We start from the raw sequence: 51,813 nt of genomic DNA on the forward strand, positions 1-51,813 counted from the left end.
GCAACAATCAGACGAAAATAAATCATCGACAATTTGTTAGCCTGCACTACAGAGCTCAAAACTCGGAAAATGGGAATGCACATGATGCAGTTTTCGCATGTTGGAGCTAGTGGACCAAAAAATAAGTGCCCAGCCCACACCGCCGGGATGCGCATTACTACAGGTGAAATGGTTCAGGTTTCTGTAAAATAGCTGCCTGGCACAGCACCTTCCTAAATGTTCAGGCTTTGTACTATTGTTGAAGGCCACTTTATCATTAATAAAAGAACGAATATGCTTTATGTGTTAATAGCTAGTGCTTTTTCAACATATGTTCATTTTTTTTTCGTTTTTTCTTAGTTTCCTTTGTTTTTCATGCTAGAAAAACACAAATAGTACACTTTTGAACTTGTCAGTCCAAAGCTGAACATGAATATCTGCCATGCATGTGACAGCTTTAATGCTAGAAAGGTTGACGTGTATAGCATGTACGTAGACGCTGCGACATCTTAGTGGCACGTTCGGCTACTTGCCCCAAGGTCGTGATGTTTAATGCCAGTGATGGCAGTCGCACTTTGGTGCAGGCGAAATGCAAATGCTTCTGTTTTCTGCAAGATGTCAATGCAAAGTACAAAGCCCGGGCAGTCAAATTAGTCTGGAGCTCTCCACTACTGTATTTTTCATAGCTACATATGTCACTTTAGAATGTGAAACCCTACATGCCACAGGTAGGCTGCATTGTTTTTTAGATTTTGTAACCTCTCATCTATGTTTTGCAACATTTGGCTAATTTTAGTTCTCAAACAGTTGTTAAAGATGAAACCAAAGCAGTTCTTGGCATGGTTTCCTGCTTGGATTAATTTGCTAATTGCAGTTCTTTGAAACTTGCATCAATGCTGGACAGTTCAAATAGCAGGCAGTTGAATTACAGAAATGATGTGGATCGTGCATATCAGTTCGGACAAATGGAAAGTAATGGTCCCCTCCTTGCATGCATAGGTGCCCTTAGACAAATACTCGGGTGTGTGATTGTGACGCATATCAAGGGTCAACAGAAGGCCATGTGGAGCCAGTGTGATATTCTTCATGAAGGCTAAAGTAGAATTGTACAACAGCTGCTGTACCATGCAGAAAAGAATTGATCATTTAGTGTATGATTAACTGACCATGAATAGCATCTTACTCAGAGTATGATGTGATATATATCTGGTTTAGCATCCCAAAATAACTACGGCTATGAGGAACACGATAGTTGAGGGCTACGGTATAATTTCGACCACCTTGGGTTCATTTACATGCACTGACACCGCACGGTGCATGACGGCCTATTGTTTTGCCTCTATTGAAATACTCCTGCTCTGGCTGGAACCAAATCTGCATCTTTGGGTTCAGCAGCCAAGCACTAACTACTGAGCCAGCACAACGGGGCCAAGTATCAAAATGCATGCCATTACATTTCCTTCTAGCCTGTGGTCTTCTTCACAGAACTAATGTATACAAGGAAAAGTAAATAGCAAGAAAACACTAGTTTTATTGCACATTATATTCACATTTCAGCAAACATTCTCTAGGAAAAAAATTCTCATAATGTTTGCATGAAAACCATGAACATCTTACAAAAACAAAACAATGCACTTACTCCACTGCAATTATTAATGGGCAAGGTTGCATCTATGCTACTACACTGCACGTATCGCAAAACCACAAGCCCCAGCTGCTTTGGCCAATCACTTGATGAAACTAACGGAGACAGATGTCGCACACCGCAGACTGGTCGTCTCGCAACATATCTCTGCATATGTTGCATTTCAATTTCATGCCTTTCCACTTAGCTTCAACTGTTGCCAGCATTACTAGTCACCCATCTTTTCTGAAATTTCTTTTTACGCTGTTGGGATCAGCATCCTTGTTAACGATGGTCTCTGGAATTTTCGATGCTATCATTTTCACATCTTCCTCATCTGAAAGAATGAAGGAAAGACAAGCTTTGAGCAGAAAAAAAAATTAGGGAGACTCCTAATCTCCACCTGTAAGGGTATGGTGTGCCAGCGTTAATGGTTCTTGTCTGCAGATCCCACTGTGAATTCCTGTTAATTTACATGCCCTTTGCTACAAACATAATTACTAATTCCTTAATTCATGTCTCTGTTATCTCAGATATACTCATTAGCATACGGTCGTAGGCTGCCCTGTTAGGTGATAGACAACCTGGCATAGACCTCTGTAAGCCTCAACCTTTCTTAATTGGAGCTGAAACGTCCCAGAACATATTTCAAATACAACTTTGTAAGCTTGACTTAACAGCTCCTGCCATGTCGTGTGGCCTCGTGACATTTGGCTCGTGGCACTTTTGGCTTGTGCACAGGGGTCATCTGTTAAGTACTGGTTAACATGCATGAAAAATACATTTTCACAGAAACTGGTGGTAAATGGTCAAGTGGTGCACTGCAGATTCTGAAATGTATACCTATATGCATGCAAGGATTGCATCATCACATAACATGATCAAGAGTTCTATCAGTACCTGTAGTTACATAGCATTTCAATGCCCATTAAAGGACCACCTCAGACAATGGTTGTTGTTACCACAAGACCTGTTCTAACAGCGTACTGACACCATTCCACTGAGCGATGGACATGTATATGCATACCCTAGATAGCTCATGATTGTGGATCTCATTTATTTCTATGACTTCCAAGGAGTTCCTGTCATCAGAAACCCTACACTTTACGAAATCGGGACAGTTGTCTTGAAAGAAATAACCAGGTTACCTTGACGCAATGCTAAATTACGGAGGGTGAATATGCTGCATGAAGATACCAAGAAGCTTCTACAAAGAAAGGTGAGAGTGAAATGGCAGGATTTTTGAAACATTGAAATAAACTACAAACTATACTTGTCAAACCTGTCATTAAGGAATGGAAATCATGCTGTAATCAAAAACACAACATGGAGGCCATTTTAGGTCATCTTCACAAAAGTCATACCCACACCTCACACACAGCTCAATACTTATGAAAGAGGACAAACCAATATGAAAAGAGTGTGGAGATGAACTAACAATAAACCATATTTTTCACGTGCGCCAGAGTCGAGAAAATAAGAGGAAACATTTTGTACAATTTTGCAACAGATCCCTTTACATCCCAGCATGATCCTAGGAAATAAGAGAATAAGTGTCCTGTTTAAGTTGTTGCGCATTTCTCTTATATACTATGCAGAACCAACTAGCCCGACAACACGCTCTTCTGAACTGTAATCCTAGGAGAGACGTGCAAATTTCCTGCATTTTTGGTTTCTTAAAATGTTCCTAAACAAGCTACATCCTAAAGAACAGTTTAGTCATTACACACAAATAAATACATTAAACCTTGTTCTTGGTGCATGGCAGCATTAGTCGCTTATGCACCATAAAAATCAATACAATGCTGTAAGGTATACCTTGGTTAGCTATGTTATATGAGACAAGCTTTCGGTCTGGTGTGGTCCTTATTCACGTGAAAGCGCTGTCATGAGGTTCTATGTCCCAGCGATCGGAAAGTGACCTATTCCAATAATTTTACAAACTGAAGGCGATTCTACAGATATCTAAAGACTGGAGTGCTCAACTGTTTTATCAACGTAGATATCTAAAGACTGGAGTGCTCAACTGTTTTATCAACGTCCGCCTGCTTTGACAGCCTGGAGTGAAACTGTTGAAGAGAATACAGTTTTGAACATTTAACGCGTTTCTGAAGGCGTTGCTTTCAATTACGGGGCCCACAAAAAGCAGCTGAATGTCAAACGCCGCCTAGGTAGGCTTTCTAGCAAGACAGCGGTGTAGCGTGGAAAATCGCTCCGCCGGTCCATCGCTGGCGCCGCTGACTTGAGAGGCGAACTGTTCAAACTTACAGCTACTGACCACACCTGAAACACTGAATTGCGCATGATCAAGGCAGAATTTCTCTAACACTGAGCACTGGTAGCTATCGATTTCGCGCCCAATATTGTGAAAATCTGTCCTCTCTTCGATCATTGATACGTCCACGGTTGAACATTTATGCGCCTCGGGGTAGGCCAGCCGTTGGAACATGGATGCGTGGTTGTAGCAACGATCACTTGCGTGGCGCACTCTGCAAAATTCCAAGAGTCAGCTTCTGCAACGAAATGTGCAGCGCACATTTTTTAACGCGTACCCAAGTCCGCCGATGCATGCATATCGATCCCGATCGTTTCAAAGCTGCGCGGCCGTTCCGTCGGGTCATGCTAACCTCGAGCATGCGGGGGTTTACACTACATGTACGCAAAATTCAACGACAAGAAAAAGATGCAGGCTAAGCACTTTAGTCTAGTCTTCCCCTAAATACCAAAGAACATTGCTGTTCACAGGGAATTCGGATCATTCGCGCTTCCGGCTTTCCGGTTGTGCACTCTTGCGGTGCGGTGCAGTAGGTCTTAGCCTCGACGAGTCGATGTGCAGCTCGCCGCAGTAGCAGCGCAGGCCTCTAGTAGATTCGGCATGTCTTCTGCCACGGCTCTGTGGTAGAATTTAAACGAAGAATTTGGCTAGAAACATCCTGTTTCCTCGGTCTGCATGTGAGGAAAGAGCATAATGCCATTTCACATACATACTTTGGACTGCCGAATGTTCTGCACGGCGAGGTGTGTGTGTTGTACCGGCGCTAGATCTTAGGAGGTCGGTGCAGGACCTAAGACAGCGTAAATGCTAGGAGTAGCTCGCTTACATTACGGGCAGATCGAGGTAATAGTTTAGTGCGAAGCGAATGCTGCTCGTGAATGTGCGTATCTCGATGCCAGCTGGTGGAGCTGGTGCAGTACGTAGCATCGCCTGCAGCTATTCTTGCCGTACACAACCCTAAGTGAAGACCGTGATCTATGGTAGAACGGATGCACTCTTCGTAGCAATTCATCGAGAGTCGCGGCTAGCTGATATCAAAGAGGATAAGATTCATTCACGCGTAGCAAGCGGAATGTGGCCGCGTTCGACGTGTATATAGCCATGAGCCTGTATATCGACGTCCGCCGTATCTTTACGAGAATCGAATGGATACGTCGGACGTACCTTTAGACACTTCGAATAATTATTCTGTGTTTCGTAGCGACCGCCCTGAAACAGGACCCAAACAAAGAGGAGGTGGAGTGCTCATTGCTATTGACAGTTCTGTAAAGTGTGTTCGACGTTCCGATCTGGAAACTGTTGAAGAATGTGTGTGGCTTCAGCTCACTTTAAATCGACATGAAAAACTTTTACTTGCAGCTTTCTACATTCTTCCGAATCTTCCTCCTCCAGCCTATGATGATGTTCTGCTCTCAATTGAACATGTTTTAACTCGTCATAGCAAACACAAACTTCTTATTTTAGGCGATTTTAATACTCCAGGTATCAACTGGAATTCATTTATTTCTTCTCACAACAATCATTACATATTAAGTAAGTGTAACGCTCTACTTGATTTTATAGCCTTTAACTCTTTGCAGCAACACAATTTCATTGAAAACTGCTGTGGTAATATTCTTGACATCTGTCTATCGAATTTTGAAAGTGTTCGAGTCTCGAGTTCAGACATACCGCTGACTCGCTGTGACAAATTTCACCCTCCACTTCTAGTTACTACTGCTGTCTCTGCTTCACCTTCTACTAATTCAGATCGGGTGAGGAATTCGCCCCGTTTCGCGTATGCACGTGGTGGTTATGTCGGTCTTTTCAATTTCTTCTCTTCCGTCGACTGGTCCCTTTTAAATGACATCAATGATTCAGACGGACAAGTCAGTCGCTTCACTGAAATAGTCCTTGATGATATGCGTCGGTGCATACCTTTGCATACTCCTACGCGTAGGAAGTTCCCTTCCTGGTTTTCAAGGGAACTAATAACGGCGTTAAAACTCAAGGAACGGGCCCATCATAAAGCGAAACGCCCTGGGTTTCACAATTGGGCAGATGAGTTTCGCCGCTTGCGTTCTCTTTGCAAACGCTTATACAAGTGGGACGACTCCTATCTTGAGTCTTTAGAGAGGAGTGCCTCAAATCGTCCTAGTCAGTTCTGGCGATACGTTCGCAAGCGTTCCATTAAATCAGATTTGAGTATCAGCTTAGTTGACTAAATTTGGGATGTTGCCGACAGTTTTACCCAACATTTTTCCTTCGTTTACAAACATCCACATTGTGATTCCGTTTGCCTCCCATCTGGTGCACTATCTAATTCCGTTCTCTTTGACGAGGAGTTGATAACTGAGAGTCTTAAGCGTCTGAGGCCATCTTTGTCTCCTGGACCTGATGGCATTCCAGCCGCCATAATAGAAGTATTCAGTTATATCTTTGTACCAGTACTGACTGCCATATTTAATAACTGTTTAAAAAATGCTGCCTTTCCTCGCGTGTGGAAAATGGCACGCGTGTTTCCTGTCTTCAAGTCTGGAAACAAATCTGATGTTTCCAATTATCGTCCGATTTCTCTTCTATGTGCAACCTCTAAGCTTTTCGAATTAGCTTTGCATAACGTACTTTCCTTCCATCTCAAACATATCATAGTACCAAATCAACATGGCTTCATATTGGGCCGCTCTACTTCTACCAACCTAGTTACGTTTATGACGTATGCCTCTGCAGCAGTGCTTCAGAGAGGTCAGGTTGACACTGTGTACTGTGATATGAGCAAAGCTTTCGACTTTGTTACTCACTCACTACTTCTTGAAAAGCTTATACTCTCTGGCATCGAAGCCTCACTCGTAGCCCTCCTACGCAGGTATCTCCTTGATCGCTCCTGCTTTGTCAGTGTCAACGGACAGACCTCTTTCATTTACCCTGCAACCAGTGGAGTTCCTCAAGGTTCTGTACTAGGCCCGCTTCTCTTCTCCGTTATTATTAATGATGTTTCCTCGGCGATCAAGAACCCCTCGTTTCTTCTTTATGCTGATGATATAAAAATATTCAATGTAATACATTCTTTTCAAGATTGCTTGTTGTTGCAATCGGACATATCTGCTTTTTCTGATTGGTGTGCCAAGGATCGACTTACCCTCAATTCTTTCCAAAACTAGGGTTGTCTCATTTACTCGTAAAACACATAGCTTTCTCTACCATTATTCTGTGAATTCTGTGCTGTTGCTTAGGGTTGATGAAATTAATGACCTTGGTGTACTTTTTGACCGCACCCTCAGCTTCTCCGCTCATACTAAACGCATTGGTCAGCGGGTTATGTGCACACTCGGATTCGTTTGCAGACTTTCGAGAGAGTTCCGTACTCCACTTCCGTTCTTAAAAATGTACCTGTTCATATGCTTGCCGCTCTTGGAGTACGCGTCGGTTGTTTGGAATGGCACTTGCAAATCGAACTTGGACGAGGTTGACAGAGTACAAAAAATTTTTTACGGATATTTCATTATCGCTTTCCTTGCGCAACTTCCTTCTCTCACTCCACCAGGAGCGCCCAACTGAATCTTCCTTCTCTTCACTGCCGTCGTATCAGAGTTGATATCATTTTTCTGTACAAACTCCTTCATGTCCACATTATGTGCCCTCAGCTCTTAGAGTACATCCTACTGTGCGTTCCGCGGAAGAGCATGAGGGAATTCAGACCATTTCAAGTTTCTCCGTCTCTTCATTCCCATTCCCCTCTGGACAGAATGCAGTGGTTATTTAACTCTTTTTGTCCTCACCTTGACATCTTCCAAAACTCGCTCTGTTCATTTATATTGGATGTTCGTAGCGTTGTATTCTAAATAGTATACTTTATCACATGTAACTCCCACTTTCTAGCCTAAAATATTGTATTTACTTCACTTCTTGCTTTTTCTCCTGTTCAATGCTGCCTGTATCTTGAACTGCTTTTTATCCGTTTCTTATTTCTATTTCAACTTTAAACTTTATATTCGAATCTTACTGCCCGTGTTCAATTCTATTTCCTTATTGTATTATTCTGTATTTCTAGCCTGTGTTTTAAGTACCACGCACTTGTTGCGCCTGCAATGGTTGGTTATTCTATGTATATTTCTATATCACTATAATCAATGTCAGTTATTTGTTTGTTTGTTTTTCTCTCTATCTACCGTTCTTTTTTTTTCTTTCGTGATGTGTTCAACAACTCTCTCACTGTATATATAAGTGATGCTACTCATTGATTGCTTTCTTTCCGTGACACTTCGTCTCAGTTTCATTTCAAGTGTTATTTATTTCTTCTTTTGTGTTCTCTCTCTGTGTGTAAACTTGTTTGTGCATTGATTGATTGATTGAATGTTCTTTATTGAATGGGAAGGCTTATGGCCATGGATGGGGATAAAGGGGAGTAGACAGAATCTTCATTGTTTAGGTCGTCACTCGAATCACATTGCTCTAACCAGGCCACTAAGCGAGCCATACTTGGCAAATATCATCTGTGTGTTAGCATCAGTTTCTAGAAGGGAACGGTAGTTCAGGCGGTAGGGTTTGACCTCGGAGCATCCAGTAGAAAAAGCAGGGCGATCCCAGAGTAGATGAGATATGCCGCCGCGAGTTAGAGTCGTACAGTGGGGCAGCCACCAACTAGCGACCAGAACTGTCGCTGTTCACTGGACCCCAGGTGACTCGGACGAATAAGGGGGCAATGCGGCGGCACACGCCGCGGCTGCCTTGGCAGGTGGGATGTCCACATTCCCCCTTGATTAATCCTTACTCGACCTTGGGCGGGCAACTCACCCCTTCTCTTGCCCTTATGCACTATACTCGGACCAGTCTTCGTAGCCTCAGTCAGCATCGCATGCAGGTGGCCCCACTAGACCCACCGTTTGTGCATTTTCATTTTTTTTTAGTTTGTACTGCAGCACGAAGACCACATGGTTGTTCCTGCGCACATTAAATAAGGATTGATTGATTGATTGATATTATTTTTATTTCAGCTCACACCTAGACGAGGATCACACATGAGCGCTCTACTGTCTACTGTTCCTCCGTCCTCGTCTAGGTGTGCGCTAAGCTTTTCCATGTCTTGCATTGCCAGCAAGCCCAAACTTCTACGTTAGAGAATCTATAGTCGGCTTTCAGCCCTGCAAAACTGTATCTAGCCAGGTAAGATCTATCGCGTGACTTTATTTATTTATTTATTTATTTATTTATTTATTTATTTATTTACTTACTTATTTATTTATTTATTTATTTATTTATTTATTTATTTATTTATTTATTTATTTATTTATTTATTTATTTATTTATTTATTTATTTATTATCGGCGTGAGTTTCGCGGACTCCGAAAATCACTTCACGGACGCCCTGGGGTCTGCGGACCCACATTTACGATACACCGGGGAAACGTATCTGACTCTTGGCTCCAAAGGTCCCAAAGGAACCTAGTCCCATCTTAAAAAAAGAGCTGGCGACGCTCCTGCCAATGGACCTTCTGCCAGTAACCTTCCTACGCATGCGCGACGCCTCTTCGGCAGTCATTTTCGCCGGGATGCCAGACGAAAATGGGGAGGAGTTCGCTCCACGTGGGGGGGGGGGGGGGGGGGGGGGCTCTTCCATGAAACGACCTGCTAGCATCTTCTAGGCCCTCAGAAAAGTACGCATTGTATTGTCCCCGTACGCCCTCTCGGCTGGTTTTCAATTTCAATTCAATTCAATTCAATTTATTTGCCATCCTGGTACAAATGATGGCGGGAGCCCGGGGTAAAAGCTGCCGTTTGACAGCTTGACAGAGCCACGGGCCCCCACTTAGGCAGCACCACAGTAGTCAGGCATATATGAAAAGCACATGTCATGTGAATTTAAACACAAGGTAAGGAAATATTGAAATAATAAATACAGCTCTTGTCAGTGTACAGTTATGAACGCACAGTACACAATGAAAACAAGCAGATAGAAGCCCACACTTATGGCTAGAAAAAAAAAAAGGGGGGTTCGCCAGCTTCCTGTTGTCAATGGGAAAGTGTAGGGAGAAGGTTTGCCACGGCGTGTACACAAATGACTCTCACGTGTCTGCACCGGCTAGGCGAGACAATCCCTGCACTCAACTACTACTTGCAAAATAAGCCCACCCCACTGTTGAGAACGAATTTCTGTAGAAAATATGCGGGAGAGCCTCGGTAACCTCGGTTAGCCGTCCCATCAAACGTAGTCTTCGTCAAAAGTGTAGAGCCCAGGGAGTCTGCTTCTGAGCCACTTCGTGCGGCTTGTAACGGATTTCCAGAGTTCAGAATCGCCTGGTGGTAAGAAGAGTTTTTGCGCTACCCTCTCCAATGGGAAGGACTTCCATTAGTGCTAAATCAGCACCACTACACGGCTAGGAAGCAGACCCCCTGGGCTCAACACTTTTGACAAAGGCTGTAACTTTCCTGGCGGCCGCAACAGGAGCGCGATACTTTAAAAAGGTCAGCCATGACAGTGGTCTCATGACGCCACACAGCCCGCCGACTAGTCAATTCCTGATTATGCCACCGGCCGACTACCAAACAAACATCGGGTAATGTGAGTTATAACTGCCTGCCAACTACCACCTGCCAACATTCACCTGCCAGTGGTCAAGGCCCGCACAAGCAGGTAACGGCTTTTTGGCGGAGTGGAAGCCCTAATGCTACAACCCTTCGTATAAATGGGTGACGCTCGTTCGAGGAAAACACGTGAACCCAGTCCCGGTAAACCTTCTCGATTCGCTGCAAAACTAGTCTTTTTATTTGCAGTCCCGCTATGCGGTTTGAAGGCTTGACGCAAGCACAAATGAATTTGCACGAAAGTTTTGGTGCTTATGCGACAGGATGCCGTAGTCTTCAATGTACGTCATAGATTGTGCCATGAATGCGTTTGCATGCTACCAAACACAGGTACGTAGGAGGACCCCCAAGGACGACTCCTTAAATGTGTGCCTATCCACGTCAACAAAAACATAAATCGTATGTGAGGCTTAATGTTAAGTAGCTGCACGCGAGATATGAAGGGCATCTCAACGGAGAGGTCCAATTTAGACTACATTTTGCTCTGTGGGGTCTCCCAACTTGAACTACCTTTTGATCTGTGGTGTCTCATTGTCACTGGAGGTAAGTACATATTCAGTTGACATCAGCCAGCCGAGTGTGGAGCGCTCGAGCACTGCCCACCAGGCATTGTATTCGAGTTATGTAATTTTCCCTACCTCACTAGCACGCCTACGTGTACACCTTCTGCGCCGCGTAAGCTTTGCCTCAAGCTGCAAAAGGCGTGGGTGTGCTTGCGGGGTAGTGTGCCTGTCTAGGCTTCGATGACGCAGGCTGTTTCAGTCAGCGTGAAAAGTTTAGGGAAGACCACTTTTTTTAGTTCAGTCTTATTCACACTCACTGTTCGTGTCACAATGACAAATCTACATCTGGGCTTCGGTAGAAGCTGTAACAGGTTCTATCGTGAGGAAAAGTGAGAGATTCCCTTCAAATTCCGAACCGTGCCGCAGTGCTACCTGACGATGCACTCCTGGTGTCGAGACTTGCACAGTGCGCCGGCCTCGACACCAGGAGTGCATCAGGTGGCGCCCACATACTGCGAGACACGGTGACGGGGAGGGGGTTACGACGATAGTTGTGACAGTACGTAAACATGATTTATTTTCCGCTTCGGGAAGGCTGGTGGGACTTCTTGGGTTGTAGTGGAAGGGTTATATTACAACGTTCGGCCTTCTGAGGTTCTCAACACGAACCGCGACTTCATTGCAGGTGCGATTCGGCTCAGAGCGACACGTCATATAGCCACAGAGGTAATGCTGCGGACCGGCAGTGTTTCGTTCCTTTCTTCAATAGGGCTCTTTGGCGGACTAGTTAGTGTGTCATTAGTTTGGAAGTTAGTGCCCTGAAATCATATACGCACTGTTGTAGGACTCCTTGATCCGTAACGCGTCTTTCGTAGCCTGAGTCGCTTCTGGACTAAACAAACCTTTTCCCGTAACAACGTATCTTTTCAGTGCGGTAACTCCCAAAATGACTCGTTCCTTTCTGCATAGCACGACAAACAGCTTGACACCACGAATTGAGTCCAGTGACTGCGTCCAGATTTGAGTATTTTCTTTTATTTTTCATCACAGCCAGTCCGGGCAATCACAGATGTTTTGCATGCAAAATGTTGGATACGAAAGGGTGGAATAAAGGTGTCTCGCCAGCAATGCGGACTTATGCGCATAGCTGTTCATGTAAGACGAGTCAATCCATCCCAGCCTCTTTAGGTGCTCCTATGTTTATCTCGCTTACACGACCAACCTCCGTTCCCGATTGGAGCGATAACCGCGGTATAGCGCACGCTTGGCTCGGCGGGCTGAATGACGTTGGCAAAAAATCGCTAGCGGAGAGATCTTCGCCAGCGGACGGCACGCATCGAGTGCGACATGGGAAGAGTGCAAAACGCGTCGACGAGAATCGAGCAGAAGCAGCAAACTCCAAGTCATTTCGTCCAGGTAGCGGAGGGAAAAACGCTCTCCACTGCGAGCGTGTTCATGCCACGAGGTGATAAAAGGCCCGATATCTTTTTTTCCTTCTTCAGTCGGTGGCTAAGCACGCCGTGGAGCTGCGCGATTCCCAGCGGGGTGAGTAAAAGCTCGAAGCACGGTGGGCTGAGCGCCAGAAGCGCGCTGTCAGATCTTCGATGCGGAAAAAGCGGCGTCCCTGCTCCAGACTGGCTGCATGCGAAGACAGCGGCGTCGCGCCGGTTTTGCCCGACGTGTCCGGCGCTGACGGCTCGATGCACCAGCCATCTTCCAGCGCCGCTACTCAACCGCCCGCGGTTGGCGAACAGCGGCTAGCGGTCGCCAAGCCTGCGCACACCGACGAGTCGCTGGCCGAGCTTTTCGCTCTCATCGAGAGCAACCCGTGCCTCTGGAAGAACGACTCAAGGAGTTTCAAGAATCTCCGGCTCAAGCGTCGCCTCTGGGACCGCTTCGCCGTTCACCTCCAGAAGCGCTTCCCCATGCTCGGACCGTTTACTCCCGGTGAGTTTTTGCGATGCTTCCTTTTCTTTCGAGTGAGGACTTCCTATACGCTACACAAGCTGGCCGGCCACGTAACAGGCGCGACGTAACGTATCACGAGGTGTCTTTCTTGTTGGATAGTCTTCGCAGCAACTTCATTCGAAATAACGCCTTCGCGCTTGCCAGGTGTTGGTCGCGAAAATACGAGGCAATTTTGGAAACCTGGGTGGTGGGAGTTGTACCGAGGTGAGGGAACCTGCCGCCCGCTTCGTGGGACGCCAGCTGGCAACTGAATGCGTGTTTTAGAAGCTCTTCTGGGAAGTATATGAGCGAACCACTTGCGTCCACTAGGCATCCTTTGAATTCCAGCTGTAGACCTCCCCCCCCCCCCCCCCCCCCCCCCCTTGTGTACTTATGCCGTGTTGCACGTGCATTGCAAGTGACTCGAACACTATAAGGGGTTTCACTGACGCGAGAGAACGCTATAACGTCACTTAGCTGATCTATGCTTTGACTGCAGTAAGCGACAACCCGCCTTGGTTCTGAGACACGTACTTTTTTTTTTCCTGTTATGCCTCCAACGCATATTACCTAACATGATTAAACGTTTTCACCTTACCCTTGAACCTCGTTTCCAGGAAACAAAGCTAAGAGGGATTTTTTAAAAAACTTATGTGCACCCGTTCAGTTCTAAAGCAGTGGCGTTGTTACTTAAACACGGCTGGGGAGGTATGTTACTTGTAGAGTACGACTGCTGCTATTGTAGCAGTATTGTAGGGCTATATAATGTCTTTTCATTTCAGATAACCTGCGGTATGTGTACAGTATCAAGCGGCGCCAGTATTACGATGAGCTCAAGGACAAGACTGCGCGCACAAAGTCCGGAGAATTGGAATACACGGGCCGGTGGAAGTTTTTCGACTGTCTCAGCTTTCTGCGAGTTCACTCGGAGCCTTTCCGTACCGCCATCGTCAGTCCGATGCTGCATTTCGAAAAGAGCAGCTGGTGAGTCATGCCTCGCGCACCCGCGTCCTGTCACGCACAATGAGGTAGGTATCTGCGCGCTCATCTCGACCGACAGTCTTGCGGCGGCAACGACTCGTTTGCCCCTTTCCATAGCGGTAAAAATGCTGATGGGATGTAGGATAACGTGACTCGTAAAGCGAGGCGACATGCATGTTCTGGTGCTCGGCAGAACGTTGTCCCAGCCAGACCTTTAGCAGAGCGGAGACTTGCTAGCGCAGACGTTTATCGGGCGCCGGCTGTGGACGTTCTGTGCGCGTGACTTACGGTGACGATGTCAACGGCCTCGCGTTCCACCGCGACTCTGCACAGCGATTGACGGAATTCAGGTGCAGTGAGGATCCTCTCCCTTTAGAAATCCGCCGCCGTTTTTTGTGCAACCACTTTAATGTTTCATTAATACCCCGGGAATGTGGCTGCCGTGTGTTGGGTGGCAGGCATTCATGATTAAAATGAGCATGATTGGGCGGGTTCGGAGGCAGAAACGACGCGTAGTGAGGGCACATGTTCGTGCGAACGTGGCCGTGTGCTGCGTTCGATGAGATCCAGCACATGCGCTCGTGAACGTGGTAGGGTGATAAGACAGCAACATGGCCTTGCCACCGGGAGAGACATACCCTCGTGCCACCGCCAGCCGACGTCCTTCCGACCACCTTGCTCCGCACCGGCGACAAGTAGGACATTTATTGTTTAGTACCTATTTCGGACATGTCTTTTATATCTGTTTCTAGGCTCCTAGGTGTCCCGCTGGTTCGCGTCGCCTCGGTAGGTATTTGCTGCGACGTACAAGCGCGGTGTTTGGGTTTCAGGCTTCTAAGCGGACCTAGGCCCCCGACTCCCACCTCAATGAACTTCCCGTGTGAAATGCGCTGCGGTGATAATGTAGTGCGCTTGTTGCACAACAAGGCGTTCATAGAGCTAGCTGAAATGTGCATTTCGGAATGGAACGTGAACACGCATATGCCGTATTTTTCTACTTTGCCGAGATATAGTCTTTGCAACCGGATTATGAATGTCTAATTCGGTGCAGCCTTCAACCAGAATTTTTTGTTCACAACCGTTGTCAGCGTCAATCCGGCTTGGCTGTACGCCAAGTACAAGACGACACGGAATGAGCGAGAAATATATATATATATTGCCTTCTCAATCGTTCACTTACTGCTATTGTTGGCTGCGGACGAGCATTGTCTACATCACCACGCGTGATATCACATTCGGTTACTGCTTTCCAGACTGGTTACTGGCCATGAACGTAGGCATGCCGACTGCATGCAGTTTAATGAAGCCCTGTTCACTTCCGATAGTGCTACTCTGCTCTTTCATCGTATTTGCTCGCCTCGATTCTTCTTTTTTTTTTTTTTTTTTTCTGGGACCGTGACGTTGGAGTTCGTATTTAGCGCCCTCTTATACGTTGGTTTTGTGCCCACCGTCTGAACAGATGTTCTTTTCACAATGTCCCCGACGCTGGGCCTTACCTATGTGTCTCTGCAGATAGAGCTCGAGGAAGAGAGCGACGAGACTCTCATGGACGACGGAGACGCCAGTGTTCTGGAGGCGGAGGAGTCCAGCATATTGCCTGACAGCATCTTGCCGACAACAGACTCGTTGGGAGCGGCGGCCAAGGACGAGCCTACAGTCACTCCGAGCACGAGCGCAGAGTACGCTCACGCCCTCCACTCGTCTCCACCGCCTCTCAAGAAGGCGCGCCCTTCCACGTGCACCGTTGCTGCGCCGGCCTCCAGCGCGGTTGTTCAGCCGCAGATCGAGACACCCACGACGTCGTACAGCAGCGCCATAGTGCCGCGTGTGGAGAGCGTGCAGTCTCTGAGCGCAGCCCCTGCTGGCGGCTACTACGACGAATGCGACCAGTTCGGCAACATAATCGCAAACTATATGCGACGCCTGTCGGAGGAAGACCGGCTCGAATTTCACTGCCACATCATGAGCTGCACCAAGGACTTCTTCAAGTGTTTTTCACGTTTCGGCGCCAAGCGGCGTCTGTGAATACTGCACGAACCACGCGGCCTTAAGTTGCGTCGTCTTTTCCTTCATGCGCACTGTGCGATCATTTTTTTTTAATCCACTGTTCCTTTAATACACCGAGGTTTTCCCTTCAGCTCTTTGCTTTCACTCGACATTTGTATAAAGGCCCCACCAAGCGTCGCTCTGGACAATGTGCACAGCTGACACCGCTCTGCGGTGAAAAGTAATGTAAGATCAGCTGACGTGGTCAAGAAGTTGCAGCTTCCAGACTCCAATTTGAGGCTGCCAGTTTCCAGCCACACAGCCAGTGAAAGTCTTCGTGCGCTTTCCTTCCAACTTTCTCCACACCACTGTCATGTTTGTTTTCTTCCCGCAATGAAAACCGATGTATATTGCCATATATGTTGTCCTGGCCATCTAAGACGTGGTGTCAATAAACAAATAGTACCTTTCGGTGTCCATCCAGATAAAGATCTGTGGGCTCTTCATTTTGAGGCACTGTACCGCTGTGCTTATCTCAAACCAAACATGCGCTGAGCTCTTAACCGCATTCTGAGACCACGGGAGTCCGCACAGGGACTCCTGGGCCGGCTTGCACGATAAAGTCCGAGCTAAGTCCAGACTTAAATGGTGTCTTTAGAAAGACCAAGCTTATTTAAGACGGCTCGTGGTCCGAACGTCGAACGCTTCGGGTTCATGTTCATCAGAGTGGCTTCCCAGGACGGCCTCAGCCACCACTTGCGGCATTTTTCCTCGTAACACAATCTTATGCCGCAAAAAGCAATGGCACGGATTTTACACAACGCAAAATTGACGGAATGTGTACGTCTTAAAGCAGGGACAGTGCCAGCGCATCCTTGTATTTCCCTAATTTCTCTACTTAGACACCTGGCGTCCTTGTGTCTTAACCAAGACAGCACTAGAGTCGTAATCATACAAGCGACTTATTCAAGTCAGGACTGAAGCCCAGTCTTTACTCCAGTCTTAAGCCGCCATGCTAGTGGCCTATTCTTTAGACTCCAGTTAAGTCTGGACTTAGCTAAGACAGTCTTAAGATTTTGTGCAAGCGGGCCCTGGTATCGAATGGAGTTTGTCTAAAAATTACAACGCTCGTGACCTTTAAGTCAAGCATGCTAAGGTTGGGAGTCACCAGAAAACTAAGAATTTTTGAAGTTTTAAACATGCAAAATGTATGTTGTTTATAAAACTGAGCAAGCTGTAATGCAAGAAATTTACCATTAGAATCAGCATGTGTATCTAGATAGATTAGCTTTCCCTCCGCTGCCAGCGTGTGCTCTGATCGCACAGGCAGTTTCAACCTTGGCGCATTTTCATCGCACGCCTACCCTCTCACCCTAACTCATACATGATCTGGCACCCGCTGTCAGCCATACTCCATTACCTTCGTCTCCAAACCAGCCGTCACTTGCACCACCGCTGGAAATAGTGGCGTCCGGCGCAGTCGTGTGCCACCTGATACGGCTGGCAGAAGGAAAAGAGGAAAAACTTCTCCGCTTGTAGGAGAGTGGAGGGAAAGGTGTGAAGGCTGCTACGGGAAGATCCCAAAAATGACAAACAAAGATCAAAGTTGCTCAGCAGTTTAATCTGCATATTCGAGCAAACAACCTTTAATGAGCGTATAAATACGTAGCAAGGTATGAAAAGTCTGAGACCACACTCCGCCTTTAAGGGTATGACGTGATAGCGTTGATGGTTCCCGTCTATCACTTCGCGCATATTAACTAGCACGCAGTCGTAAGCTACACAATTATGTGAAAGACCACAGCATAGACTCGCATAAAGCCCCGTTTTAACCAAGCCGTAAGTATACGCGTAGTACCCGCGTGGCCTTGGAGTTACGTTTATTACTCCTTGCCGAAGAGCCCTCGAAAGTTCGATTCCCATCTCGCACATCCCCTCTAAAAGAAGCCCGAGTTAGCAGCGCCTTTCATGTGTTCCGTGACGTCACTCCACCCGTCTACTATAGTGCCTAGAATATACTGGCTAGTGTGCCGAGGGCGCGCGCTGGCGTGTCCGCCGCGGTGATGCCTTCCCGCCACCACCGCGGGGCGGCGCTACCAATAGCTAAGGTGCTATCGCTCCGCGTTCGCCGCCTCGGCAGCATAGGCGGCATATAGGTCCGGATAGCGCGCTGCGCTTTTCACTGCGAAACCTGTCTCTTGACGGTTTAAGCGCACTTTGTGTCTAAAAACAGTCTTGGTGGAAGACATTCATACCGTCCTAGTACTGTGCGGAGAAAATCATACGCTCAAATAGCGCTCGAGGAAGCGTTTAACAAATACTGTCTGGTCCATGTCTTCTATATATCTGCTTTATTTATTCAGCTGAACCGGATAAGGTCTTAAGCAGAACACATATTGACTTCCTGATATCCAGCGAGAGAAGAAATTTGAGAAAACCACCTAAAGTTGACACGTTGGTTGCAATAGTTTGTTAATCTTTGATTAAACGATCGAGTCCGGGCCAGATTCAATATATTGCTATGAAATATTCCGATGACGATTTTATTTGATCTAGAGCCACTCGATTGCGATCCACGCATCGCGATTGCGGATTTAAGGTATCGTATGCATCTTCCTTCTGAGTGAGCGCTCAGTCAGCCCAGGTGGTTGTCCCGAATTATGGGAACTATATACTCTCAATCGCAATCTAACCCGGAACGGACCGACGACGACTGTTATTGTCCGTGTGACACAGGTATCAGAAAATACCCTTAATATTTTACACTGTTCATTAATCCAACTTTGAATTTTATTTACTCTTCGGTCTTTTCAAAGATCGCATGCGACAATAAACACAAGCAGTCTGAATCTGAATTCAGTTTTTGTTCTTACTCTTTATTCATTTGTTTTATTAGGAAGTCACTTAATTGTTGCTTCATACATAAATGATTATTATGCGGTGTGCTTTCTTATGTAACAGAAGGAAAGGCACGAAACAAAAGTGGTGATTGTATCACTGATTCTTTTTTTTTTTACAAAGTCTACAATATAGTAAAATTTGAGCAAAAAGGCGCAGCAACAATAAACAAGTAAAAATATAGAAATGCACCACTAAAGGTTTTGGAGAAAGGCCGCACATATGACACCGCAATAATTTTAAAGTAGTCTGATACCAATTTTTGGTGGTATTTTTTTTTTTTTTACTTGCTAATGATGCGCTAGGTATTCCTGTATAATTCTCCACGTGGTTTCTCGCTTACCACCGCTAAGTAATTTATATATAATTTTACTTTCTTCACCAGTTTCGGCTTCGCGGTTTCAGCAGCCGAGCGCTTGTTGTACGGTCACAATTGTCCAGGTCACGCGCGTGATTAAAAAAAAAAAAAAAAAAAAAAAAAAGCTTTAACCACAGACTCACTTATTAGCTCCTCATTTTGCGCTTTCAATAGAGCCACTTGTTCTGCGCTCCATGCCAGTTTTCTCTTAGCTCTTCTCAGAGCGCGAGAAATGTTGCAGCATTTATTTGGCTAGTTGCATGCTTTAATTTTCCTTCTTTCTGCGCATCTTGTGTAAGCCTCCGCTGGTATTTGCATTAAGCGCAGCTAACCCCTTCAGAGTTGACGGTCAAGCGACACTTTTTCTGCAAAATATATTCCCATGAATGATATGTGCTTCCTGAATCAGCTGGTTGCAGGCCACATTCGGAACAAAGACCCTCCAGTGCACTCTACCTATATAGCTCTATCTTCAGCTTTAGATATTGTTGTATTGTACGCGCTTGTTTTTTTCTTTTCCGAGAATATACACTGTAGTGTCCACAGAACTGCGTTCAGGCTTCCAAAAGTTATCACTTTTTCTATGTACAAAGTGACAAAGTTCTTTTTCTTTTTTTAGGCTCGATAACGCGCTTAGGCTACAGATCCAGCAGGTGCTTCGGTTAATTTGGTCCAAGTTGCAGGTATGTAAATTGAGTCAAACGGATCCCGAGGCTCAAAGCTGCACGTCTGCTGCTGCGGGCATGAGTTCTCGCTCGGCTCTCCTCCTTGGAAGCATTGTCAAACATCCTTGACGGTGCGTGCATGGCTGTGTCGTCTGCAGTCGTTTAGCGGCCGGTCGGTCTCAGAGGTTCCTCAACTTTCTTTTCGATGTCTTCTTAGGCAGAAGATGGTTCGGATAATGGTCGAATAGCGTTGGCACGGTTTCGGGCTTAATTCGTGGTCTATCTCTAGCGAGCTCGTTGACGATGCCGTTTACTGTCACTTTGAACGTTCTCTCGATGTAGCTCTCCTCAAAATATTTTTCGCAGACAACACACGTTGAAGTCAACTTGCGGTCCTGTCTTTTAATCAGCCACTTCCACTCAGCAAGCTGCGCAGGGTCCGATGGCACACCGAACATAGAAACCTAGTCCTGATTCGAGCGGTAGCCACTCCGACAGAGCGACACGAAACATGTCTTTCCCTGCCCTGATGCTTTATTTTTAGCATCATTAGTCGTTGCAAATTTAATTATCTCATATGAATGCAAGAAACAGAACGACTAAAACAAAAGAACAGCGTAGACGCGTCCAAAGCGCTCGAACCCACTGATGGCTCGGCCAGCGCAGCTGCGGCAAATCAAGGGCGCGCCGGCGGCCGACGGCGTCGACGGCACCTTTACGATGAGCAGCGCCCCTGGCGGCCAAAGTTGGAAGGCATCGCCGGCGCGGACACCTCCTCCCATTGAGAGAGCCCTCCGCACGGCACACTAGCCAGTATATTCTAGGCACTATACGTCTACCAATCGGTTCCCGGTCATGCCTCCTGGCTGCCAGAGCCAGGATGTCGAACAGGAAACCGAAACCAAACCCAATTTTTTTCCGCCATCATAGAACTGAACCCGAGCCGGTTCGCAGTATGGTTCCGACCCACTTTTGCTGGCAACTTGTCATCACTATTTTTTTTTTTCTTTTATTAACAAAGACCCATTGCACACTGTAAACATCACAACCATATTGAAGAATCGTTCCTTGCAAAAGGATGACAAGAAGAAAGGAAAATATACTGCCATATGCATAGCAGCAATCTCTGGTGTCGGGCTATCGATTCGTCTCGAAAACGAGTGGCCGCTGCACTGCGCAATGGCGCTGCTCGTGGAGAAAGTTGCCCCATTCGACAGCCTATCTTCCTATAGGCAGTGAAATAATAGCATATAATTCGTAAGCTCAGCTTCATATTTAGATAAACATATAACCATGTACAACTCAAAAACGAAATGACGAATCTGTTAAAAAAAAAATGTGACGCAAATAATTTTATTTTTCTATCCACGACGTCGCAATGAGTCGCATGGCACGTTCATAGCAGTCGCATGCGATGCGAGGCCAGCAGATGCAGTTTGGTTGACCGAGACCACGGTGACTTCAGAACGATAAGCCGAAGCTGATGCTGGGAAGGCCGCCTCGGGCAGCAATTTACCGGTCTGTTCTTGAGTTGTATCTGAACTTAGCACAAAGCTGATTCCATAAGTAGATTGCCCCTTATCTTGCTTTTCACCCTAGCGATGTCTGCTTGTTTTATTTCCCTTGACAAGTTAAATTATGCCAGCAGGGAACCTCCGATGTCCAACTGTGAAGACGGGTAGGAGTATTAATTCACCAGCTCTATTTTGTGTGCTGTCGTTTCGGCCCGTACAACTACGGTGCCGAGAAAAAAAGTGCGTTTCATCGCTTTATCCACCACCACTGCTGCGATTACCTAAGACAGTCAGAAAGGTGGCACTAAAAGCTGGCAGTGCACTATTCAGAGAAAACGCAAAAGAAAACACAGGGTCCCAAACTGTCCCTGTTGTGTGTGTGTGTGTGTGTTTTTTTTTAATGGACCCTGTAAGGCCGCGGTGGCCCATTCTTTAATGTTTCGGCGCGAGCGCCGCAGAAAGCGGCGAAGGAAACTTCCACCAGCTTCGAGAAAGCGACGCGACCGATTGCGAAATATCGGCCACCGCGCTGCGCCTCCTCGCCCTCGTCGTCATGGGCTGAGTCACGCGTGCATTTCCCCGCACGGACCCTGCCCTCCTCCTCACTTCGCGGGGGAAGGCCGCGCGGGCTTGCGATGTTCGAGAAAATTCCATACCCTTCTGGAAGGCAGAGGGGGGGGGGGGGGCATAGCTTTGGCAGCGCTAAGCTGTTTCCCGCTCCTCCTCCACGCCTAGAAGCTTCTGCGCTGGCTATCAGCGGTTCTGGTTCTGATTCAGGTTTGATTCTCGCTCGGAGAAGACAGCGTAGCAGGCAGGCCCCGACTGAGACGTCGTAAAAAGAGCTATGCGCTCGTTTTGCAGTTAGTCTTTCGCTCAGTCTCTTTTGTAAAGTGTGTCGTCTCTCTGTCTCGTGTAATTAAGTTTTCTGTATCTTGTGTTTGTGCCGTATAAAGTTAATTTTAGGTTTGTTAGTGCAAGTTCGTCGTCCTACGTCTCATTGAGTGCGTGTGTGATCTGCACGTCGCCTGCCGAATCGAGGAGCACCTTGGAGAGGTGCGGAAGATTTGAAGAGACATAAAGAAACTGACATTTACTGAACCGTTTGACCCGGTTCGGGCAGGGTCGAACCGGAACGGAAACTGAACTCGAAGGGCGTGAACTCGACCCCCCCTTGTCAACAATGAGAAGAGAAGGGAAAGCAAGGAAAAGACGAGTTATCGCATAATAGGTGCCAACTGTCCTTACAGCTGCGCCTACGACGTATCTTGCGATTAACAAGTCTTCGTGCATGCCGTATGTGAAACTGAACCTTCAGGGCCAGTTACTCAGTTCTGTAAGCTATATCCGTGACTGCAGTGCGTTACGAGCCAGCGCATTTCGTAAGCTTGTGGCGGCATCTCAGGAGCGCGCGCGGTACAGGTTTGGCACTTCGTGCGACCTGCAACTTGACACTTGTCGCTGCACTTGCGAAGGGGCACAAACTCGCGCGGAGTAACCGAGTGTTTTCCTTCTCGAGTCTAAACTTGAGTTTGCTGTGGCTTATAGTACGGCCGTGGGCTGTTGATTACGGGGAAATGAAGATTCTGAGGCCGTCACGTTTAAACTAACGCAGGGCTGGCTAGTTGAGGTGTTATCGAATGGTGAAGTGAGCATCGGCCAGCGGAGCTACAAAGTAGAAAAAGGAGAGGGACGCGTCAGAAAAAGTTATTTATGCATTTATGTTTTTCACAGTGAAACGGCATGTTCTGTGGCTGCGTTGGAATGATGAGGGCTTGTGTACAGGCTTTTTTGCGTCATGACAGTGAAAAAAAGTCCGCAGTACGACAGGGATTGACAGCAGTCTGGAACGAGTGCCTTCACTGTCACTGCTATCATATACTTGCTCATCAGTACGCAAAGAAGTCCTTAATGTTAGCATACTGCCGTACTTACCAGATAATTTACAAATCCCACATGCCTCTATTACTGCCCGTGTGTTTCTAAACCTGCACTGCAGTGCAGCAGCGCTTTCAGCAACTCCCACAGTGCGCGTTTAAGTGCCCCGAGATCAGATCAGATAAATATCAAGAGGATTTTATTTTCTGATTCAGGCAAAATTTGCACAAGCTATTTGGACCGATAGCCTACATGGCTGGTACCGGCAAAATACAGAACAGCATTTAGACAACCAAATAAGTTACGTGAAAAAAAATTAGCTGTGGTTTAGCTTGTGGTTAAATCTGCACGGCTACAAGTAAATACATGGCTTTTGCACATAGTAGTTTACTCTTGGTTTCAGCTTTATTTATGCCATAGGGGAATTACTTCACGTATGAGCACCCCTTGCCTCTCGTCGTTGACCATTCTCATTCGGGTGTATAGAAGACTTCTAGCGGTATGACATCGTCTCTACGTCGAACTCCGGGGCACACCGCCGTCACAACATTCGAACGACCCTTCTGGCCTAGCAACTCGCCGCTGTTGTTGTTCTCCTCTAATTTGATGGCACACACCCACACAGGGGGATCGGCCAAGAATTGGGGTGCAGAGATATTAGATTTTGAGATGTATAATTGCATCGCAAAAAGTAAATAGAAATAATTGCAACTCGCCTCTACCAACTGCCGAGTTATATGCCTTCTTCTTGTTCTTTTCTTTTTCTTTTCCCCTTTCTTTCTCTTCTTCGTCGTCTTTTTCTTCTTCTTTTCCTTTTTCTTCTTTTCTTTTCCTTTTTCCTTTTTTCTTTCTTTTTCTTTTCCTTTCTCTTTTCCTTCTTCTTTCTCTTCTTTTTCTTTTTCTTAACAGGCACGGCGAAATGCGATACTATGGCCAATGTAGCTCTCGCTACAAAAGTGAACAGATTGTCAACACTTAAACAAAGACAAAATGCGAAAAATGATGTGCGATAACCAAGCAATCCTGTATTCGGTCGAATACAAAGCAAGGCGTTTGGACAACCACAAACCAGCATTTCAATAAAGCAGAACAGTGCATTTGAGACAAAATGAAAACTATATTGTGAAGTCGTATCCTAACTTGGTTGAGCAAAAAAAAAAAAAGAATAAGCTTCGAAGAGAGGTTAAAATTTCGGCCAAGCTTTAATTCTATTGGAACCGTATTCCAGACTTACGCACCAATGAATTCGATTGATCTCTCTCTGAATGCATTGTTATGATTTAGAAGAATAAAGTTGCCATTAGATATACATGTCTTGTGTATCGAACAGGCAAAATAAATAAGCTCAACGGGAGGGGAAAGTTAGTTGTTATTTTATTGTTTACTAAAACAGAGATATTATAGTCACTCACATAGGAAAATTTTAATACACGAAGTTCTTCAATCAAAGTATTGTTTGGACAAAGAGGAGGTGAATATTCTTAGTGCTCGTGTCTATAACCGTACAAGCTGCACAACTTTGTTGTTAGTATTTATAGGCAATTTCACTTTGAGACATCTTCCATGTCTGGGCATTGTACAAGGTGCGTCAAACGTTCCCAAGTTCCACTTTTCAGCAATATAGTATGGCATTTTGAAGCTATCGAGGCTTTCGGAGTTGGAGAGACATTTTTGGGGTCCGGGAATGTCGTTAATAGCCGCCTAATACTTGATAAAAAAAAAAAAAGGACACCCCGTCTCTCGTGAACGTTTCACGCACCTGAACGTCCTTCGGCACTTCAACAGAATTTCGTAAGCAACTTTTGACCTACAGGCTACAAAGCGCTGCCTGTGCCGTTTCGAGCACCCATGCGTTTCTGTGACAGAGTTAACTGCTCTCCACGGCATGGGCAATTTAGGGGGGCTGGGAAAAACCCTTTATTCCCGTCTTTCTCAGGCTGTGCGAAACAGCATGCATGCACCACGAATACTTTCCTTCGCAACGGTCGCACATGCCTCATTGCCACTATATCCATTTTTAAACATGTTTTCGCTCATAGCATCGAGTAGAAATGGGAAGTTTACTTCTTCAAAGTGGTGTGCCCGTCTTCAGAGTGCTTCGCCTGTGCTCACGTGATTTTCTAAGAGAGTTAGTGTAACAAGCGTGTATGGTAACCCTCTTTACGAACTCTGAATCGGCCGAGGCTCAAAGTTTTAACAAGCCTCTTTGTTCATGGATTCAGCAAATGTGGTCAGAGCCAGATCCACAAACCTCCTGCGGACGTCGACAGGGCATCGTTGATTTATAATCAAATGTCGAAGGCACTTTAACAGTCAGACGACATTAGAAATAAAAGCAGCCCTCAATGAGGTATTTCTCGTTGCTTAAAACTGCCAGAATATCATCTACAGACATTAAGATCTGGCTGCCTCCTAACTAAAGCTGCGCATCGATCCGTCAGCTGACGTTTTCGGAGTATGTTACTCAAGAGTACAGGCGCGACACATGAGCCTTTATGAGTGAGTGAGTGAGTGAGTGAGTGAGTGAGTGAGTGAGTGAGTGAGTGAGTGAGTGAGTGAGTGAGTGAGTGAGTGAGTGAGTGAGTGAGTGAGTGCGAAATACGCGAAGGCCGAATATAAATATGTGGACAGCAACTATATATAGTTGCTATATACTGATAAGCCTAAAGCATTCTGGAAATGCACTGCTCCATGAGCTTCGGTGCAACGTCCACCAGTGGATAGAATTGCTTGGGTCCTTGTTCCTGAACAGTGTCTTCCATCTGGCCACTTTCAAGGCTGTTGTGCCCGGGTTCGGGAAAGAAGCTTCTTTTACTCATGTTTATCTTAACATGATAGCGTTACAGACGCCGTTCTCCAGAAAATCTATAGCGTTGCACTGCAGGTGTGAGCGAAAATTCACGGGCATGGCTTTGGCAGGAGGTCGTTTGCAGGTCACATGGCCGTGCACTAACTGATGGTCAGGTGGTGGGACATGTCCGAATGGGCAGGCGCTGCTAACTCAGACTTCGCTTCGGAGATATAGGGGGGTGAGATGGGAATCCAGCCCTCAAGGAATCCCGATTTAGGCACGCTGCCCCAAATGGCAGGCAGGCATGTTCGTAGTTAAAGCGGGGTTTAATATCTATGTCTGGTGGCCTTACGACTGTATGATAATCAGTTTGAGCGCGAAAATGAAGGCGCAAATAAATGATTAGTAATTAAGCGAGTAGCGAACTGCATTTTACTCCACACCGCGGTGGTGCAGTGGTTAGGGCGCTAGACTGCTGTGCCCAAGGATGCGAGATCGAATCCCAGCCGAGGGGGCCGCTTTTCCACGAAGGCAAAAAAGCCCGCGTGTTGCGCGATGTCAGTGCACGATATCCCCAGCTGGTCGAAATTTTCGGAGCCCTCCGCTACGGCGTCTCTCATAGCTTTGGAACGTTCAACTCTATCAACCAAACCAAAGTGCATGTACGCGAACGAGGGTCAGCAAGGGAAGCCGTAAACGGGAATCAACAGTTTTTTCTGTGCCTATCAAAACTCAGTTTGTTGCAACAAAGATACAGTTATCAAGCAGCGATTGTGTTTGCGTCCCCCTTTCCGTCAATCAATGTACGTACGCACGTAGTACATATTATTGCGAAAGCAATACTACGACAGCCAAAGCGAGACCTCGGGTGGCCGCAGCTACAGTGCGAAGAGGCGTATAGCTACGGTCTCTTCATAAAAAAAAAAATCAGCCTGCCATGACATTTTAATTCGTTACCCCTATGCCACGGCAGGAGCTGCCAACTCGGGTCGCTCCTTTCACATGGGAGTGGGATATCAGAATCAGCCTGCCAGAACCGTTTGCATTCTCGTTACCCCTACGACACGCAGGCACGTCCATACGGCTTGGTTGAAGCGTGACTTTATATGTCATACCCTTAAAAGATGAGCTTAAGTGTCCTTAATAATGTAGCACCTTACACTGATAGGGCTTGATAGGATATAGCAGGCAAAAGAAGCTTGCGCCGTTGCTTTCGCAATTAAACTATGGTTAACCAGAGCTAAACCACAACTAATTTTTTTTTTTTTTTTTTTTTTGTTAAGTTTTTGTTCTCGCGCCATTTTTCACCGATTCAAGCCAGGGTGACCTTCCGCACGTTGTTTCTCGTTGCGGCGCGCTCGCCAAATGCCACAGTGTTGTGCATTTAACTGTTCTAACCGGTCTGAGGATGGCTATGCAATTTTCTTGATAACGCAAGGAAACCGGGATCGCTTGCGGACGAAGCAACGGCTTCATTATATCGGGCGAAAAAACTTCGTGCCGACAAGAAGCGTTGTGTGCGAGGTAAGGTGCCTCTGCCATTTGCCCGCTGTAGCGCATCATTTTGATACTTCATTTTGCTCTTAATGTTCCTCCTTATTCTTTCTGCTTAATTAAACACGGCTGAGTCTCTATGTTGAAAATTTTGCTCGTTATTACTTCCCTCGCATATGGGCTGCTGGTCAGCAGCTAGCACTGCGGAATCTGCTTTCTAGTGTGAAGGCCATGCGGCTAGATGCACGTGCTTAATCGCACCAGCAGTAATTAGCATCCTAAAAATTGGTCTTTAATACCCTCTTGCATTTATAGGATCGTGATGGAAAAGGTGTGTGCAGAAAGGTGTGCAGAAAATGTGTCATGTTCTCTGCTGACGTCACTCAGCATATCTCATCTGAATTCGACCAAAATCGGTGTCCAACCTAATTTGAGTGTGGCCAACTAAGTAGCGACCCCGAAACCTAGGTGAGCCACCCCCGGAATTCGGCCCACTGGATCTCCTCAATTCGACTCCTAAATTTTACCAAAAATGCCGTTGTACGTAATTTGAACATGGAAATCTTAGTGAAAAGTGAAGCGGCTAAAATATCTTCTAATGAGAATTCCAAATGTGCCAGTAAAAGCATTGGCATGCGCGTCGCTGTTTCAAACAATAAATAAGGTTGCATAGTGGGTGGAACAGCGCGAAAAGACGAAACACACAAGAAGAGACGCACAACAGACGAGCGCTGTTCCACCCACTATGCAATTGTACCAACTCGCCCAACTATCCATCCTACTTCAATAAATAAGGTGTTGACATCTCATTACTTGCAGACCAAATTACCTTTATATGACCATTTTAAAACAGATAACGTTCGTAAGCAGCAAGCCACAGTGTGGGATAGATTGTAAAATTTTACAGCCAGGATAGCTTTTCATGTCGAAATGAATTTTGTTCACAACAGAAACTTGACTGCTTTCTTATTTAAACGCGCTTTCAAATTACTATAACATAAAACAGAATGCGCTCAATGGGCAAGTGCAACAAGAAAAAAAAAAAAAAAAACGAAGCTTCGGAGCGTCCATACGCGTTGAGGGAGAGAGAATAAACTTTAACAAAACGGCGTTTCGTGCGTTGAACTTCCTTTTAAGTCAGAGCTTCGGCTCAAAAGAATGTGATTGCCCTCGCACTATACATCATCGGCTTCATTACATCAGTCTCCATTCGTAAATCGCAAGCAGTTGAGACCGTATTGGCCATCTTTGAGCCCCACTAAAGCTGATTTATTTATGCACGGCGTGATATTTTTCGTACACTTGTGTTTGTTTTGCGTTTTGTTTTGATCTGTCACCTTTGAAAGTTTTTGTAAGCCCATCACTTCTGCGCTGCGCATCTCACTGAAGTGCACTTACGTTCACATCAGGAAACTAAACCCATCGTCTTGCACTGCACTTATAACTAATTTATTATACGCCGTGATAACACTAGCAACAGTTAGATGTGATGCACTAATCTGAACCACATCAACATATGCCTGTAGCAGTATTTAGTTGATTACGCGCCGCAAAACATTACATCCCCTTTCACAGGCAGTTTTTGTTCAATGAAACTCACAGAAATGTCTGTTTTGGGGAAATATTTCAAAAATTAGGGGTCTTACAAAGGAACAAAAACTAGAGAAAATTTTTTCTCAACATTCTCATCTCTTTGGTAACCGTTTATGAGAATTCTTGTCACCACCGATGCTGTAAACTGTCCTAAAAAAGACGCCGGCGTTCAAAGGCGCGGCTGGCGGCGGGCGCTAGGATAGGTAGGTAGGGGTCTTTGGGTTATTCTCGGGGGGGGGGGGGGGGGGGGGGGGGATACCGGACACGGGTTATGCCAGCCTTAATTCGCGGCGACACTCTTGGTGTCCGGGGGGAAGGGGAGATTGGATGTTGGGAGGGGAGGGGGGGGGTCATCATCGTGGAGTCGCTCTCGTCGTCGTCCTCGTCGTCCGCTCCGTCGCCAACGCTGTGGCCAGCAGGTCAGCAGGCCCGGTGGTAGGCTACAGTTGTGCAGCCAGGCCGGACTCCTCCAGGAAGGCCAGCAGGAGCCGGTGGGCTGCCAGGGGGCTCCTGGCCGGGAAGAGCAGATGGTCCTCGGTGGCAGCAGGAAGTCCAAGGGCCCGGTAGCCTGCCTCCATCTTGCGACGGTGGTGGGCGTGTGCTGGGCACGCACAGAGGATGTGCCCCAGCGTTCCTGCATCACCGCAGGAGGGGCATGCTGGGGAGGGGGCCCGGCCACGGACATACAGCTCCGTGGGCGTCCAGGAACCTCCGGTGCGGAGGCCTAGGAAGGGCGCTAGGGTGAAAAATAGTGCCATGTGCAGCGCGCACGGCGCAGGCGAGGAGAAACGATGAGGAAAGCACCGCGAAGGAGGAGAGTGTCGCTACTGGCTATCAAAAAAGCGTCCCCACTAAGTTTAAAAGGAAACGAAACATTGTTGCCCCACTTAGAAAATGTATCTCTGCTATGAAAATAGCAGACCACCTTCCTATTTTCACAGTGGGAACACGGGCGCCTGGTTTTGGAGGCTGCGCCGTCCGAGGATAAGGTGAAGCCAGTGACGTTGGGTCACGTGGTTCTCGCCCGCTCGCGGACTCCAGCGATTCCATCCGTCGGGTGAATCGGCTTGTGGTAATTTCATCCTGCGTCCGTGGCTGCTGCATCCTAATGGGGGCGTAATGCGAAAACGCCCGCATTTACAAACGGTTGCACGAGAACCCCAGGTAGTGTACCCATTCCACTGTGGCATTCCTCAGGGCACCCCTCACCCTCTAGTGTCATTCTGTCACGAAAAAAAGCCGATCTTCTAGCTTCCATTATCTTAGAAAAGATGGTGCAGAAATGATAGCGTTGTTTCAGAGCGATATCTTTCGGTATTTCAACATACACGCCAGTTCCTTTACTTGGAATATGACGCTGATAATTGTATCTCGTCAAGGAACCCAAAACAGTTTTTGAACGCTTCAGCACGCTTTGCATACGGCACATGGTAATTACAGCCCAGGCCAAATATTATTACGCACCACGGCACGGTATGCAGAGGGATTTATTGGAAGAAACGACAGCGCTCACAGCCAGCAGTGCGTGCACTGCCACGTGCCACAAAGAACGAGGAAGCTGGCTACGTCTGCGGTCGCACAGGGAACGAAACCCATTCCTTTCGGGGTTGGAGACCTGCCGAGCAAATACAGGGGGTGTACATGAACTTGACAAAAGTCGAGTCGGGTCCCCCTTTTAGAGGGATACGGCGAAAACGTACGGGAAGTGAGCAGAAGAGCCGCAATGTGTTGCTCATTCAAAACTCGCTCTTTCTCTCGAAGAATCAGCTCGACCCGCATTCTGCCGAGCACACCGTTCTACTCTATGCAGTCTCTCGAAGGTTTGTAAACTGCCGGTTGGATCGAGCAAAATTTATCTGCATCAGTATGTGCTGTTTTCTTCTGACGCGTGCAATTCGGCTGCTGCCCAGCTGTTGTAAACTTGCGACGGGAAGCATTACTTCGGCACGGGGAGTTATGTTTGTTTTAGAGAGCAGCTCTTTGGCGCCCGTTCTTGGGTTTCGGTCGTCGTCGGCGTCAGGTTTGTGCCTCGTAACCAGCTCCACCCCCCTCTCAGTCCCCCTCTTCCTCCGTGGTGGCAACCGCGCGTGTTCTCCGATTGCTGCGCGCGCTCCTGCCACCGCCGTTCGTCGTTGCGTGTACTAACCTTAACTAAAACTACTGCGAACATAGCCATATTTTTAACCTCTGTGCATTTCGGAAAATCGATACCAACAACTTCGGTTTCCAAGTACTAAAATAAATTATATTTTTCTGCTTTAGCGGACTAGTTCACTGCTCAGAAATTTTGTATCGTATTGCGTTCGTTCGCTAAAATTCCGGCTGCTTGTTTTTTGTACGATTTAAGAAAACCCAATCCCCTCTATAATGCTTCGTTGACGGGGGTATAGAAAATAAACAAACAAATATCCAAACTTGGCCAAAACAGCAGAGCATGTGAGCGAGGCACTGTACCACTTCGCCATTGTAAATTTCTAGTGCTTGGGAAAAAATTGGGTAAAACCAATTGCAGATCCTTCTTTACAGTCATCGGGCAACAATATATGAAAAATTACAATAAATTTAAGTGATCAATCTGCCGCTCTCTTTGATCTTACCTGAAATCACCCTATCCCTTTATTTAGCGTAACAAGCTACCAGGCGCCATGCTAGGCCAAAGCCGGTCTCTCAATGCGAGCACTCGCTCGCTCCTTACGGCATGAGCAGGACGCTTTCTTTTTCAGCGCTTCGCCACCGCTGCTATCCGCGAGAGGCCGTTGCAAGCCAACCCGTTCATCAAGGGACTTTAACCCGTGCTAGTATTCCTGCTAACCCGTGCTAGAGTTACTATATCGCTTCTAGACTGCTTTTCTGTTTCACTACTCGACTCCTGTAAAGATGATATATGACTTCGCTGCACACAGCCATAGCCTCCTTTAACACAGCTTGGTTGCTTATGCGGCACACAACTGTGACAGGGCACCGTGCAGAAACCCAGGGGGCAGCACTGCGCGGCGAACAGGCAGCGCTACGAGTGGGCGCCGGAGGATTGTATCGCGTGATACTATAGTGCCTAGGCACTATAGTGATACTACTCCAGGTTTCGCCTCGTCGCGTAGCACCGGCCGTAGCCACGGTTGAGCTATTGGCCTCGAGATCGAGCAGAGTCGCCACCTTGCGGCTCAGCGGCGAAACCTACTCAGTGTGGATGCGTTTTCGCGTCGCGTGCCAGCCCGCAGTGATTTATGCGCGCGCATGCGGCGTGTACAGGAATGTTTTTGCTTGTTTCGCAGTTCGTGTGAGCTTTTGCTTACCTATATGCCTCTTGCAAAATAAATATGAACAGTCTATAACCCCACGCTTCTTTAAAAAATATATATACTTGTCCGCATCGAGCATGTCATGCTTGGGTAAGGACATCGTCCATCGCGGTCTTCGGTACTTGAGATCCTGTGACATGCAATGTCTCAAACGAAGTGGTACTGTCGTTACCGCCGTGTCAAAGCAAAAGAGGTCGTTGCCGTCAATAAAAGTTATTGCAAACGCTCAGAAATCGCATATTCCCGTTTCTGTTTGGAATACCGCAGCTACTAAAACATATGCCACCGCAGACAGCTTCATATAGCAGAATGCAGTTTGAACAGACCCCTCTATGCCTGCTATGCCGTCTATATGCACGATAGAGTTGTGTGAGTACTTTGTGTTTTTTTTCCCCCCTTTTAGACCTCTGTTGCGGTGTCTCAATGGTAAGGGCACTCGACTGCTGATTTCGAGAACGGGGGATTCAATTACAACCGTTTCGAAAGGCGTTCCTCTGCTGTGGGATTTGACTGCACAATAAACAATCCCAAGTGGTAAATGTGATGTTAATAACGAAAAAAAAAAAAAAGACTCCAAAACCAGCCTCTGCAATCATCCGTCATAGCCGATGCCGCTTTCATGCGTTAAACCCGGGCCAATATGCATTTCTTTTCTTTTGTTGTTGAAGGCTCTGTGCATCCGTAATAGTTTTAGTGAGCACATTTTGCTTTAGAGAAATGCTCGAATGTTTGGGAAACATATTCCCTGCACCTAATTGTTACCCTAAATATTACATAATACACCTAGATCCATGTACTCTTCTGGTAGCCTATTATAATCATTATAATCCCTTTTCGTCCAAGTGGTGTCTTCCGACAAAACTCGTCATTTCTGACAAGGGGAGTAAAACAGCTTCATGCGGGTTTAAATATCAGTGTTTAGTTCGGGAATAAATACATTTTTATAGTCGCATGATAAGATGACCTCCATTTCTTTCGGAATAGTTTTATGTCCGGCATCTGTTTTGGAAGCAACCCTAATATTTTACTTCGCATAAGATTTAGTCAATGCTAAATAATTAGTGATAAATTTTCAGCCTGTAAAATTGCTTCCCAGAACATGAGTGCCCATGCGCAATTTATAACGATGTCTTCGCAGCGAGTAATTCGTAGCTTGCACTTTAACTTTACTGAAAATTAATCGCTGATTATTGTAAATTCTGTCAAGTGTGTAAAAGTTCTCTCACAGGGTGAAATTTATTCGCATTGCAAAACAAAATAATTACACTACTAATTTACCGTTATATATTAACATTACACATCAGAAATCCCTTCTACTTTCCTCGGTTTCAGGAAATCATTTACAGTTAGTGGCGCATGCATTAATACACTATCACACTCTATGACAGTGGCCGCAAAAAGCATCTCGGCAAATTCAATTCGCTCAGCGCTGTACACGTGAACAATGCTTTCCTGTGCGGCGAGGTTTCCTGTATAGTGTCGGCGTGATCTCTTTTTTGGGGAATACTTGTGCGTGGTTGTCTGGGCCAGAGTTGATGTGCACTCAGTCTAAAGCAACTCGCCATGCAGTGCGCTGCCAATGCTACATTTAACCTGTTTAATCCTCGAGTCAAGTACGATATAGTGAACCAGGATGCCTTGTATCTGCGTGGGCTTGACACTAAATTCGCCGGTCTCACTCGCATGATACACGTGCAAACTGTTTAAAAGTCGATAAGAAAAACAAAGCTGTCATTAGGCAGGCCCAAGCATTACGCGCGTGAGCGCGGTACAGCGCAAGAAACGTGCAAAGTAAATCTAGAAGACTGGTGGTTGCGTGCTTTGTTTTCCTAAAATCCGCTCTTCTTCTGCTGCATTGGCGAAATCCTTGAATTTTTTTCTGCAATATTACAGAAATACTGCAGAAGACACGTTTTCATCGCCAACAAACCCGCCGTAAACTCGGAAGCAGACCTACGCAGCGCGCGTTTCTGCGAGCGCCGCCGGCTGCCTATCCACACTACCGGAGTGACGGTGGCGCCACCTCTAGGTCGATCTCGCGGCGAATAGTGCCTATTCTAGGCACTATAGTTGAGCAGAGCAGCCGATGCGCCGTTGCCTATCAACCGAAGAAGAAGGAGAACGCTCGGTCACCGGCAGCAATGCTTTCGCTCCACATTCGGTTCAGCAGCATTGAACCCTTCTCATTTTTATGTGGGCTGGTAGCTTACGCTCTCGCGTCATACTCTTGAAGGATGAGCTTAAGAGTCCCTAATAATGTAGCATCTTACACTGATGGGGCGTGATAGGGGAATAATGTAGCAGGCAAAAGAAGCTTCCGCCGTTAACTAGAGTTAAACCACAACTAATTTTTTGTAGTGGCCGGCGCGGCCGCCTGGGCAGGGCGCGCGCTTGAAAGAGGCGGTCGTGGGAATGTAATCGGGGTCTGCGCCGCGAAATAGTGGCAGTTTCGCCCAGCTGAAGTGATATAGCGAAGCATAAACAATGCGGGATCCACACGTACGATACAAGGCGGAGGGACACGGACGAGCCCTGGGGCCCTATTTTCGACAATTCGTCATTTTGTTCAAGTTGTGATGTACGCGTTACGTATGCAGTAGGACGGTGCCAGGTTACGTAAGCACACAATCGGGTTACGCATTCTGAAGAAAAAGAGAAGTAAAGTGACAAAAAAAAGCGCGCTGTCGTCTGCTACTATATATCGCAAAGTATGAAAAACGACGATGCTCCTGCAGGAACCGATACGCTGCGGTGCATTCCGTGATTCGGAAGCCTGGGTTGCAGTGAGGGCGAGTGAAGTGTATTGCGGCGTTGCGGTATCAGTGTGTCATGACATACTTGCGGTCGGACATTCGACAGCAGCTATGCACGGAAAGGTTGCGCTAGTTTTAGCTGAAGGGCAAGGCAACGGAATATGCGCAGTGGGTTTGCAAAATGGGCGCGGAAAGTAGCATTGCTCCTCACAACCGCCGATAACAGCTCACGTTCACTTATCAGCGGCTTTTAAATGCAGAAACCAAAACGTTTACTCGTCGTAAACAGAAGGAATCGGCAGATTTCCAAAGTAGCTCCAGCACTGACGAAGAGGCGCCGGCGTAGCCGGCATGGTCCTAGTCTGAGGACAAGGCTCGCAGTCTCAAAGTATCAGTTACTGTTAGGTACTGGCTGTGCTACCCACCTTTTTCGAAAAGTCGCGTTATGACCAGCTACCGTCAGGTCACCAAGTCTGCTTAAGTTTCTAACATATTGTGTCGGCTGGAGTTGTGTAGAGGAGCGCGAAAAGCAGCGCAGAGAGAGAGAGAGAGAGTGTGTGTGTGTGTGTGTGTGTGTGTGTGTGTGTGTGTGTGTGTGTGTGTGTGTGTGTGTGTGTGTGTGTGTGTGTGTGTAAGGCCCCGCGTATGCCTTCCACTTCGCGCGCGCGCGTGTGTGTGTGTGTGTGTGTCACACACACACACACACACACACACACACACACACACACACACACACACACACACACACACACACACACACACACACACACACACACACACACACACACACACACACACACACACACACACACACACACACACACACACACACACACACACACACACACACACACACACACACACACACACACACACACACACACACACACACACACACACACACACACACACACACACACACGCACGCACGCACGCACGCACGCACGCACGCACACAAGCGCGCGCGCGCGAAGTGGAAGGCATACGCGGGGCCTTACACCTAGTCGGTAAAATTTTCATGCGCTGGAGTGTGCGAAAAGCTCTTGCGAAACGCCAAAGATCTCCGAGAAAGAGAAAGAAACAGAAGAACGGAGCAGGAAGGTTAATTAGGCGATGCCCAGGCTAGCGTACACGTGGTACACGTGCAGAGGGGGATAAACGGAGAAGAAAGAAAACGAAAGATGACTGAGGAAATCGTGGTATGAAGCTAGGGCGGCGCCGCGCGCGCGTATTCCTTATTGTCGAAACGGTAAAATGCAAATTAATAAAGGGATATTATTTTCCGGCTGTATTAAAAAAAAACAATCAACACAAAATGTCACTCAACTACATCATATGATTAGAGCGTACCGTCAAACGTGCTCTGGAGTACTTATTTTTTTATCTAAAAAATAAGCAAATGGTGAGTCCGCATGCATATTAGAACAAAACTGTATACATGAAACACATCACATGTGGTAAGCAAACATGTGCCATGTGCATGGAACGTACATTCCTTTATTAAAATAGAAGCTGTGAGTATGTTTGCTTGCTTTTCCCATCGTGGAAAGGCTGTTCAATTCATTAACATTGCAGTGAGTGCATAGTGCTAGGCAAAAAAGGCAGTGTTTGGGGCCAACGTTTAAGAAAGTCTTTGGTGATCCCTTGCTGCCTGTCGCGCGAAGTTTCTGCACAGCCATCGCACCATATGACCCCTCAGGTTGTACTCACGAACCGACAGACAGATAATTAGAAAGCATCGTGGTGCTCTATGAAATTCATGATGGTTTGTGGGCGCTGTTTAACACAAAGACAAAGAGAAGAAAACACGGGACTGGCGCCTTTCTCATCTTTTAGTGTCTTTGTCTCTGTGTTAAAGACCGCCCACGAAACCATTACAACTCGCCCAATTTTCCCTTCTGTTGATCTCTGAAATGTCTCGTCTCGTGCAGATCAACCGCTTGAGTTAGCGGGTCGCATTTCTGCGCTTGGCAACGACGGCGCGGATCGATGGTTTCTCTATGAGAGCAGAACATTTGCAATGGGAGGGTAGAGGATAGCTACGACCCTCGTGCGGCTGCAAATTTGCGTCTTCATTATTAATCCTCTAAAAGATGACGCAGTTGAAAAGTTCTCTTATGAAGACGTTTCAGTGCTTTCTGCAATTACAACAAGATGTCTGAGCTTACTTCACCACCCACCAAACTGTCTACCAAACTGCGGTGAGCTAACAGCCGCATAAACTGCACGTCGAATTCGCCATGTTTTTTACGCGGCCGCCAAGGTCAATGTTGTAGCCTGCCTACTTTTCTCTTTTGTTGAAAGAACGTCCTGCCTCAAATCCCGACTTGGATGCTAGATTTTTTTTTAACGATACTTATTGCCTCTCTAACCGTACTTTCAAGTCCTCTGCCACAGTATTAAGTTAGGACAGGGAAAGATAACAGGTGGCAGCCAGCCGCTCGCGACCACTTGTTTGGAGCAGGATGGCGTGGAAGGAATGCAAGATCTGTTCAGAGCGTCCACGAATAAGCGAAAAAAAAAAAAATTAACGTTTACCAGTGTTACTAGTCTCGATTGAGCAGTATGGCATGAGAAACAGCTCATCATTCGAGGTTGAACAGCTCAGTAGGCATGAAAATGTCATTAACACAACTAAACGAATACAGTGTATGGAATGGTGGCAGACAGGGGCATTATGAATCACGTCAGCAGAGGAGGGCGAAGCGGACAGCTGGTCCTTCGACGACAGATAGGGAAGTTTTTTTTTTTTTTTTTTTTTTTTTACACATTTTCGTTTGGTCTTCATTACAAAAGCAATGAAAACCGGAGGAGAGCAGATAAAAGGTGTATCGGCACCTGACGAAGGCCCATCCACCCCGTATAAGACAAGCTATCGTAGACAAGGAAATATAGACCACAGGACAGCTTAAATCAAAATTATGCAATGATCAACTGCATCCACGAGCGCGGCCCACTGTGCGCACACGGCGGTCCCAGTAGACGTGCATTCCATTTGTCGTGCGTGTCAATTGGCACTCTGCAGATAGTGCAGATGCCTATGAGTTGCTCAATTTCTTTTTTTTTTTTTTTGACGAGTTGAAAAAGACTGCTAATGCAGGTGAAGGCAGTGTGTCCTTCTTTTGTGAAAGCCGCTTCGCAGAAAATATGGAAGCGGCAAATGCGGGCATGATTACCAGCTCACCGCCCGTTGGACAGCAGCGATCCACATTTAAGGTCTATTCACACTTGCGACTAGATGAGGACGCGCGACGCTCGCCACTACCGATGTTCACACTTGCGACAGTCGCCTTCTCGTTCTGTTCTCGTTCCGAACGAGTTGGGAGTAGGAGAGCTGCTGGGCGATGACAGTGAACGTCGGTAGCAGCCGCCTGCCAGACACTTCTGTTTTTTCAGGCGAGCCGGTACGCATGCCGCGCTCTCGTGTTTTCAGGAGAACGCCGACGACGAATAGACGATGTCAATCACCGTGGTGTCAATATAAAATGTTGCACCTGCGTGAAAAACCCATTTCTCAAAAGTTCGTGGTACTTACCGGGTAGTCCGAATATCTTTCCAATCTCCTCCCAGGCCATATCCTATCTCCCTGCCTTTGAATTCCGGGTGCCGTTTGTTGAAAAGGTAGGGGTATTCTTTAATTGCATTGAGAAGGTGCTCGATCGAGTACTCCGGGACCTCGCTGATTGGTGAAATGGTTTGCGACTAGTAGTCGCGCGACTAGAAATTCGAGCAGTGCTCGATCGGCCCGCGGCAGTCGCTTTTCGACCGATGCGACCATTTGCGACTGTCGCTTTTCGACCAAAACGGTCGCGCGACCGCTGCTAGTCGCAAGTGTGAACGGGCCTTTAGCGTCGCTTCGCTTCGTAAAGCTTGTTTGGGGAAGTGAAAATATTTTATCAGGTCCGTGAAAATGTGTGCAACCCAGCAACCCAGCGAATGCAACCTAGCAATTCATTTGTAACCACAGAATGCCGCGAAAAGAAAGAACGGACGACGAATGCGACCCACGCACCGCAGATCCGCCGCGTCTCCGCGGCGCGGCCGGGCGCACCGGCCACATGGCCTCCGAATCACCTCCACGCGCGCGTTGCCGGCCACTACAAAAAATCTCCTTCCCGCCACGAGGGGAGCGCGCATCGCGGCTCCTGTTAGGCTCCTGCACGGTCTGCATACGGTGCCCAACGCCCTCCGCGCCAACGCCGGAGCACGTTTTGAGGAGCAAGTGGCGCTCGCATTGGGACCGTTGTTTGAAGTGAAAGCTTCACTGGGCTAGCTGCGGCGCGTTTTGCGTACGTCGCGCGAAGTTCGACCTCAACGTAGTCATAATTTCTGCTGAGAAGAGGCACCACTACGTCCTTATTAGGAAATCTAACAGTGACCCTATCGAGGCATTGTTCGGAAAACTGCGCTTGATGTTTGGATGTAAGACGCGCTGAACGCTGGAGCCATTAACGCCGCTTCGGACCACATTGTGAAAAAAAGAAAAAAAAGCACTGCCGTCCACAGGAGTCACTGTACAATGACGGAACTCGTGGCCTGGACTGCGTTCAGCGCCACGAAGCGATGTGCGAGATAATTCTCTCGGTGCTTTTTTCCTTGCGTCTGATCGCTCGCCGATGCGGCCTCCACGGCCTCAGCCGGTTCTTTGCAGTTTTGTTATCGCGGGAACCAAAATTGGCGCCCTTAGCTGCCGCAGCTCGCGCTCCTTGCGAGTTTGATTGAAATGCTGCCGACGTAAAGGTTTTTTCTTTCTTTTTTTTTTTTAGTTCGGTGGTGCGCTTCCAAGTAAAGCCTTTAAATGCCGAAACTTCGGACAGTATGAGATATAATCTTAAGCACAAAACGTTTGTTACGGTTTACGACTGAGATTCATTCTTATTTTAGGAAATATTTTTCTGAACACCGTGTTTTTGAGCATTTCTCTGTGAATTATGAATTATTTACACGTTTACCCGCACGCACGCTCCTCTCTGTCTCTCTCAAAGAGAAAAGGTCCGGCTGCTCATCATGGGAAGGAAAAGGGTAGTAACTTTTGTCACTGACTAGGTGAAGAAGAAAACAAAAAAGAAAACGACAAGCACTTCATAAATCTCAATCTAGAAGCGAGTGGCTCCACCAGGAGAGCCTTGCTTTCATCATTGGATTGGATTGGTAAAACGTTTATTCGGGGCCTGCAGTAGAACGCGCGCTCGCGCGCGCGCGCTCCGGACGGGGCCTACGTCGTCCTCTGGGCACCGGCCGCGCGGCCTGGGTCTCCGCTCGCCGTGGCCGGCTCGCTGGTTCCCTGCCGGGCCAGCGCCTTGATGACCTGCTGGACGGCCCAGAGTTGTTCCTCTTGTTTGTCGCTCCCTGCCGCTGCTTCCAGTCGCGGCGGGATCCTCCCAGACTTGGCTTCTTCCTGGTACTTGGTACAATTCCACAGCATGTGTGCGAAGCCGGCCGTCTCCGTTCTGCAGACTCTGCATTTGTCTGTCGGGTGCGTTTCGGGATACATTCTATGCATCAGCGACGGGCTGGGGAGTGAGCCCGTCTGTAGCTGTCTGAATAAAACGGCTTGCTCTCGACTGAGCCCCGAGCAAGGGGGTGGAAGTACAGTGAACTAGAATATGTGGAAGAGTTCTGCGAGCTAGGCGGAACACCTTGGTTATTTCGTTGTAGTCGGTCATTCGGTCTTTGGTGCTGAACCACAGCGGCCAGTCGACCGAGGCGCGGTCCGTTAGCGCGCGCGCCTCGGCGTGTGCCGTCTCGTTGTGGTTGGCGTTGCGGTCTGACACCTCGCCCGCGTGCGCCGGGAACCACTTGATTCTCACTTGTCTGCTGCCATCGTCGTTCTTGGTTGCCTGCAGTATGCGCACAGCTTCTTTCGCTATCCTGCCTTTGGCGTAATTTCTCACCGCCTGCCTCGAGTCGCATAGCACTGTGTGGCAGTCGCGGTCGGCGATGGCCAGGGCGATGGCCACCTCCTCCGCTTGCTCTGCCTTGGTTCATCTCGTGCTGGCGGTCGTGCGAACGGTGCCGGTCGCGTCGACGACGACCGTCGTTAACCCGTGTGCGTCAACGTAGCGTGCGTGTGTGTCGGCCGCGTGCTGGTCTATCAGCGCATTGGCTCTCGCTGCTCTCCTTCCTTTGTTATACTTCGGGTGCATGTTCTTCGGTACCGAGTCCACTCTGATGTTGCGCCTGATCTCATCGGGGACGGGGAGCTGCGTCTGCTCCCTGCCTTGATATCCAATTCCCAGGTTGTCCAGGATTTTCCGGCCGCCCTTGGTCGTAGACAGTCTTTCGAGCTGTGCGGCACGTTGGGCCTCCGCTATCTCCTCCAGCGTGTTGTGCACCCCTAGCTGCAGGAGGCGTTTGGTGCTCGTTGTTTCAAACAGTCCCAGTGCCGTCTTGTAGGCTCTGCGGATGAGTATATCTATCTTGTTTCTCTCGCTCTTCTTCCACTTGTGGTAGGCCGCCACGTACGCTACGTGACATATGACGAACGAGTGGATCAGTCTGATCAGGCTCTCTTCCCTCTTGCTTTCATCATGCCCCAAACATTTTCGTTGATGTTGAGGCCGAGGCTGTGGCTTGGCCACTGCACCTGCATTATACGGCATTGTTGTCCAGGAAGTCTTGCGCCCCTCGAGCCGAGTGTATTGGCGCGCGATCGTGCTGAAACCAGTAGAACCCTTCCGGAAACGGCCCATTCAACAAATATGGCATCAAAACATTATCTAGGATCTCGATGTATGCCTCCCCTGTCATCGCGCCTTGAATTCTGTCGGTGGGTCTCAATCCCTGGTAGCTCACGACACCCCAGACGTTCACTACTTTGCGCCCGTAGACCGCACCGTTCCTCATAACTGAAAAAAAGAAAGAAATCGAGCTTTTTTCTCTACTCAACTAGTATAAAAGGACGCATCAAAAGCATACCGGTGGGTTTCAAGGACGTCAAACTCTCTGGATCTGGTCCCACCGTGCGCAGAATGTTGATGAATCGCTGAACAAGACGTACGCACCAGTCTTCCGGCGTCCATTCTTCGTGGGCTTCTGCGAACTGCAGCCGCTGGCGGCGGCGTGGCTGTGGTCAAGTCGCGGCTCTCCGGCTTTGAATTCAAACGTCATGAAGCCTTCTGCGTACGGTTTCCTCACTGACATTAAGGCCGAGTTCGTCGCGGATTTCTCGCGCCGTGAGAAATGGATCATGAACTGTAGCCGCGACGATCAGATCTTCGGGAGTTGTTGCGCGCTCAAGAGCTCCACGTGGAGCGTCTTTCAAATCTCCCTCCTTCTCTAAACGCCTGATCAAAGTGGCTGACCGTATAAACGGACCGCCCAATTCTTGCGGCTATTTCCCTTTGGCTCATCGTCTGCACTATATGCACTATGCACTATGGCAGCACGCTCGTCTGTGGGCACTCTTCGAGGCATTTTCAGAAAATGATTCTGAAATGCATGGTTAGGCATCATCGCTAATATTGTTTTCATTGCCTGTCATGCATGCCTATATAGCGGTATTATCGCTCACACTGCCACGCTCATTCTTTTAATTAGTTGTTTGAAAGAGCGCAAAAGATCTCGTGCTTTATCCATTCATAAAGATCGACGTGTAAATGATATAGCACGCATGCGAGTCATTTTCTAAACATGACCTAAAGATTGCCCGCCGATACGGCGGTGCGGCGGCATTAAAAAGACACAAACAGAATATTCCAAACTGATAGACGATAGCATAGGGCAGCAGACGCCTTCAGAATTTATCCCTAGACACTGCACTGATAGCAAACTGTTTATAGTTAGCTTAAACAGCATGATAATTTTTCGGTCACAGGTTAGCGCTTTTCTTTGTTGCGGCATTGCATTGAAATTAATTGCATCCATATGCTTTCATGCTCGGGAAACGCGCAATTCTTTTGTAACGCCTCGTCGGAATGTATCTCCAGTGCGCGCAGGACAGCCAGATAAATTGCTCTGCAAACGTAAACCGACGCGCAGCGTGGAAGCGTGGGGAAATGTGGAAGAATTGACATAATTTCATGCGGCAGATTTATTTCCTGCCAAACCTTACTGGATGTAGTAGATAGTTCTTGTCCTGCTGCCTGTTTTTGACGTTCTTGGTAGAGCGAATACCTGTGACCTTGTGTGGAAATAATTTGGAAACGCATCGCACTTTTCATAACATAAATGTTGTTACGTTCGCAGCATTCGAACTGAACTCGCAACGGGCGCGAACCGCGGCAATTTAACGCACAATTTATGGTCCCCGCGATCAGAAAACTGCAAAGAGCGTTGCCCGGCATGGGAGGACGCATCGGCGAGCAGAAAGCGCAGAAACGCCCCCATGACGAGCACGTTGTTCACGCGGCGATCAGGCACATGCATGTTTCGAGGAAGAGCGCGTGCTCTTTCTTAAGGCCTTCTCAATCGCCGCGGGAACAATGGGAACGTCTCACCTTGAGTTGCGCTCTCCGCCGCCGCAAGGGGCGCGACCTGCTCACTGTTCGCTCCGCGTCTGCTTCAGCGGCGGCGAGTGGCTTTTGCCTGAAGAGGGAACCACTCCCATCGACGGCGTCTAAGTAGACGTCGTATTTAGCTCGAGCAAATAAAGTTGTTTCTCTCTCTCTCTCTGGCTTTTGCCTGGTTTCGCGCTGTCGCTCGCGAGTTTCGCGGTGAGTGCAGCCCCGAAATTAAAGAACACAGAAGGTAGATGCTGCAGCGGCATGTCGTCAACGTACTACACACGTGAACGGATATAAAAAACACTGTCGTTCAGCAAACGTTTGACAAGCATGACATACATTGCGGCATGGTAGCTACTTTTGTCCATTTTAATCCGAATTTTTCCCAAGCCTGTACAAGAATAGGAACAAAGAAAAAAAAACTGAATGAGCAGTGATCACATCGAAGCTTCTTCAAGGCTAACATGACAGCAACTCGTCTGCAACAGCAAAACCGTCTTTCAGCGCTAGATGCGAAACCATTCATGTAGCACCGAAGATGAAAATAATTTCATAAAAATGTAATGTAAATTGCAAAATGCTTGCATGATATAAAGTATTAGTATAACAGTCAAAGTAAACGTTATAGGGTTGAGTTTTAAATGTTATTACAATTCATATATTAGCCAATGTGTGATATTATAAACATTATTTTAATTTTGCAAATCAGCATTGTTTTAATGAAATTTTTACATGATATTAAGCTTATTATGAAAACAATAAAGAATGGTTTGATATTCATGACACCACTTGTGCTCGAAGTGGTAAAAAGAGGCCAATAAATGATAAAGGTGATACTCGATGCAGTGACTTACAAATGAGTTCACCTGCTATATCGAAAGTATGCAAGAAACTTCTAAAGCGTTAAAGAAGGACACTCTCACTGAAGACTCATTTCAAGCCTTATATAGCGACCCATTGTGGCTCTCTTCGGGAAAGTAAGGTTAATGTGCGGAAGGGAATGACATATGCTATATGCGAGGGCCGTAACAGCTAGCGGCACATGACTACATTGTCAAGACAGACATTTAATCTGAGAGCAAAATCAAGGCACTGAATGAAGTGATGGCATCTCCTACCATCCCATTTCCCACTGTAACATATTCCGGTTTACCTTACGTCGCTGGATATATCGTTTAGTTAATCTACTTCGAGTGTGACGCTTGCGCTATTCTTGAAACTAGCGAAAGAAGCAGCCCCATGTAGTACGCTCTTCTACGAGGACAATATTCTAGTGGACTGCATTATCCGAAACCAGAGCTTGTTGCCTTATTGGACAGGCTTTTTTTTTTTTCTGCTTAACTGTTTATGACCATTTCCTTGATTAAAAGTAGTCGCGAGACTACATACACATCTTCGGTCTTTCAACCGACTGATATGTTTTGAACGAAGCTAGAAGAGCCCACTCCACTAGACAAGTGAAATTTTTACTATATGAGTAAATTTTTGTTCTTTACTCTGAATCTAGCTGAGACGCGCCATGAATTTTTGCCGGTGCCTCTTCTGATGTAAACAAAAACGGTAGCGGTTCACATAATTTCCACCCAACAGTTCACCATGCACTCACTTCAGGTCGCGCTACACCTGCTTAAAACATTCAAAGGCACATTGCATAGCCTGGTAAATTTATTTTTGTACAAAACTTAGGGGTAAAAAATGTTGAAGTGTACCCGAAGCTTCATTCGACCGTGATGGACAGTGCGCCGTCGTTGTCCACTTCTCCTCTTTGTCTCGTCTTTTTGCGCACGTATATTACTGATCCATCATGGTTCACCAACTCGCCCAATCAGCCGTTCTTCTACAATTCGACCTTGCACGGCCGCACTGACGAAGGAGCGCGCTTGAGCGGATTGTTGACTGTATTTTACTCCTCGTACACGATAAATGTTCTATGTTGATTACGGACTTTGTATAAACCATAAGGGGCGAAATGTCAGGACCTGCCGGTTGCAACTGACGCGGGCGAAGCTAAAAGCGAGCGCGCGTTTCCCTTGCTTGTGAATGGCTGTAGCGGAGGAGCAGCAGTGGGGCGGTGGCGACCCCACCGAGGCGCGGCGGGCGGTGGAAACAGACCCCATTGGAGAGGCCGTAAGAGAAGAGCGCTCTCTCCCTCGAGACCGGCCGTGGGCAGGCATTACTGCACAGATAGTTACAAGGAACTATTAGTTCAAAAACATACTAGAAAAAGAAAGAAAACATTGCTAGGAATTAGTGCTTTAAATAGATTTCCTGTTTTTTTTTTCATGAAATAATCATGATATCATGTAAACATTTCATTAAAACAACGTTTATTTGCAAAATTAAAATAATGTTTATATTACAACATAAAACATTTGCTGGTCTATAAATTATAGCAAAATTGAAAACAAAACTTAAAAGCGTTAACTCTGACGTTATACTACTAATACTTTATGTCACGTAAGCATTGTGCAACTTATATTACATATTTATAAAATTATTTTCATCTTCGGTGTTACCTCGATGCATGTTTCTAGTCTAGCGCTGAAAGACGGTTTTGCCATTGTTGCTGTTATGTTTGCCTTGAAGAAGCTTCGATGTGATCACTGCTCATTCACTTTTTTTTTATTCATCTTCTTGTACAGGCTTGGGCAAAAATTCAGATTAAAATGAACAAAAGTAGATACCATGTCGCAATACGTCATATGCTTGTCGAGCGTTTGCTGAGCGACAGTGTTTTTTAATATAAAGACTCCATTCACGTGTTTAGCACGCTGACAGGATGCCGCTGCAGCATCTACCTTCTGTAATCTTTCATTTAGAGGCTACACTCACCACGAAACCCGCGGGCGACAGCGCGAAACCAGGCAAAAGCCACCCGCCGCCACTGAAGCAGATGCGGAGCGAACAGTGAGCAGGTCGCGCCCCTTGCGGCGGCGGAGAGCGTGACTCAAGGAGAAAAGTTCCCATTGTTCACGCGGCGATTGAGAAGGCCGTAAGAAAGAGCGCGCGCTCTCTCCCTCGAGACCGGCCGTGGCCTGCCTTAGAGAGCAATCGCTGCCCCATTATTTTGGTAGAATGCTTTGCTTATTACACATTCGCCACTGTTACTCAAGGGACACTCCTCAATAATGGATATAAAAGCTTTTCTCTGTGCTATTTATTCAGAGGTGACTATAGGAGTTGTATGTCGCGCTGTATTGCGCGCCTAGGCACCTAGTGTCGACACCGACGAAATCATTTCAGCTCTGCCGCAATCAGTAACCGAGGAACTGAAAGAAGTGATGGTATCTCCTGTCATCCCATAACCCACTGTCACGTATTCTGGTTTAGCTTACGTCGATGGGTACATTGTGAAGTTAATCAGTGACTTCGGGTGTGACGCTTGTGCTATCCTTCTTGAAACCAGCGAAAGAAGCAGCCTCATGTACACGGACTGCATTATCCAAAACCAGAGTTTGTAGCTCTCTTGGACAAGGTTGTGTCTTTTTTTTTGAAAAAGCTGTCGTGCACCTACCACACACAAACGTCCTTGAAGTCCTTCAAATCTTAATCCAGCCAGCACTTGAGAACTCACCTTTGCTGAGTTGCCCGGAAGGCATTGCCAATAGCCAATTGGTCCGCTTCATTAATATGTGAGAAATTTCTCAGACTCCTTCTTGTCAATTATGCTAAGAAGGTGACAGACAGGAACGAAAGGCCAGCTCCTTATGTGCACAAACCGTCCAGAAAGATTTTGAGACTTCAATTTTCTAGCCGCATGTACCGTTTTGATGAATGAGTGCAATGTGTTAACTTTGAAGGACATTTTTTTTTATTGCTTGCTGCTCTTTTCAATTATGCATATCTGTTTATGCCCATTTCCTTGATTAAATGTTTTTGTTTATCACTGGTATTAAACTGACTACGACTGTCTACGTGTGCGTCAGTCGCGAGACTATAACGTATACATCTGCTGTCTTTCAACCTACTGATTTGTTTTAAACGAAGCTAGAACAGCCCACTTCACTAGACAACTGAAATTTTAACTGTATGCGTAAATTTTTGTTCCTTACGCTGAATCTGAGACGTGCTATGAATTTTCGTCAGTGCCTCTTTTGCTCTAAACGAAAACGGCAGCGGTTGACAGAATACTTGGAATATCCACCGAACAGTTTGCCATGCACTAGCGTCAGGTCGCGCTATACCTGCTTACAGCTTTCAAAGGCACACTGCATAAAATGGTACATATAGTTTTGTGAAAAAATTAGGGGCAAAAAGTGTTGATGTAAGTGCACCCGAAACTTCATTCGACCGTGCGCGACAGCACTGACGAAGGCACGCGCGCTCTCGCATTATTGCCTATTTTATTGCTCATACACGATAAATCAGACGCTGATTACGGCTTCTTCCTATAAGCCATAAGGGGTGAAATATCAGGACCTGCCGGTTGCAACCGATGCGGGCGGAGCGAAGAGCGAGATGGAGCGAGCGCGCGTTTCCCTTGCGCGTGAACGGCTGTAGCGGAGGAGCAGCAGTGGGGCGGTGGCGACCCCACCGAGGCGCGGCGGGCGGTGGAAACAGACCCCATTGGAGAGGCCGTAAGAGAAGAGAGAAACGCGCTCTCCCTCGAGACCGGCCGTGTTTGCATGTGCCATGCATCACGGCCGGTCTCGGCCGGTCTCGAGGGAGAAGCGCGCGCTCTCTCCCTCGAGACCGGCCGTGATGCAAAAAGGCAGTCATAGCGATCAGCGCACCAGCTATCGGCAGCCGCAGTAAACGTACCGTGAGCATTCACGGCCGGTCTCGAGGGAGAGCGTGAGAGAAGAGAAGCACGCTCTCCCTCGAGACCGGCTGTGATCTCTAACCTGATGACTATCGCTTCGCGGCGCTGACGGCGGTCCAGGCCACCATAGAGCTAATACTAAGCTATATGCTCTATGCAGGCCACACATTCCGTCATTCATGTTAAGCATATGGGCGGGTATACACTTCGCTGCCCCCGCCCCCGCCCATGCACCTAATACCCCTGTCACACGGTCACTTTCGATCCTCATTTGAACTCAATTGCGTTGAAGTTTTTAAGAAGGATTGAAGCATCCGGTGCAACATGGGCGTTTTGAATGACCATTGAAAAGTTTCCTTCGTGTGCATTAGGTGACGTCGAGGGTGGCGATGCCCGCTCTCGAATGTGCTTGAAAACTCAAGAGCGATTGAGGAAGCGGCTTCGAGACTTTTGCTCGATTGCACTTGGAAGCAGCCATGTGACAACCACGATAACACTTTACCATCGATACGAGTTTGACGCAAACACCATTCCGCATGGATAACGACTCTAAGAGAGACACCATAGTATTATGGAAGCAGAAGGAACAATTGTTCCGGTGTGCCCGGGAAACTCGACTGCTGGCCAACCTTCTTGCTAACAAAGAACACCGGCGTGCTCTGAAGAAAAGGATTCGGGCTGCTCATCAGGCTCTTGTGGAAGTCATTGCTGCTCGCGCAGCAAAGGAACCGAAGATTTTCTGGGCGTATGTATCTCAGAACCATTTAGAAATCACTTTTCTTCCATTTGGGCGGACCATCCCATTACTGAACTCAACCTGCCATCATTACCAGAATCGAGCCTTCCAAATCACGTGCCTATACATTTTCTCCTCTAACTCCCGACGACGTCATTGAAGCTGCTTGCTGCCGTCCCTGGAAACGAGGCGGCCCAAGAGTTGGCTCGAGGTCTTTACCACCGGGCGGCACAGACAGGGCTCCTCGATCAACGCAACGGCGAACGCATAACAAACTATGGGGAGATTACAGATCGATTGCTGAGAAAACTGGCCCCCCCAACAGGTCCCTCATTAAATAATACGCAGACAGTTCAGTGGAGACTGGAAACTTATGCTAGCTCAAACCCGGTCAACCATACTTTACCGGACGTAAGATCAGATCGGTGTCGCTCGACCAAATAATTTGAAGGCCCATTTTCCCGGGAGGGCATATGATACAGATAAAATGTAACCTGGGATACCCTGATGGCGAAGCCCGGACCCTGAGCTCTAGCTCCTCCTCGTCCGACTGGCCGAAGACGCCACTAGGAAACAAGACCTCCCGGCCTGCGTCTAGGCGATTTCCCACCTCCTTGAGCTTATCGCCGGTAATGGGGGGGGGGGGGGGGGGGGACGCCTTTTCTGTTAGACAATAAAAGGTTATTCACTCACTTGCTTCCATATCCGACTGTTATTCCAGAGCCCTGGCCCTGATGGCATCCATACCCTGCTCCTAAAGCATACAGTCTCTTATAACCATTATTGTCCAAGATGTTTCAGCCCATCATGTGCAGTGGTGCGCCTTCTGCATAGAAGGTGGCTCGCATCACTCCAGTCTACAAATTGCATAAGGCATAAGCTGACATCTCGTCTTCTTATCACCCAGTTGCATATACATTTATAGTATACCGCACACTTGAGCGGATCCTGAACTCCACGATCCACACCATCTGGAAAAAACAGCATCCTGTCTCTAGCCCAACAAGGATTTCGTCAGCAGCGCAATTACGAGACTGCTCTTGGTGTGCTGGTCCCCACAGGCAGTTCCCACATTGACAACGAGACACCTTGCGAATTTGTTAGGTATTTTTCTTCTGCCTGTGATCATATTCTTGCACCATAGGCTCCTATCCAGCGCTGCAGCCAAGGCACTCTCAGGGCCTGTGCTCTCTTGACAGCTGAGTCCTTTTTCCACGGTAGAACGCGAGCGCGTTGTATCCCGAGGAGGCACTCCTGTCTCTCTAGCGCCGTTATGTCTGGTGAGCCCCAAGGTAGCGTTTTTGGCCCGACGCTTTTCTCCATCTTCATATAGTCATGTATTAATTACAATCTATAGGCCTCCCGATTCTCTATGCTGACATTTCGTTGCTGCAACGAGTTCGCATCCTCAGACTGTCGGCTCTTCAGAATGAGTGCTGAATACCTCTCACTTTTGGGCACTTCAACACTAGCTGCCCTTAAACATCAAGAAATCGCCAACAATGGCCTTTTCAGACGCCGCCCTCGCCTTATTCCGCCAGCGCTTACCCTCGGAAGCCAACCTCTTCAGTGCGTGGTGACCACGACAGTGCTTCATTGAATCGGATGCACGCTTGTAGTTTTCGCCCCATGTTCAGCGCACACTTTCAGAATCCAGGCGCACGCGGGGTTTCATCACCTGCCTCAAAGTATAGACATGCCTCCCACTGCATTCCGGGGCCTTTGTACGACCTTTGTCCTTCCCATAGTTGAGAAATTTGGTGTAGTATATGCCTACCAAACTCCGCTGCTCTACTTATTCCGCCTTTCCAGTGTCCACCAATGCCCTGCATACATACCTATTTGTCGGACTACTCCACGAAACCAATGTATGCCATACGTAAAAGGACTCTTCTCCGGCATATGTATCCAGCTGGCAGATGTTGCGCATTCCCTGTCTAGAAATTAATTTTACGAGAAAATGCTCTGCGACAGTCCCATTTCTCGATTTACACCTCAACCACGCAGTGAGGAGAGGGAGGAAGATAAGTGGTGGTTTTACATTCTTTTATATAGGTACCTATTATACTTATAGGCCGAGCAAGCGTTTTCGAGTTCGGGCTTATAGTGAACTAGAATTACCACTGTATTCGGGCTGTTGGCCTTCGCGTTCAAATATATCGCGCGCGACATTTCCGTAAACGATGTCTTCTGATTCCTCTTTGGCCCACTGATTGCGGTGGCTAATCTCGGCGAATCGGAGTTCCCAAATTCGAATCCGACCGCGTGCAGCGGCCGCATTTTGATGGAGGCGAAACGCAAAGCCGTAGCCTTCCATTACGGTACTTATTTCTCTCTTTCAGTACTCCCACGTTCCTCCCCACGGTAAACGGTGGAAGTGTTCCTCCCTCCCTTACTGCGCGGTTCAGGTGCCCACCGATGTGTGACACATACAGCGCTTTTCTTTTCCAATTTACATTTACCCTTGTTTTTTTTTTTTTTTTTTTCTTTCTTTTTTTGCCCCGACAGCACTAGCTTCGCTCTACTTCAGCGTTACCCGAATAAAGCAATTTCAGTGCTGCTACCATTCTGTTACTATATATGCTTTCGCTACTACTTACTGTCGCCATCCCGTCACCGCCAAATGATGGCTAGCTAGCGCTGCTAGCGCTGGGTGGCCGCTGCAGTGCCTGCGATACCTGCGAGAATGCGAAAGGCGAAACCGCCGCCAGCCGATACGCGGCCGACACAAGGCCGACGTAAGCGACAGCGACAGTACCGACAGCGTCTCGTCTG

The 51,813-nt window shown here is 47.3% G+C and overlaps 1 pseudogene across 1 annotated transcript; it reads left to right on the plus strand.

Moving 5' to 3' along the window:
* The first annotated feature begins 12,444 nt into the window (after positions 1–12,444).
* On the plus strand, positions 12,445–16,347 carry LOC146206598 (uncharacterized; annotated as a pseudogene). Its single transcript, XR_014704467.1, has 3 exons — positions 12,445–12,889; positions 13,672–13,873; positions 15,383–16,347. The product of XR_014704467.1 is annotated as an uncharacterized LOC146206598 (transcript).
* The last annotated feature ends 35,466 nt before the right edge of the window (positions 16,348–51,813 follow it).

Source organism: Amblyomma maculatum, chromosome 1 (assembly GCF_055883805.1).
Source record: "Amblyomma maculatum isolate TAMU_Amacu chromosome 1, ASM5588380v1, whole genome shotgun sequence".
Lineage (NCBI taxonomy): Eukaryota > Metazoa > Arthropoda > Arachnida > Ixodida > Ixodidae > Amblyomma > Amblyomma maculatum.